This window comes from Pongo abelii, chromosome 7 (genome assembly GCF_028885655.2).
Source record: "Pongo abelii isolate AG06213 chromosome 7, NHGRI_mPonAbe1-v2.0_pri, whole genome shotgun sequence".
NCBI classification, from domain to species: domain Eukaryota; kingdom Metazoa; phylum Chordata; class Mammalia; order Primates; family Hominidae; genus Pongo; species Pongo abelii.
The window spans coordinates 135,147,279-135,219,367 of NC_071992.2; the positions used below are offsets into that span (position 1 = coordinate 135,147,279).

The following is a 72,089-nucleotide window of genomic DNA, read 5'->3' on the forward strand; positions in this document are numbered from 1 at the left end:
TTAGTGGCTTCAGAAAGACTTAGCCCAATATTGCTGACTTTGAAAATGGAAAGTGGACTCCAGGAATGCAGGTGGTCTCTAGAAGCTGAAGAAGGTCAGGAATCAGATTATCACCCAGAGAGAGTAACCAGAATGGACACATTTTGGCCAACATGATTCTAACCCAGTGAAACCCATTTTGGGCTTATGACTTCCAGAATTATACGGTAAAAAATTATAGTGTTTCATAATGTTATTTGGCATAGAAAATAAGTTATATTTTTAAGAATCGGTGTGAGATTGTCAGTGTTAATCAAAAATAACTGGTTGAATTAAAGGTAGTGATGATTTTGGAGAAAAAAGTATTGTTAAGGCCACTGTTCATGGAAATTTGTTTCAGCAGGAAATTAGTACAGTGGCTTAATAAAAAGGGAGAATTTAGAGAAAATATATGATGAGAATGAAAAATATGCATTTAGCTACAGAATAGATTTTCTGTTGAAGCACAGTGTGTATTTTGGAGAAGTACATGAAACCCTTGATAGCTAAGCAGACAAATGTAGTTATAAGAACAGAGGGGGCAAATGTATTGGAGTTTACTAATAACAATTAAGGTATGCTGTGGATCGTATATGTACTAGGCACCTACATATCTGCTCTATGGAATCCCTCTACAATGCAGACATTTGTAACTTGCAGTTGAACCATGATTCAAACTCAAGCCTTCTGTACTCCAGAATCAGTGTTCATTCCAGTTACCACACTGTGCTTTTCCTCCTCGCTAAGACCATTTGGAACTCTAGTGATTTTTCTTATCTCCCTTAAGCACATGGCAAGGAACTGTGATCTCATAGAGGACCTCATGGTGCAGAGACAAAGGGTTCTTATACAAATTTCTTAGAGGAACAATAAGTGATAACTAGGATGTTTAAAGAAAATTGACCTGATAGTTATGTGCAAGAAGGATTGTAGTAGGTGAAGCTAGAGGCAGGCAGATCAGTCAGGAAGTTGGACAATAACTTAGACTCCTGAGGGTTTGAACTCTGAGTGGCAGTGGAAGTGGGAGTGAAGAGGAGATGAATGCAGGAAACCTTGAAGAAATTCAACTGAAGGGAAAATAACCTGCTTGAGAAGGGCAAAAGAATGGCATAGTCAAAGACAATTCCAGGTTTTCAGGTCTGACAAGATGAAAAGATGTTTGGTGGTGTCCCTGACAGAACTGGGAGTGCTGGAGAAGGGAAGAAGTCTGGGGGGGTCAGATGGTGTAAGGTGGTATTACATAATAAAAGATTTGCCTGGCCTCTGTCCCTGGTTTCTGGCATGGAGACTCTAAATCCTTGGACCATCCCAGGTGATGAAGAGTGTCTTTGTTATGCTAATAAGATAACTCATGATAGACCCGTAGATGATTTTGAACCGGGACTGGTCAGCAGAAAGACCAATAATGGTGATTAGAGTATTGGAACTCTAAGTTGGCCTGACTTCTGGGGAAACAGAGGACTGGAAATTGAATTCAGTCATGTGGCCAATGACTTAATCATGCTTGTGTAGTGAAACTCCAATAATAACTAAAAGGTGCAGCTTCCTGGTTGGTGCACACATTATTGATGTTCTGTGAGGGTAATATGCTGATTCTATAGGAATAGGATATGGAAGCTTTACATCTGGGAGCCTCCCGGATCTTACCGCTATGGATATCCTTTATAATAGAATTGTAATCACAAGTATAATGCTTTTCTGACGTCTGTGAGTTGTTCTCATGAATTATCAAACCTGAAGGGATTGTGGGAACCCCCGATTTGTGGCCAGTCAGTCAAAACTGTGGTGGCCAAAGGACCTTCTGAAACTTGTGGCTGGCATCTGAAGTGCAGGCAGTCCTGTGAAGAATTTTGCCCTTATCTGGGAGATCTGCACTTACTCTGACTAGTTACTGTCGATTAAATTTTAGTTCACTCACTTTGGGGTGGAAACAGAATAGGTGGACATTAAGATGATGTAATTTCCTGTCTGTGGGCAAAACTCAGTTATGTGAAACCAGTTTCCACTTAATACTGAGGCAAAAAAAAAAAATCAGAAAATTAACTGCAACGTTTAAATATTCCCTTCTTGATTTCTGATTGACCTCTCTGACTTCCGCAGTGACTTTTTGGGCCAATGTGATGGAATAAAATATCAGGGGTTTTAAAGACAGAATTGAGTTCAAATTCTATCTTTGTCACTTACTTGCTGTGAAATAGCGGGCATGTAACTTATTCTTTTTGGATCATAGCCCCTTATCCTAAAATGGGAATATTAATGCCTAATTTGTAAAGCTGTTAAGAGGATGAACATAAAAAGTAAGCTCTTGGTACATGAGAGATGCACAAAGAATGTTATTTTCTGCTGTCCTTGAAGATTATTTCCAATTGGAATGGTTTTTTCTGAGAGAGATTCTTTTATCCAGATTTATCAAAAGGGAGTCAAAGTGATTGATGTGGCTTCACTGAGCTTTCAGCGAACTCTGTGACTTTGGGGGATATGCTAACTCATCCTCTCAAAAGTCAGTGGCTGTTAGAGAGTTTTGTTCTAAGAAGAGTTTTACAATAATTGAAGAATTTGTAATCTCTGCCATGCATGTGAAGAGAGAACATTTCTGCAATGCCTGCATCAGCTTGGCACCACATTTGTCACTGACCAGCTGAGCTACAGGTGTTTTGTGAATGATCTCAATAGCACCATTGCAATAGTCATACCATATATTTAAGTGATTTTTTCCAAAGAGACCAGACAAGTCTGAAGCCCAGAATGACAGGCCCTTGGATTTGTCCTTGTATCCTCAGCTGTCCTCTCCTTACTTGCCTTTCTTCCACTTTGTGGTGAGGTGGTTACAGCTGTGAACCAAATAACTGGCATAGTTATCTTGAGGAATGCTCCTGAATCATCAACCTCAAAATGATTACATGAAATGGTTGGGCACCATCACTTTTGTGAATTTATCTCTTGTGAAGAAATGTTTTTAATACCTGCTTTTACTATGAAATACTGTGATAGAAACTTGTAGTGAATGTCCAAATAGGCTTTTGAGGTTTTATTCTACCTATTAGGCAGATAGGGAGGCTGGGCCCCAAAGTAATCAAGTGACCTGCCCAAGCCACACTGTTTAAGAGAAGAGATAGGATTTGAAATCAAATGTCTTACTCCAAAGCCATTTTTGAAAGACTGTAACTTATTTCTAGGTAGAATCTGCTTCTGTTTTCTTTTTATTCTCAAACTCTATCTGATTTTATTTTTTCTAGACAATTTATTATGACTTTTTTATTCTTTAAATATAGCTTAGTCAACAGAGCTTATTTTCAAATTGCTTGGAAATAATATAGTACTAGATACACCAAAGTGCCAGTCTGCTGGCTTTAAGGTTTCTTTTTGTTGTTGCTGTTTAATATCTAGTTTCAAATTCAGGGTTTGGGTTTAACTGAAATTTATTCTGGAGGTTTCAACAAGGTTTGCTTCTTTTGCCATCTCTTCTTAGTAAGCAAATCCTGGAGATTTTCCTTGCCACAAGTGCTTAATGGCAGAGAACATCTTGTCACCATCCAAGGCATATCCTTTTGAGTGATATATTCTTCTGGCTAGAGAGAGAAATCAGACCCAGACCCCACAAATAGCAGATTTATGTTACATTTAAAACCATTACTCCGGGATTCCTGGGTAGGAGACTTCTGTTTTTCAGAATTTTTACTTTTTCTCTTTTGACTCTTGATGTCATCACATTTCAAGGGTTACACTTGACTTCTGAAGCTTAAATCCAAAGGTATAATCAAAATGCATAATTGGTAGTATGTATAAAACTTGAGATGGTTGGGACTAAGAGATTAGGCAAACGTTGTGCCCAGTCTAAGCAGTAAACAGGTGTACAGGTCCCAATAAATGGGTGGTAGATGTCAGGGGAAGTCAGCTGCTAAAGCTGCTAGGATTTAATGAAGTGATAATGATGTAATAAATGAGCAGTGGAGGTCAGGGAGAGTCAGCTAATTGGGTCATTGAGATTTAATAAGATGATGTCTGTAACTGTCTTAAGCGTAGGGCTGTGTTCCTTGCAAGTTCTCAATAAATGACATTTACTATGAGTACCAAAGTCAATGAGGGAGCAATAGCAGATCAGTACAAGATGAATCAGTAATCTCTTATTTTTTGACTTTATAAACATTGCTTTCTAGGAATCTAGCTGGGCCCAGAGTCTGGGGCTAAAAGGAAAACATTTAATAAATAATGTGATGATGATTGTTATTTTCGTTACCATACCAAAAGTATAGTAATGGTTATATACCAATGGTAACTTTGGCATTTAATCAAAGTTACATACCATATACTGTTGGTATATTTAACTTTTGGTTAAATACCAAAAGTATGGTAATGGAAATAATATGGTATCAGGTAAACTGATAAGTACAATGTCAGATTATAAAGTGCAACAATAAATGCATACACCCAAATAGGAAAGACCTGTTTTTCACCACCTTTATTAAGAGAAGTGCAAAGTTAAATGAATCTTATTTGGACTGATGGGTTCTAAGTTCTACTGCTAGATGTGTAATTTAATTTCTTACAGATTTATCTGGATCCTTAAAAATAATACAAAACGATAGTTCCTAAAATTGCCCAATAAGAATCCCAGCAACCCACTTCTGACCCACAGAATCAAAATCAGCTTGGAAGATAAATTAGTAATCTCTTGAACAAAATCCCAAATGATTCATATGATCAGTTAAGTTTGAAAAACACTGGGCTAGTTTTACCTAGAACTGGGCTAAAATCTCCCCTGCCATGTTGTAAAATTTCAAGAGAGTGGAAGTTTTTATTAGTTAGGAAGCCATTTTCTCCCAGTCCCAATTCCAGAGTAAGAGCTATGGGTTCCACTGGCACACACGCTCTGTTTCTCTGTCTCTCTCTCTCTCTCTGCATGGGAGTGCGTGTGTGTGTGTGTGTGTGTGTGTAATCAGTATAGTAATAAGATATTTAAAATTGTTAAATCCCAAGTTACCACCCTCCAAGATGGTTTTGGGTATGGCTGGAGCAAAGTAGGAGAAATGAACAGATGACCTCATTATCTCTTAGAAACCTATGATTCCATGAAAATGATACAGGTTTTATGCATGATCTGCCCTGTTTACCTCGAAATGTCTGAAGTCAGTGAGTCACAAAAAACCAAAATTGCTATAGAAATGCCAATTTGGAAGACATCTTTGTTTTAGTTAGAAGGATTTTTGTGGAAATATGACTTAAGCCTTTGTGTTTCAAAAGATGAGGTGTATTTCCCTGGGAAAAGACTCAAGAAAACCCAAGGAAATGGAAGACTTATTTTCTATTAAATACTTGGAAAAAGACAGAAGTCTCAATCCATTAGTCACAACCAAATGCCCAGTGATGAAGTTCCTCCTCTTATGACTCTTCTGGAAAGATTAATGGCTGTTTAATCTGACCCTTCCTTTCCACTCTGTGCTTCCACCTCCAGTCTGAGTTCTCTGTTTACTCATGACAGCTCTAATAGTCAACCACCTGTTTTAATTGTCTCTAGCTTATTTCTGCTCCAATCCATTCTACACCCCTGTGCCAAAAGAATCTTTCAGAAAAGCTGCTTTACAACTAATATCAACTTCAATAGTTCCCATTGTGTTTATAGATAAATATTATAGAATTAAAGATTCTCAGGTGGATAGCACCTCACAAATCATGACAGCTCCTGAAACCCAAAGATCTGTGTCTGACATTCAAGGCCTTCTTATATACTCCATATATTAGTCAGGATTCTTGTTTGCAAGACAGGGACAGAAACTGGCTTGGGTAAAAAGGCAAATTCAAAATGATTCACAAAACTAAAAATGAGGAAGAAAAGCTATGGCTAGAACCAAGGGCTTGAACATTAGAATTCTTTGCCTCTCTCTTCTCCCTAGTTTTAGATTTCTCTATCTTTGGCTCTGGCATCTTCAGGTTCAACATCTTTACATCTTTTCATCAAACAGAAAGAAAAAATCATTTTTAAGTAATTCCAAATGTACAGATCCTAAGAAAGGTCTCTGACACACACACACTCGCACACACAAAATCATCTCTATACCCATGTGTAAATCTTGCGTTAGAGCTGGGGAAAAGTTGGGAATTATCAGTCCCCATTGGAAATGTATGGTTAAGTTGAGAGGATGTGAGAGAGCAGTTTATTAAAAGACAAAGGTATTTAGCAAACAGAAATGAAGGTTTCTGGATAGATAAAGCAATTTACTTTTATCTACTACAACCCACAGTGTATTGTCAATCAGCTTCTAAAAGCTTATTTTATACTACTCATTGAATTTTTTTTTTCTTTTTTGAGACAGAGTTTTGTTCTTGTTGCCCAGGCTGGAGTACAATGGTGTGATCTTGGCTCACTGCAACCTCCGCCTCTTGGGTTCAAGTGATTCCCCTGCCTTAGACTCCCAAGTAGCTGGGATTACAGGCTCCTACCACCACGTCCAGCTAATTTTTGTATTTTTAGTAGAGATGGTGTTTCACCATGTTGGCCAGGCTGGTTTCCAACTCCTGACCTCGTGATCCACCCGCCTCGGCTCCCCAAATTGCTGGGATTACAGGCGTGAGCCACTGCGCCCAGCCTTCATTGAATTTTTATACAAACCACATGGATCTAACCAGTGTTTCCCCAACATGTTACATATATTTTTCCTACAAGACCTAGCTGAAGTTACTGCTTCTAGGTCTGTCCTAAGGTTCAGAGATGATATTTGATGACTGTGCCCTGTTTATACAACTCAGTTGGCACTAAGCACAGACCATCTGGTATTAGTAAACAATCTTTCGTGTGTATATCCTGTTTCCCCAACTAGATTATAGCCATCTTCAGAACAGATGTATTTAAACTCAGGTAGAGAGAGAATTGCTGCTAGCTATTATTAAGGTTAAATCCCTGTTTTATAATTTCCTAGTTTGGGAAAGAGAAATTTGAAACATAACAGGAAGGAAGTCATAAAAATTGGAGCATAGTTGTATTCAACACCGACAATTGGAATTACACTAATTGAACAGATAATAGCCATTGGGAACCCTTGATCAAGGTAAGAGAATAGTAAAAGCTTGTCCCTCAGATTGAGTTTAGGCATTAATTAAGGAAACAACTCTGAAGGGACTAAGTATTTCAGAAAGGAGATATTTCTGGGGCTATAGAGCTCCACATTGGTGAAGGTCTTAGAATTCTCTATCAGAGCATGCGCTCTCTCACTCTCTCGCTCTCTCGCTCTCTCGCTCTCTCGCTCTCTCGCTCTCTCGCTCTCTCGCTCTCTCGCTCTCTCGCTCTCTCGCTCTCTCGCTCTCTCGCTCTCTCGCTCTCTCGCTCTCTCGCTCTCTCGCTCACACACACAAAATCAGCTCTATATCCATGTGTAAATAACTTCTGTTTGAGAATAATTTTACACATTACAAATTAAAACAACCTAAAACTCTATGCTCTTGAATGTAGTGGTGGTTTGCAACTGTATCTCTTGCTTAGAACTGGGTTTAAAGTACGTTGTCTTGAGTACTCAAAAACCTTTTCAATAATTAACAGATGAGATTTTCAATATATGAATCAAAAACTGAAGATAGTCTATTGAATAAGATAATGAAAATAACAAATAAAAAATAGTGGACTTCATAAAATGTTTTGCTAACACATCTAGAATAAAGACTTCAATATTGTTTCTTAGTTTTGATATTTTAGACTGTAATATTCATAAAATATTTCACAACTTACATAGGTTTCTAGATGAGCAAGAGGACACAGTGGATCTGGACTCATGGAGATAATTTTAACTCCAAATCAATCTTTTACATCAAGTCTTTAAACAATGAAATTGACTTGATATGTTCTGGCTCCCACCCTGGTATATATGAAACTGGAAAGTGTAGACAGCAAATATTAGTGATGTTCCCAAACTAATGACAGAAAAGAATCAAATTCAAGTTCAAAATCATGACTTTCAAAAACTCATTGGAGAACTGAGGTCACAGAACGAATAATTGGCCCCAAATCTAAGGGACAGTGACTCTGGAGAGAGAGGAGGTACAAATGAGTGCCTATCTGAGGTTGATACAACGGGACACCAGTAGGAAGAATTCAGTAGACTACCTGAAAAATCAATGTAGGCCTAGTGTGGGTTGGTGGAACAGTGTAGATATCCCTGGGTGTTAGAAAAACTGGGGGAATCTGTAGCCTTTTGCAGGATCTTTCTCCATTAACCCATTAAGTACTCAAAATAAAGATCAGAAAGAGCCATGCAATCTTGGAGAGCAGTCGCCCTGCACGAGAGCAGCAAATCTCACTCAAAAGTGTTTATGGAGGGAAAGCAAAACTACTGACTTTAGGATATTGGTGATCACTCATTGAAGTTGAGGAAAGGGAACAGGATGGAAGAAATAAAAGTATATTCCTAGGAAGAGCGGCAAGATTAAGTACAGAGCCCACAAATATAGCCAAGAGAAAAGCAGAGCGCTGAAAAGGCCACACACCCCGGGGAAACAGACATACTTAACACAGTCTTAATGAGAACAACAGAGACTGTACCTAACACCTTTCACCGTGAAGCTAAGAAGCTTCCAATAACAACTAACAGCAGAATACCATTGAGAGAGGGATAGGAGAACAAGAAATGTACAAAGAGAACCTCTTTGATGCACAGTTTAAAGGTAGACCTAAAACTCAGAGTCAAGTAAACATTGCTCTGATATATATCCACCGCCCTAGAAATAAGCTATCTATAGGAATTTGAAATCTGCGGTTCACTGAGTGTAACCATAGCAACAACAACAAAATCATAAAACCTGTCCAATTTTCACTTGGATTAAGTCAAAGCCCTCCATTAAGGTTCTAGCAGGAGGAAAGAAAGGCATGCCCATTGCCAGATATAAAAACTATCTCCCGGACTTTCCTAACCCAGCAGACTTTTAACAACAACAACAAAAATATGAGGCATACTAAAAGGCAAGAGAAAACAACACATTCCCAAGTAACCAAGCAACCACCAAATACCTTCAAGACTTACTATAAAGCAAGTATGATTAAGATAGTGTGGCATTGGTGAAAAGATAGACTTAATAAGTTAATGGAACAGAATACAGAGCCCAGAAATATACCAGCACAAACATTTCAATCAATTTTTGACAAAAATGCAAAGGCAATTCAATGAACAAATGCTAACCTTTTCAACAAATCACACTGGAACAATGGGCCATCCATATGCAAAAAGAAAAGAGAAGAATTTCAACATATATTGTACAAAAATTAACTCAAAATGGATCCTAAACCTATATTTGAAATGTGAAGCTAGAAAAAAACAGAAGGAAATCTGTGGGTCTGTTGATGAGTATATAGATATGACACCGAAAGCACAATTCATTAAGAGAGAAAGAGAAACTGTACCAACATCTAAAACTTTTGCTCTGTAGAATGCACAGTAAGAGTATTAAAAGGTAAGCCCCAGATTAAGCAACTATGTTTGTAAATTGCACACTTGAAAAAGGTCTTGTACCCAGAATATGCAAGTACTCTTAAAACTCAACAATTTGAAGAAAATAAACAATATAACTTAAAAAATGGGCAAAAGATCTTGCCTGACATTTCATCAAAGAAGATATATAGATGGAAAAGAAACATGAAAAGATGCTCAATATTATTAGTATTATGTAATAAACTGTCCCCAAAATTTATATGTTAAAGCCCTAACCGCTATCATGTATTTGGAGATGGGGTTATATGGAGATAATTAATTTTAAATGAAGTCATAAGGGTGGGACCCTAATCAGAGTGCTGGTGTTCTTACAAGAAGAGAAAGAGACATGAGAGATCTCCCTCAGCATGTGCACAGAGGAAAGGCCATGTGCAGATACAATTCGAAGGCAGCCATCTATAAACTGGAAAAAGAGGCTCTGCCAGAAACCAAGCCTGAAAGAAACTTGACCTTGAACTTCCAGCCTCCAGAAATGTGGGAAGTAAATTTCTGTTGTTTCAGCACCCAGTCTGTGGTATTTTATTATGGCAGCCCCAGTAAACTAATTCAATTAGTCATTGGACAAATGCAAATTAGGAGCACAATAAGATCCCACGAAATAACGTAAGAATGGCTAAAAAATAAATTAAAAAACCTGACAAAATGAGGTTCTGGCAAGAATGTAAAACAATAAGAACTCTCATTTATTGTTGGAAAAGCAAAATAGTACAGCCAAGTTGGAAAAGAGTTTGGCAGTTTCTTATAATTAAACATAAACTTATCACATAACCCACCAATCTCATTCCTTGGTATTTACCCAAGTGAGTTCACATAAAAATTAGTATGCAAAATTTATAGTAACTTTATTCGTAATCATCTCAAATAGCAAATAACTACGATCTACTTCAACAGGTGAATGGAAAGCTGAAACAATGGTCATCTAATGGAATGTTACTCAGAAAGATAAAAGAGCAAACTATTAATTCACATAGCAATATGAATGGAATCTGTAATGCATTTCGCTATGTGAAAACAGTCACACGATTCAGTTTATATAACATTTTAGAAAAGGCAAAATTATAAGAATGGGAAACAGTTCAATGGTTGCTAGGAGTTTATGGAGGGGGCACAGACTACAAAGGAGCTACCCAGAGACATTGGTAGGGTAGCGGAACTGTGATGTATGGCAATATGTTGGTGGATAAATGATTTTATGCTGTTGTCAAAACCATTGGTTTGCCACAAAAAGTATGTAATTGTATGCAAATTAAAAAAATCATTCAGGGTATAGGGGGATTCTCCAGGATAGAATGTAGACTGTAAGAATTAAATGTAACTATTTCAATATATGATATAACTTTACAAAAGGGGTGAGAACAAAAGAGTTGGCCCAAGTGACTTTGAATAATGTTTTGAATGCATACTGTAAAGCTGAAGATGAAAAGAACTGTAAAATAACACTGTATTCTAGTTGATAAATTTGTTTGTCACAGGGATACCTGTTAGTATATCTGAAAATACATGCATGTGTGGTTAACAAATACATAAATTACATATAATGTGACCCATAGTTCTCACTCTCAGAAGGATGACACAAATAATCAGGGGGAAGGAGAGTGAAGGCTAGAATGAACCCAGTGACTTATATAGCTGTGTGTATTATGCAGAATATATACGTATATAGATATAGAAATAAGTATGTGTAAACATACATGGGTTAACATACATATTATTTACTAGCTCTGTCTACTGAAATGGCCTAGAAGCAGTGATACCTCAGTAGCAAAGAGCACACCTAGCACCTGGATTGTGGTTTTTAAATACCATTTTAGAATAAAAAGAAAAATGCCTGGTTCTAGGGTTGGGGAAGAGGAAATGCAAGATGAGCATGGAGAATCTACTAGTTCCAGAAAACACAAAATGCCCAAGAAATTAAGGATGGGGAGGGGCATATTGAAAGGGCACAAGAGCCAATGGCCAAAGCTGAAACAATTTGAGCAACATAAATAGTGACATTATTGGAATGTAATCCAAAGAATAACATTAATATTCTTGAGTCCATAAGCATGTAAATAAATGATTGACACAAACAGGCAGAAGAGAATGAAAGCATTTAAATGTAAGGGGCATGAGGGAAATAGAAAATTCCCATCAGAAATGCACAATAACAGTTGCTGCAGGCAAGATTGATTGATGAATGCTAAAATTAGTGGAAGAATCTTTAAGGAGAAATGGTTTTTTCAGAGCCTCTGAGAATCTCTTCCCTAAAGTGACTAAATCTGTGGTAGTTTTAATATATTACCACACATTCCATGATTTCTTTCTCCAACATGAAGAGTTTAATTTTCCTTTCCTTGAATGTGGGCTAGATCTAACGATCTAACAAATAATTATAATGAATAGAGTATATGAAGGGAAAAATAGTAACTTTACAGTGGAAAAACCTGGCAAAACCATTTTAACCAAGTCATCACGTTTAAATTAACATCAACAGTAATTAGTCATGCTGATATGATTGGCCCCCTATCGGATGCAATAAGAGTTATGGATTTCACAATATTCTTTCCCAAACCCATAATCTCAGTCTATTCATGAGAAAACATCACAAAAACAAAAGTTGAAGGATATTTTACAACAGAGCTGACCACCTCTCTTCAAAAAGTGACAAGTTGAAGAAAGACAACACAGACTGAAAAATTGTCACAGATCACAGGAGACTAAGAAGAGGTGATGACAAAATGCAACATGGGCTCTTCATTTGGTTTTGAAACAGAAGATGAACACCACCGGAACACCGGGAAAATCTCAGTAAAGTTGGCAGTTTAGTTAATAGTGTTAGACTAAGATTAATTTCTTTTTTTTTTGAGACAGAGTCTCGCTCTGTCTCCCAGGCTGGAGTGCAGTGGCGCGATCTCGGCTCACTGCAAGCTCCACCTTCCAGGTTCGCGCCATTCTCCTGCCTCAGCCTCCCCAGTAGCTGGGACTATAGGTACCCGCCACCGTGCCCGGCTAATTTTTTGTATTTTTACCAGAGATGGGGTTTCACCGTGTTAGCCAGGATGGTCTCGATCTCCTGACCTCGTGATCTGCCCGCCTCGGCCTCCCAAAGTGCTGGGATTACAGGCATGAGCCACCACGCCTAATTTCTTACTTTTAATAAGTGAATATGGTTATGAAAAATGATAATTTTAGAGGAGGCCAGGTGAAGGGTATACTAGAAAACTATTTACTATCTTTTCAGTGATTCTGTAAATCCAAAATGAATTCAAAATTAAATTTTTTTAAAAAATAGAGGCCAGGCACGGTGGCTCATGCCTGTAATCCCAGCACTTTGGGAGGCCGAGGCAGGCAAATCATGAGGTCGGGAGATGGAGACCATCCTGGCCAACATGGTGAAACCCCGTCTCTACTAAAATACAAAAAATTAGCCGGGTGTGGTGGCACATGCCTGTAGTCCCAGCTACTCAGGAGGCTGAGGCAGGGGAATCGCTTGAACCTGGGAGGTGGAGGTTGCAGTGAGCCAAGATCATGCCACTGCATTCACTCTAGCCTGGTGACAGAGCAAGACTCCATCTCAAAAAAAAAAAAAAAAAAAAAAAAAAAAAAAAAAAAAAAGGACTGGCATGATATTTACAAATTTTATCTCCCTTGGAAGAGAAGTTCAAGGTAAACTGAACCCAAAGGAGCAGCCAGGGAGGCCAATCAAATAAGCATTTGAATAATTTAGCCTTGATGCCATGAACTTTCAAACTTTTCTTAAACTTTGCGGAGTTGTGTAGGTCATTTCATTTTCTGCAAAGAATTTTGAGGGAATAACTGGAGCTGCTGAAGGGAAAATGAAGCCTATTAGTTAACTCTTGGCCTTCTGCTTCAACTATCAGCATGTAATTTCCACCACTTTTGTCATGTCCAGTATTGCAACATTGGGAGGCCTGTTACCCAGGTTAGAGCCTCTTGACTTCACTTTCACTTTTAATTTTTCCAGGTTTATGAGTCTGTGTGATATTTACCTAGACGTACTTTTATATCAAGGTGGCCATAACTGATCTAATTTCACAAATCTGCTTTCACAGGGATGGTCTATGTCAACTCTAAATTCTAAGTCATAGTAAAGTGAGGAAGGCAATATACACTAGGAAGGGATAGGAAGTAGTTACTGGGCCCCATTCACAATGATATCATCTTCCTGGGAAGTACAACTGATAAACAAAGACAGACCCTCAGTGGCCATGTCTTTACATCAATCTCAACCTAAGATCATTAGTCTCCTTCCTGGGAATTTGGAATTTGGAACTAAAAGATACAAAGATGTTTGACTAGGAGGAAGAGTTGGACCTTCTGCCCCAAAGGACCCAGAGTTCTAGAGAGGTCTGTTTTAGGGCCTACTCATCTCCATCCTCTGGTGCCAGCCTCCTTGCCATCACTGCCTCATTGAGGTGTAGCTAGGTTTTTCTTACAACAGAAGACAGTTTCTCCCCTCTTACCTCAACTTCCTATTCTGGGGGTAGGGGGAAATGGTGATATTGAAGATGATTAGTTGCTATGTTATGGGTTTGAATTGCATTTGGCTATAAAACAATCTTGTTTAGAAAAGTATATGGGGGAGAAGACCTCTTCCCACACACTCCTTGAGACAGATACCAAATGGTCTGTGATCTTGTTTGCAAGAGATTCTGTTGGTCAAATGCCTAAAGATAAAGGTGGGATGGCCTTCAGATTGTATCAGCTTAGCTAGTATTGCTAAGCAACTGTTGCAAGCTCTGAAAATAAAAAAATTTTGAGCCACCACTCCCTGCCCCCCTCCCAAAAAAAAGTTGATTCTGCTCTTTTTAAACCTTGGATGCCATCTTTGTTAGTGTCCTGTGGCTGCTGCAGCAAATTACCACAGACTGCATGGTTTCAAACAATAGAAAGTTATTCTCTGACAGTTCTGGTGGCCAGAGTTCCAAAATCTGGATGTCAGCAGAGCCCCACTCCCTACAGAGGCTCCAGCAGAGTGGGGGCAGCCTGTTATTGGCTGCTCTTAGCTTCCTTGACTTAACAGCCATATGACTTCCACCTCTGCCTCTGTCTTCACATCATCTTCTCTTCTGTTTGTCTACTCTGTGTGTCTCATAGACACTTGTCATTGGATTTATGGCCCACCTGAATAACCTAAAATGCTTTCTTCATCTAAAGATCCTCAACTTAATTACAATGATACTTTTTCTTTTTTTTAAAGTTAAGATTTTTATTATTAATTCAGCTTTAGATGTAGTTAAAAATGAGTACAAGTGTATAACACCCTTCAGATAAATTTATGCCAAAGAGTTAAGCAGCCTGAAATGGAGAGCTATTTATTTTTTATAGCTATATCCTACTTTATATTTAATTTATGCAATTCCCCAAAACCAGTTACTTCTTCTTCTTCTTTTTTTTTTTTAGATTTAAGTTCTGGGATACATGTGCAGAATGGGCAGTTTTGTTACATAGGTACACACGTGCCATGGTGGTTTGCTGCACCCATCAACCCCTCATCTACATTAGGTATTTCTCCTAATGCTATCCCTCCACTTCCCCCCTCCAGCCCCCAACAGGCCCCAGTGAGCGTTGTTCCCCTCCCTGTGTACAATGACACATTTTCTAAATCAAGAAATGTTCACAGCTTCTGCGAATTATGAAAATATCTTTTGGGCGACCACCATTCAACTCAATCAATACACTACTCTTCCAATTATTATTTTTTTATTTTTCTTAAATGTAATAGTGTTAGTTTCTCTTATTTGCTACCAAAATAGCTTATGTAGCTTGGTGTCTCAGGGTTAGTGGCAGCAGTTATAAGTGGCTTGCACTATCTGTAATCTAAGGATGACTTCAGAAGTTCTCCAATCTTAGTGTAATACGAATTACTTTGGAACTTGTTAAAAATGCAAGTTTCTGCTCATTGCCGGAGTTTTTCAACAAATTGGTCCAGGAATCTGCATTTTTAACACTTCCCAGATGTTCCTGGTGATAACAGGGAAATTATGAAAGCTCAGACCCATTAATGTCCCATTCAAATAAAAGCAACAGAAAAAGCAATAAAAAATAATTTGAAAACTTTAATAATGTCATTTATATAGTTATAAAACCACAAAATCTTTTAAATAAGGTACATTCAATTTCTCAGAGCATCTAATATTCAGATAATTTATACTTCATACGTTTTCAACATTAAACAATTGACTAAATAATGCATTTTCTATAAAATGATATTACCGCTTACACAGATAAAATTATAAAAATACTCCACACAGAAAAAAATGGCAGTACCTATTAGAAAAATGCTACAAACTTTCCATTAAAAATATATATTTTCTCTTTCATTTGTCATAATAAACAGAATATAATTTTCTTTCTAAAATTAAGTCATACCATTTCTTTATAGGATGATAATATGTACAAATCTTATATCTGAATGAATATAAATAGCAATACTGTAATAGTGTTACAGATATATTAGTAACTTTTACAGAAAAAAATATGGCTTTCTAATAAAAGCCTCTAGCATAGCTGAAATCTCAAAGCTATTTAAGTTAGACATTCCCATATTTAGTAAGGCACAATGGAGTCTAGTTTTTTTTTTTTTTAATTTCCAATTGAATTACTGCAAGCAGTAATAAGGGAAAATATAGTCAGTAGATAACGGACCAGATCTGACAGTTGGATTAACCATTTGGGGTTTATTGAAGGAGATGTTAGTTCTTGCTCCACATCATAGTTTCTTTTAGTACCCTGTGGCAAAATTAGTCATTGGTAATAAGAAAGATATCACTGAACGCCTCAAGTGCCTGAGAAACAGTTTACTCATCCATGGGATCTCGCCAATTGTGAGGAAACAGCTCAATGGTGATTTCCAGTTATAAGCAGCTTATTTTTACTGATTGGACCTGGTTACCTATCATTTCTAAAAATAACTTCTGATACAATTTGTACATTGTGAAGCTGTGAAGGAACCTGATGGTCTTCTTTAGACTCTGAGTGACAGTTTTGGGAAAGTGATACGTCTTCGAGTGCTTTAGTGCGTGCATTAGGCCCTTCAAGGTGTCTTGGTCGCCATTTTTTATTCTCCACAAACTGAGCAGCTTCAGGATCTGGTCACTTGGTTTGCATGCCTTTGTTGTCTTTTCAATGTCTTCTGCTCCCACTTTCTTTCCCGGTAAGCTTTCCATCAAGCTACGAAGCTGCTCGAAGGTGAGGTTAGCATGTCCAATGTGCCGCTGCACGCTGTTTTCACAGAGGTCAATATCTGCATAAAGCAAAGCCCAGATAAGTGTTCACATCATTTATATTCATCCAATGCCATCATAAAACAAGCGTGAGGCAAAAGGTTCTCTCAGAATTTCATAATTATATTTCAATGATAACCTTTTCTTTTGAGAGGGAGTTAAGTGACACCATTTATTTCTAAGAACTGAGATAAATATTTTTTGTTATAATAAGATAATATGCTATATATTTTTGGCATCCAACAAAACTTTCGAAGAAGCCCCTAATTTTGAAAATTAACAGTAGAAAATAAGACACATCACTCTGTTTTCTAAGAAAAAGTTTGAGAAATTAAAACCATAACATTTCAGAAAAAAAGGAAAGTATTCAAGTTAGCTACTTTGTAATACAAAGTTTCATTAGTAGGCGCTAGTTGTTAAGTTCATTGCTGTAACTAGCCTTTAAAGAATACACATAGCACCAGAGGACTACCTCCTTGAGGAGGATATCTGAAAACCCAAAGACATGAGGTCAAGGGACTAAAGGAGACACACAGCCTAGAGAATATTTCAGTAATAAGCTAGGGTACAAACCTAAGAGGGAGGAACTAACATTTCTATTAATGACATGAGTCATTTAGTATCTGTGAGCCCTAAGGCAAATCGGTTCATCTTTCTGGGTAAAAATGTCCTCATTTATAAAATAGGGAATTTGGTTGCTTCCAATTCTAACGGTCTCTGATTTTTTCTTTTCTTTTGGCTTCAGGGCTAATTATACGTTCAAAGAATACTTTTGGTTTGCCCAAAACATAATAAAAGTTTACTCTTTGCATAAACAAAAGCGTTCAGCTCTCAAAGACGTTGATCTCCTAAAATCTGTTGCCCCGGTTTCAGATACTTGAAGTTTTTTAGGGTAGTGCAAGACTATACAGTCATTTAACTACTGGTGAGGACCAGAATGAATTTCTCACTGACCCTGTCTGCATTATGGAAACCCTTCTTCCTTTTCCTTCTAGCATGTCCTCCCAATGCTTATTGAAGTCAGAACTCTTTCCATCATGTGTCCTAAAGCTTACAGTCCACACTGGATGAAACTCCTTTTCTTCAGATTCTTTCCCACTTCTCTCCCTATCTCTCTTTGTTTCTCTCTCACACCATTTCTAAAGGAGAGTCTTTATATAAACTTATAAGATGTGAGAATATTTTGCTGTAACTAGCTTTTTCCTACAAGAGGCTCAAACACTTTTCAGACTTTATCTCATTAATTCTCATAACATATGCCATTAAAATAATTTTAATACAGGCCATATCATGAGGATTAATAAGAGAATATTTGTAAACTACGAAAAGCCTACCTGGGGAGAATTACCAAGTAAATACAACAGAGCTTCTTGGTAGAGATGCAATGTAAGATACAAAGTGGTTATAGAGCTTCTCCTTGGTGGTCTAGAGGGGCTGCTTACAGAAGAATTTAGGGATCTGGAAGCGACTCCCTGAGATACAGTCCTGCCTTCAAATGCATTTCTCTTCTCTTAGAGTGTTCAACATACTTTACAAGGAAACTGGGGAGCAGGGGTGAGAACAAAACCTTGTATAACTGTTTTTGGAATCACATCTACATTATCAGTTAGTGGAAACTTTTTCATTCCAACAATGATTCCAACAGGGAAACAAGATCCACACAACTAAACAGGCATGCAGTCTTGTTCTTGGCTTATGATAAATAGGTGTCTTTGATTTCTGATTGATCTTTTTATTTTAGATTATCATACCTTGGATGATCTTCTTGACTATATCTTGGTCTTTGTTTTGATGTTTCCATAACTTCAGCAGCTGGAAAGTCTGTTCTTGTGAGCTGTGTTGCCGTTTTATCCTCTCTACACTCTCTGCGTTTACTTTGGTGCCAGGCAAATTGTCTACCAAGACACTAAGCCAGTTAGGCGTAAACTTTGTAGGAACAGCAAACCTGAAGAATGCCTCCTCACACAGGGTAACATCTAAAGAAAGGTTAGAAAACCAAGAAGATTTACTCAACAATTGGATTTCTGAAAGTCTATTCAATATAAACAAAAATAAAAAACCAAAACAATTGAATTTTCCAAGATAAAATATGCTGAAATGCAAAGTTTGAATAAAATCAAGCTTCTGTTGGCTGGTCTTAGTGGCAGAGACCAACTGAGCTTATGTGCCTTCTAATGTTCTTTTTCGGGCATTGTTTTCAAGAGAAAGTTTAGTAAATGTCTAATTAGAATGAAATATTGCTGTAAATAAGTAACAGCCAAAAATTCTTATAATGAATATAAATATTAACATTCTGTTAAAGGTTTACCTACTACCCATGGGGAACTTCATGATTAATGTCAAAACAAATAATTATCACTGACTTAAAGGAATTTGAACAGTAATTTGGAATAGTATGTTATTTTTTGCCCACATTTAGACACATAGTTTACCTTTGGAAACGAGGCAAGAGATAGATACAGATATATAAGTAGACATTACATAGGAAAATAAACAAACATAAAACTATGTCATTTACATAGGCATTACAAAGCCCAGAGCATCTGGGTAGAGTAAGTATGTCCCTGAAAATGGGAGTAATGGGGGTTTGTTTTTGGATTCATCAGACATGGCTTTGAATACTAGTTCTGCCGTTCTGCTACCTATATTCATCTGAAGCAACTTTCACAGTGTTTTTGTAAATATTAAAACCTCTGTAGCACAGTGCCACATAGTAAGTGCACAATAAATGAAAAAAAGTAAAATTAAAAATGAATTAAATTAATTAAAGAGAATGTTAAAATTTGATCATTCCTTTTAATACCCCTTACTTCATTTTTTTTTTTAGATAAGAAAACAAAGGCTAAATAACTTGTCTATGATTTCAATTACACAATGAAAAAATGCCAGAACTGGGTTAGAATCTCATATATATATCAATTCACGTTTCTATGCTTCATAAACTTCTTTGTAGTACAAAAAACTGTTTGGGGAGAGTCAAGCTGGTTTATACCATTGCTTGATTAAACACAAAAAAGCAAATCATCTTTAGTGTGATGCGTCTTTGAGTGAAGGTCTGAGATTAGTCTAGTGGTGGGAGTGACAAGGTGAACACACACACTAGCCTGATGAATTGTCATCACTACCGTGGAATGCATTCGAATAACCTGAACTTAATACTAGTGACCTGTACCCAATGAAGAGCTTAACACAACCAGAGTAGCTTGGAAGTTCCATGCAATAAATGCACTAATACCATAGGTAACAAAGCCAAGTACACATTTCTAATTTGTGTGTGTGTGTGTGTGTGTGATGAAATCTCACTCTGTTGCCTAGACTGGAGTGCAGTGGTACAATCTCAGCTCACTGCAACCTCCGTCTCCTGGGTTCAAGCGATTCTCCTGCCTCAGCCCCGAGTAGCTGCTACTACAGGTGCCTGCTACCATGCCCAGCTAATTTTTGTATTTTTAGTACAGATGGGGTTTCACCATGTTGGTCAGGCTGGTCTTGAACTCCTGACCTCAAGTGATCTGCCTACCTTGGCCCCCTAAAATGTTGGGATTATAGGAGTGAGCCACCATGCCTGGCCTAATTTGTCATCATGTTTATATCACCTTGCTTCTTAGTTGCCAATTTATACTTTAGCTAATAATGCAGACATTCTTGAAAGTAATAACACATAACTTGAATTCTACAGTTTGGACTCTCCTAATTTCATCTCAGTGGCAAACTTGACACTGCCCTTTGCCTATGGGTAAGATTTGATTTCAGTGTGAAAGGAGAGAAAGTCAAGCTTTGAGGTGTTATTTGTGAGAAGATGACTTTTTGAGAGATTCTGAGTTGTAGCTTTAGCAGTGATGCATCGAGAGTAGCCTTAGCTGGTTATAATTCAAGAAAGGGAAAATGTGAGTTTGACCAAGAATGTGGCCGGAGGCCTTGTGTTCAACTCAGAGAGAGATGATACTACAAAATCGTACAAAGACATATTTTGGAATGTAATTACCTATTCCACATTTTTGAGTTGATTCACTGTTTCCGGAACATATATTGTCGTGTGTTGCATTTCCTTTCTGAGTTAGCAGGAGACCAAAGACACTGCAATTTGCGTGTTTTCTACAGGGTGCTTTAGATGACGTCTCATTTGAGAAGAATCCATCTGGACATCTTTTGCAAACTGTATTTCGCTCTGGCGTTCCTACGGAAAATACCAAGCAATTTAGTACCTTCTCCTCAAATCCTTTCCCAGCAGATGCCCTCTTAACACAGTTTTGGAAAGACTTTTCACTTGGTTTTTACTGCTACTATTGTGTTGCACAAAACTCTAGCATTTTCATTTTTCACTTCATTAGACAGAACAAAACTTCCACCATCATCCCCTTTGGCAGTTTCTTCTCCTTGTAATACAAATGCAAGTCAGTTTTCTCATTACCTACAAAACGCTCATGAAATGTGAGAGGAAAGGAAAAAAGGGTAGGGTGTTCATTAGTCCAGCCTCCACTGAGTGGCAGTAAGGCCTTGTTGTCAGCCATATTCTTCGTACAATTATTCCTAGAAAATCAAGATAACTGCTGTGTGTCTGCTGTAATATCATTCTTTGAAATTAGTACCCATTGAATGCTGCATCATTAAATTCCAGTCAGTTCCTACTGAAGTTCTTTCTTTCCTGAATCCTAATTGTAAAGCAGCTCATAAGTATGCTAACCTTGAGAAGTAAAAACTTACAACATTGTAATAAACTTTTGAAGGTGGCAATAAAGTTGGCCGCTGATTCAAAAGCGTAAGCCTGCAGTTAAGCTACATAGTAAACGGAAGATGATATACTATTTGCTCAAACTGTTTAAAAGAGCAGAGTCATTAAAACTTCAGGAAGGGTGACTGCAAGGGCATTTTACTTCATGATGGAAAGATATTTGATAAATTTGAAGAAATCATTGGCAGAAAAACTTGAACCAGTCCACAACTAAACACGCTATTAAAAATAAATACCTTCAAACACTTGACTGTATTACGCATGGCTAGATCGTACATTCCAGTGTATCTGAATATGAAAATATCTCCATCTAGTGTAAGCTAGTTGAACAGATTTAGACTTCAATATCCAAATGTAGATTTTACAGGCCAATTCTGGCTTATGCAAGATAACAAATATGAAAGAGAAAAAGCTACAGAAAGTTATTAAACTTCACTTATAAATCTCAACCTCCTACCTCATTGTATCTTTTACCAAAACCAGAAAATAAAAAAAGGGGCAAAATGAATTGGTTCTAGTTTCATTTCATGTCTCTTTCCTTTCTACATGATTCATTGACCTGTAAAAATGACAAAGGGCTGGCAGAAAAAAAGAACAGGAGGGGAAAACACAGCCTAAAACCTTCACATATTAAATGTTATTTCCAGCGTTGCACTGACATTATCTCAGGAACCACCTTACAAAGCAAAGATGGTTTTTTGTTTGTTTGTTTTTAGTACTTTCCTACTACATCCTACTCCTTAAATGGGCTCCAACTCTACACCAAATTCTACAATATCATAAGCAGAGGTATTTGGGCAGGGATTCCATGGCATTCTTTTCATTGCTAATTTACTGGAAATAAGTGACTTGGACACCTGGACCAAGGTCTCCCTTTGTTGACTGCCATATATTCTGCATGAAGAATAATCTTTTTTTGGGGGGGGAAGGTGGGGGCGGCGGTGGGGACGGAGTCTCATCTCTGTCACCCAGGCTGGAGTGCAGTAGTGGGATCTCAGCTCACCACAACCTCCGCCTCCAGGGTTCAAGTGATTCTCCTGTCTCAGCCTCCTGAGTACCTAGGGTTACAGGCATGCACCACCACGCCCTGCTAATTTTTGTATTTTTAGTAGAGGCAGGGTTTCATCATGTTGGCCAGGCTGGTCTTGAACTCCTGACCTCAGGTGATCCGCCCGCCTTGACCTCTCAAACTCTTGAGATTACAGATGTGAGCCACCGTGCTGGGCCTAAGAAAATTGTCATTCTTCAGATACATATCTGTGGCTTGGGTCTTCTCATGCATCCTAATGAGAAGTTCATATGTGTCAGATATTTCTTTTAGGTAAGTTAGCTTTTAAAGTTATTTAACAAAAAGAATCTAAGAATGACAGACTAATGTTTCATAATATATTCAGAAGCTTTATCTAATGACCTTCCTGAACATGACTTCCCTCCTTATAACTGATGGTACTTTTTATGAAAAAGATCTATCCATCTAAGTAATGATTTTACCTTATTACTATCAGTGGAAATATAAAAATTATAACCTGCCAGGCAAAATGTGAAATTATAATGATGGAGAAATTTGGCTTTACAGTTGAGAATTCACCATGCTTACTATAAGTAATTCCACAGCAATTAACAGAATAAAGTAAATAAAATTTGGAGAGGAGACAATCTGATTTCAAAACAGCAACAGCAACAACAAAACGGTTATTAAATACTTTTTAGAGTAACACCACATAGTCTTTCCTTCTCTTTGGGCTGGAAACCTCTTATTTCCCAAGAGGAACCGCTGTGTGGGTTTTTAGGGAGGGAGAGGTAAATAAATCCCACTGTGCTGCCAGTGTACACAGAGTAAAATGTGTACTTTTGTTCTGAGTCTTCTGGCTGCCTGCTTGCTTCATTCTACAAACAGATTTTCATACTTATTTAAGAAAGATCCTTGTGATTTCCATTAGTTTTCAAAATTTTCTAGTTTCCAAGCTGCATAGCCCACATTTAATTTTTCTACATATACAACTTACTGAATGCATTACATGGATTTGCTTTTATCTGATGGGATTCCACACCCCACACCCTGACACACACACAATTTAGCTTAGCTTTTGAGTCTCAAAGTACCATCCAATAGAAAGTAGGAAATATCACCAATTCCTCCCTCAAATACTCATACTAACAGGAATTTTAAGGGACTCTGATGCAATCTGCATCTTCTGTGATTAATTTTATAAGATTCACTATTTGAGAAACAGAATAGATTTTGATTTTTGAATGTTTCATTTGTATGCCTTTAAACCTAAAGTATTGGTCATCTAATAATTTAGACTTTGTATATCACAAGTTTTGAGAATTAAAATAGTTACAGATACTTAGCATTGATGACCCTGTTCTCAACCAGGAGCGATTTTGCCACCTGACGACATTTGACAATGTCTGAAGACATTTTTGGTTGTCACATGGGGGAAGGACAGCTATTGGTATCTAGTGGCTAGAGTCCAGGGAGCTGCTAAAATTCTACAATGCATAGGACAGCTGCCCAGAAAAAGGAGTCCAGCCCAGGAATCCAGATATTTCTTAAAATATCAGTAGGGCTGAAGTTGAGAAACACTGCTTCAAACTGAGTCATCAGAATCTATACTGATTACTTCTTCCACCTAAGTAAGTGGATACTCTTAATTTTCTCAAGCTATGAACAGTTATAGACTGCACTGAAGCTTCACAAATGTGGCAGAAAAAAATGTGGGTTACTGGTTTAAAAGATTCAATACACATGAGCCCTAACCTATGCTGTTCAAAATGCAAAAGAGAAAGCACTTTGTTTATAGGCAAGTGCTTGCTCTTGGCTTGACAATCTGTTTTGTCTAAGATAAAGAATAAGCTCATTGAAGAGATGCTGCTATAGTCTTTACCCTCCCAGACACTCAGCTCCCATGCTGAAGGAAGAACTAGCCTTGTTTTTAATAATGAAATGCAATTCCCCTCATCATTCTCATTTTTTACATAATTAATTATAACTGCTTATTGTTAGCACTCCGGAGTCTCATTAATATCAGCATAATTACTCTCTTGGCATAAATTAACATTTCTGATGTTTGTCAAAAAGCACTGCAGTTTGAAGGTGTCCATGCTGAAGTGAAATATAGATGTATAGATCAACAATCAACAGTGCAACTTGAGTTTGTTTCTTAAAAAAAAAAACCCATCATGTATCTCATGAGAGAATAATTTGCTGCATTTGAGATTTGTCACTAAATTGTACTATAGTGGCAAAGTATTCCTCTGAGCAATGGTCCTTTGGAAGCACTCCAGACACATAGTACCTACCTGGCAGGTTTCATTACCTTTGCAATTTGCTATCCTATAATGTCCTCAGAACAAAAGTGTTCTCCTAAACTGTCACAATTATCTGACTTTGCATGATCCTAATTAATTTTGCTGTACATTGACACGTACCAGCTTGCACCACTCCAAATCCAGGAGGGCAGCTCCTATGTTTCAAGCAGAACTCTATCTCAAGGTAGCGCCCTTCCTTGCATTCGCACACGCGGTTGTGGGTGCGATTGCACTCCTGCTTGACGTACTGCAGCTCCTTGCACACGGGGCTGCAGTACAGACACTCGTCACTGGTGTGCCAGTTGTCTGTGTAGTAGTGGTCAGGGCAAGGGGCACACACGGTCTTCCACTTCGCTGTACAGTGTTGTTTTAGGTAGGTACCAGGAGGACATTTGTCACACAACAGCTGATGAGAGGTTTCTTCGTCATAATGAAGGTACTTTGGAGGAAACGTTTCCTGGGTGGTCCACTTAATGGAGATGTCCAGAAACTAGAAGGAGAAAGGAACACAGTGGCATCTTAGCATGAAAATAGGGTTGTTCTTATGTGCAACAGTATCATTTGACTCAAAGTCCTGTATTACCTTAAGCCTAATCAGATTTGCCACAAAGTAAGCTTAGAAGCCATAATTTTTGCCTCCAGGAGCTTAATTCAAAGACCAGGAATGCAGATAGCAGTGAACATGTTAACTAAAATCCAGGCTCAAAGACGACTGGAGTAGAAAGCCCATCAAAATAGAACTATAACACTTAGATGCACTGCTGAATTACCATGTGACCTGAAAGACACTTTGTCATCTTGGGTTGCAGGATTATCTCTACGTGAGTGAGTTGGATTAACTGGTAGTTCTCAGAACTGCTACACAAATCACCTGTTAAAAATGTAGATTCTTGGGATTCATATCCTTAAGTAGTATTATTCCACTGATGTGGGGATGTGTGATTGGGCCTGGGGATTTAAAACACCTGCAGTGCTTCTGACGCCTGGGGTGCATACTAAATAATTATCTCTTCATTTATTCATTTGACAAATAATTAACTGAGCCCTTAGTATGTGCCAGACTTTGTTCTGGGCACTTGGGATACAACTCTGAATAAAATAGGCAAGAAATTCTGCCCTAATGGAGTTAATCCAATTAGAGGAGTAAAAATAATACATTATAATAAACTACGAAAGTATTGTTTTAAAAAAGAGAGAGCAGGTAAAGCAGCCTGGAAACATGGAGGGGAAAATAGGGAGATTAACATTTCTAAGCAGGGTGCTCATATTGGGGACTAAAGGATACCTCTTTCAGTTTTCCTATTCTAAGACTTTTTGATTCCAAGAAAATACTGAAGAGTTGGTGATATGTGAAGGTATATGATTACAACAATCATTCCTATCACTCATTCACACAACAGATATAGGCTGAATGCCTACTAGGTGTCAAGCACCAGGAATATGCCAGTGAGTCAGACATGTCCCCTGTTGCCATAAGCTTGCAGTTCACCGAAAAGATTCCTCAAATGTAAGGTTGATATTTTCTCTAAACATCATATTGACCAGCAGTCTTGACTCCCATGGGTGAATGACATCTAAAAACAATATTAAGTAAATTAAACGACCACATCTCTTCAGGTGTACTGGGATAAATTTCAGGGAGCAGGCAGGGATCAGAAGTTTCCATACATAACGGCAGGAAGAGGCCTGTGCAGTAGGGGAAAGAGGATTTCATGGGCAAGGGTGCCACTTGGAAGGAGAGTTTCAACTGGGTATTCTATCTTGTATTTTAGATCCCCAAAGGTCTTCTAGGGAGCACTGAAGTAGTTCTTCACACTAATTACAGGAATCACACGCTCAGAAGAAACTGTGTTATTTGTGTGTAGGGGGTGGTTTGTTTGTCTTTGGTACAGGGATCAACACTGACTATTTTCAGGCTTTGGGGAGGTGGTAAACCAAACAATAATTTTTTCCAAACTCTCTTTGCAGAATTCAGGAAATCTCACAGGAACCCCCTGACCTGGAAAAGGCATGCCAAGCTAGGGAAACAGCACACCCTTTTGAATTAGGGGTGGCAAAGATAAAGAATGGCCTTTTTCATAAGCATTTGAACATTTTAACTGAAGTAACTTCATTCACTTCTTAGAGGAACATGACAAGTGTTTGGGCTGATTTGACCTAATATGAGTTGATAAACCAGAAGAGAAGAATGAAACATCTCATCCAGTCATTGACCTCTTCACAGAGACAATTTTCAAAGAGAGGGAGTGCTATAATGTAACTCCCAACCAACAATAAGCAAAATTCACTGCAAGCTCAGAGCTGCTTCAGTGGTCTTTTCAGGACATTCCCTTGACCTGAGAGTTTCTAGTGAAAGCATCTTCATGAATTTTCCTGAGGCTTTTAATTGTCTCAGGTGGAGTGGGTTGACACTAGATTACAGAAATGGGCCAGTAGTGAGTGGCAGCTCTGGTTTGTTCTGAATCTTTCAGAAATAGATGGAACCTATTTCTTCATTCAACACACACTCATTGAGCATCCACTATGTACCAGGCATCATGGAGGGAACTTAGCATGTGGCATACATAAAACGTAAATGGTCCTTGCCTTCAAGTTCATACTTGAGTGAGCACGCAGATAAGTGAAGAAATAATTACAGCAAATAATTACAAATAATGATCAAAGTAATGCAAGAAAGCAAGATGACATGTCTGACTTTGTTGCTAGTTTGTCATTTGAATATATAATGGAACATCTTTCAAGGCTCCTATAATTAATTCTCCTATAATATATATAGGAGAATTATATATGATACATAATTCAGGGCTCCTATGTATAATCAATTCCAATATTATAAAATGAGGATTTCCTGATTCAACTTGCAAAAACATGTGAAAGTAATGAGAAATACTATTTTCTCTTGCTGTTCACATTCAGTTTCCTGGAAAGCCACTTTTGAGAGTTGTGTTTGCTTTCAAGAGGCCTGGCTTAGAGATCCAGAGGGATTCCTTTATCTTGAGTGCCACTGCTAAGTGAGTCACATCCTGGTAGGTAGGAGTCCTGAAGTTTTCCCCAGCAGAACTTCCCACTGGTCTCCCTTTCCCATTTCAGCATGGTTCAGGTGTGCCCATTTGTTCATCAACACGGACTCTTCTCTCTTGCCAAAAAATGATGAGAACAGGATGGGAAAACTCCACAGATGGTGCCTGTGATCTTCATTAGAAGAAGCCGTATAAATACGGATACGACCAAGAACGCTGATGCAATTTATATTTTTCTAGGTATTTGGACATGATATTGTTGGTTTCCCAAAACCATGCTTCAGAAATTTGTTGCTCTTTCTTAAAGATACAGGTAGGTTGAGGTGAAAGCAACCCACAGAGAAAATGAAGAAATAAGGTCAACTTAAGAATTAGAGAATATGTTAATGAAGGTAATTTCTCCAAGGCTATCATGTGGAATAATCATATATATTTTTAAAACTGAGAAAGCCTTGAGAAATTACAAACTTGTTTTCAGCAAGTTCAATTGGGCCTCTGTTTTAGTTGAAGATTTTTCCACTTTGGTAAAAAGACAGGCTCTGTGTGGCCAAAATTGGATGTTTAGGTCTCGATCTTTGGTTAGCCCCAATTCCCACACAGAATTTCTGGACTCAGTTACTGGACAGAGGATGAGCAAGATTAATAGAGCTCTTCATCTCAGTCCTTTCTCTCGGTTTCTTCTGCTTATTTCTTGGAAAAGCAATGAAAAAGATGCCACAGGACAGATCACCTTAACATTGGATACAGTTCCTTTGCCACTTGATAATATTTAAAACCTAATAAAACCTTAAAAATTCATTTCTGTGTAAAATGCAGACCCTTGATGAGCATCTGCCCAAGCTGGGACACATACATAGGTGTGTCTGCGGAAGCATGAGTTGCTGTCTGTAGAAGAAGGTACTCCGAGATCGCGCCACTGCACTCCAGCCTGGCGACAGAGCGAGACTCTGTCTCAAAACAAAAACAAAACAAAACAAAAGCCTACTCTATTTTTTGTTTTATGCTTGACTTTTAAAAAAGAATTAAATGATTTTTTTTTTGGTGTTCTTTCTTTCGTTGTCCTCCCATTCCCCGGCTACCCGTCATTTGGTATAGACCACTTATGCTTTAAGAGAATCTGAAAGTCTTCTAATCTAGTGCTTCTCATCAGTCCAGAATTTCTTCCTGAAGCCTCCATTCCTTTTTTTGAAAGGACAGTTAAGGTTTCATCTCAGCTAGCTTTGTCCCTCTCCTTGCCTTCAATTTTTAATATTGAGCAATGTTAAAGAATTTTGCATTTTAAGTGTAAGCATCTTTTCTCACATATCAAATGCTAGCAGACAATGGTAGAGGGTGAAGATGGTGGGTGAGTTGAATTCGCTGTTCTCTAATGCCTTTTCTAGCTCTATCATTGTATTATCCTTTGGTTTCATAGTTTAATTACCCAGTGAACTTGGAAAAAAAGTCTTGCTCTAATCCCCTTCATACTTCTTGTTCCACCTTGTTTTATTTGTGAAACCCCTCTTTATAGCAGAACTCTTTACCAACCTCCCCTCTTCAGATTCACCCATGCCTTCCATTCCCTCTGTAAAATCAGCTGATGTCCCAGCTTGTCAGTTATGTTTTTCCTCTAGCAAGCCAGCTCATGTTTGATCCTACCAGTGGAGCTGCATGCTTAACAAAAGTCAGTTCTGAATCTGTTTACGCTAGTTGTAACTATCATTAGGAAATTCAATTATTATGTGAACCAACAAACATGAGTGTGAAAAAAAATTATTTTTCTATGAAAAGTAAATGGAATGCTTTGGAATGACTTGAAAAAAAATGAAGCCTTTCCCTTACCCTCAAAATAAAACACAGAAAAAACAACCTACTGCAGAATTTGGAATAGGTGAGATAACTGTTAAAACAGGGAAAACATCTAGAAGGATCATTTAATCAATTAGTTTCATAAATATCTTTAAGTTCCAAAGCTGAATGGATGGGTAATACTTACAGAAAAGGGTTTTGTAAGAAAGGCAGCATGAGACTTAGCAAACACTGTCTCTAAGAAGGGGTTTGGTTGTATCTCAAAATAGAGAGGAATGAATGTTTACTTAAATGTTTTAAGTCAAAATAAAATATTTAAGATATAAGTATATAATTTTTATTAAATGCTCTGATTTTGCAATTAATCATTCAGCGTTGGTCACAAATATACAAATTTCTAATAATTCCCCATATTTAAGAAGTAGAAAAGTATCATAATGGTATATGCAAGAAGAAAAAAAGGAGTATTTTGAACATGGAATTTTATTTCGTCTATTTCAATTTTATTTTTATTGAGATGGGGTCTCGCTATGTTGCCCAGGCTGGTCTTGAACTCTGGGCTCAAGTGATCTGCCCGCTTCAGCCTTCCAAAGTGCTGGGATTACAGGTGTGAACCACCACACCTGACCTGTTTTGTCTATTTCATTCAAGCATACATGTATTAAAGCAACTCTGTGCCAGACAGTGGAAGAATAAACAATATATATAACATTTTGGTTTATACTTACTTAGAATGTTTAATCATTGTTATCATTATGTCTCCACCAACTATAAAAATGAGTCAGGGTAATTAACTTGTTTCACATCATAGTAATTAGCGCAGGCAGAATTCAAACTTAGAGCATGCGCCATATAAAATGAATTTTTTGGTCAAATCCTTTAACATTTACCAAATGCTTTCCCTTACCTATTCCCTTCATGCATAGTCCAAAAGTAAGCCCTAAAGTCCTTAGCTTTCATTCAGTCTTAAGGGCATAGAGTTAGAAGATCACCAATGTTAGGAGATCAATCACAGCCTTCCTGAAGTCCAGATAAACTGACCTTGACTTTTCTTTGTGCTAAGACTAGCTCTTGTCCAAAGATACTGAGTTGAAAATTTATCAGATCACAATTGATTTGACTAGAGAATTCTACTGGTGTATGCATCTTCCTAAAAAAAACAAAAGAATACACTTGGTCCAGCAAGTTTATTTTTGCATTATGCAATGCAGCCAATCCCATACTACTGGGCCTGCTTTCTGTATGCAGAACCATGAGTGACACAGTGGGTTTCCATTTATGGAAATTCATTAAAAGAAGCCCACACAAAGTCTGAAATAACCACTTGGTTTGGGAGTTCCTTTTGTGATCCCTCGTCATGATCTTTGCCACAAAGAACTATTTGAGGACTACCCAGAGTTAGCTAAACTTCTGGTCAGTTTGAAAACCATGTCAGTTTACAGTTTGTCTTAGCCAAGAAAGGAAACATCCAGGATATATACTATGGTGAATTACTAAAGATCTCTTGTAGTATAAGTTATGAAAGTTATCAAAAACTGTCTTCCTGTGAAGGTCAGTTTATTTGATTTTTTATAGTCTTATATTATACCTCCTCTCCCCTATTCCTCCATTCCTCAAATAATTCATTTATTCATTCAACAATCACTTACTGAAACAATTGCTATGTTCTGAGAATATGACTAAGTGGAGTTGAATAAGTTAATGTAAGCATGCATCCAAAAACCCATTCTGATGTAAAATACTCACAAATCACTGCAAAACAATTGGAGGCATAAAAGGGGAGAAAGAGCAAGAAAAGACTCAACAGAGAAACAGGTTGGAAATTGTGAGGGACACTGGTAATGGAAAAGGAGAGGAAGGAATAGGTATGATATGTTGGCTGGTTGCATTGGGAGGGGGTGGTGCTAAGAAGCAATCGAAGAGCACATCCATGAACTCTAGCCAGTAGGTATGTGGTGTTGCCATTAATTACTGACAGCAGGAAGAGCCAATAATTATGAAGAAAGAGAATTAATTTGGTTTGGAACATTTATCTGCCTTCTATATGAGACTCAAGTGATGATGTCTGGTAGACAATTAAAAGTATGTGTTGGGAACTCAGGACAGAAAAGCAGCTGAAGACACAGCTTTCATGGTTATGAGCACATAAATTGCTCTAGAAGCAAAGAGACTGGAGTGACATTACCCAAAGAAATTGTGTACAAGCCAAAAAGGACAAAAGTGTTAATCCTTGAGACTTATAAATATTTGGTGAGGTAGGATGAAAAAGCAAAGGATTAAAAAAAAGAGATAGCACAGATAATTCTAAAAAGGGTGCTAAGTGCCTATATGCTATGGAATACTATGCAGCCATAAAAAAGGATAAGATCATGTCCTTTGCAGGGACATGGATGAAGCTGGAAACCATCATTCTCAGCAAACTATCACAAGGACAGGAAACCAAACACCACATGTTCTCACTCATAGGTGAGAATTGAACAATGAGATCACTTGGACACAGGGCAGGGAACATCACACACCAGGGCCTGTCATGGGGTTGGGGGAGCGGGGACGGATAGCATTAGGAGAAATACTTAATGTAAATGATGAGTTGATGGGTACAGTAAACCAACATGGCACATGTATACCTATGTATCAAACCTGCACGTTGTGCACATGCACCCTAGAATTTAAAGTATTAAAAGGGTGTTAAATGGGTAAGATCTGAAAAGTGTACAGCTTGGCAATTTGGTCAATAAATTAAAAAAACACTTTCAGCTTGGAAACCTGCATTTAGAATATGCATACCACAATTCCAAATTGAGCTCCACCACTACTTAGTAACCATGATCTCACCTCTACAATGAGAATAAGCCTTATTTTTACCTACCTCACTGCAACTGTTATATTTCAAATCAACGAAGGGACACAAACATGGTAAGAAATAAGGGTCAGACTATCATGAGACATTATTACACAAACTAATTATACAGGAGGTAGGAAGTGGAAGACATTTCAAATCAGACTCATTTCTGGAGACATTTTGAAGGTTCTTGTTCTGTATGAAGTAATACACCTAAATTGTGCCATAAGTTCATTATCTACCCTGTTCTTGTCTCCAGAAAAAAAGCACATTGGACTTGTTGATAAAATTAGCTTCAGTATCTTCCCAATTGGCATCATTTTCTTGGTGTAGAACAAATGATTCAAGGCAGTTCCATGACTTTGTTTAGAAAGCTCAGCTAGAAAATAATCTGTCTCCATATTTCTTAAATGCTTAGCATGGTGTCTTACACATGGCAAGTATTCAATATATCTAACTTTTTTCAAATCATTAGACATATTATCTACTGTGTATCATTAGGAACATCGGAATTATACAGATGCAAATAAATATACATCATGTAAAGGATACATTTGCAAGGACAAGCACAAAGCCTGCAGTTTTCTCATCTGTAAAATGATAGTGATGACAGAATTTGCCTAAAGGAAGAGATTTTTTAAAGCATCTTTCATCTCACATGGTGTTTTGTATGCACTGTTCCATTTGTTCTTAACTTCCATTTTAAAGGTGAATGTGTGAAAACAGCAGACAATTCATGGGAGAGGTTTATCTACTGCTGCCAGTTCCCCACCTGAGAGTCTACCACTGCTTAATAATTTTCACAATAGCCAGTTGTTTGGCCTAGGATTATGTCTCTAGGTAAGGCAGGAAGGGCAAATAAATTAAATCTGTTCATCTATACAGACCTGATTTGCTTCCAGCTGCTTTCCTAGGTGAACAGGGGAAAAGAAGCACAAACAATTATGATTTATTAGATGAGTCACTGGGCCAAATTCCACACAATTTTGCTTCCTTTGAGGCTGAAGAATTGTCTTCAGGTAAAATTTAACTTTCAGTGTAATTTTTGTTCCCTTCAGAAGTTTCCTTTAGTTGTCTGAAGGCTTTTGAATTAATTAGCAATACCTTGTTTGTGTTTGGAATCAATCATAAATGTTAGGTTGAATTTGCTTATGATGTTTTTTGCTTCTTCAGGGGAATTTTATAGACAATTAATATTTGACAGATTAACAAATGAAGGCAAAAAGAAAACACAAAACAAAAACAAAAAAACAACAAGAAAATCTCTGAGAAAAGAGAACTTGTAATGCAGGGATATGTTTAAAATTTTCTGAAGAAGATATATGGAAATCGCACATATTTTGGCTCACAGATCTTAATATTTCTTCCTTTGGGCTTCTGTTAATCATCAGATTTGAGAATTAGCATCAAGTTTGAAAGCCAATTCAACAGCAGGGATGGCCGAATTTTTCATTGTAATTATCTCATTCAGGCCCACCTGATAAGCACAAGGGTAGCACCACTGCCTCAGAGTCTTCCAGCTACAATCCCTGGCATTCTGGCCCAGAACTGGAAAGATGTTTTTGAACATCAATTTTTAAATTATACTTTAAGTTCTAGGGTACATGTGCACAACATGCAGGTTTGTTGCATATGTGCACAACGTGCAGGTTTGTTACATATGTATACATGTGCCATGTTGGTATGCTGCACCCATTAACTTGTCATTTACATTAGGTATATCTCCTAATGCTGTCCCTTCCCCCTCCCCCAACCCCATGACAGGCCCTGGTGTGTGATGTTCCTCACCCCGTGTCCAAGTCTGAACATCAATATTTAAATTCCATTTTATTTCTACAGTTGCTTTTCTTTGAAGATAATGCATTGCTCACATTACCTTATGAATCCTTTTGGTTATTAAATGACCTGTATTGAAGCCCAATCAATATATGACAATGGACAGCTAGCGAAAGTTAGATACGAAAAGCCATGTGGTGATGAAATGGAATAGAAACTAGAAGAAATGGACTAAAACAGAATTCAAGCTAAACCTGTAGATATTGACTGCATGTCTATGATGTGTGAAACATCATATTGGAAGCCCTGGGTGATATGGCAAATAATAATAGCTTAGTATACTATATTATTATATATTGGGCTCTATACTCAGTCCTTTCTTCATACGCTATTATCATTCCATCCCCTGCAACCATCTCTAATGAGATATGATTATCCCCATTTTACATATAAAGAAACCGAATCTCAAAAAAGTTGAGTGACTTTTCAAAGGCGTCAGAGCTAGCACACATTCAAGCTGGGATTTAAATTCTATCCTGTCTGAACCTAAGCCTTTAACAACTGACTTTTCCCTTCTGGGAGCTTGCAGTTATGAAGAAGATAGACATATAAATGGTCAACTACAACACAAAATTCCATATGATTTACTATCTATCTATCCATCTACCTACCTACCTACCTATTTGACCATCCATCTGTCCACCCACCCATCTATTCATCCATCCATCCATCCACCTATCTACTCATACTGGTGAATAAATGCTTCTCCCTTCCTCTCTTGTCCTAAAATACAGTACTTTACACAACCTCTCTGGAAGTTAGTCCTATGAGATTGAGGAATCAGTTGTAATTTATACTAAGCAGTAGCTTCTCAGTGATTTGCTCCCTTGAATTTGTTCTCCTTCCTTTTCTATGTTACGCATCATACACTTATTCCTGCATCCCCAGGATTGCACTTTCTAAAAGGTACTAAAACAGAAAGTTTTTTGTTTTATGTTCTGTTACCTAGGGAATCTGGGCTCATGTCCACTAAGGCAAGAGCATTTAATTGCTAAAGAAAAGAATTATGGTAAACACCTGAAGCTGAAGGAGGAGCTGAAAAAAGGATAAGAAGTATACTAAAATCACTTCACCCAAGGATTTGACCCTCATGAGCCCCATCCTGGGCACTCTTAACCCCTGTGGAAAACTTTGGGTTCAGGGTATCTACAGAGGGTTTCCTCTGATTAATGGGTATTTTTTACTGGACTCAGCTAATATATATATACTAGTACAGAGCAGAAAAATTTCTCAGCTGGGTAACATTAGGGAAAGTTACCTATCTTCTCTGAACCTCAATTTCCTTATCTCTGAGATAGAGATACTAATCTCTGCATCATAGGCTTTTTGTGAAAATTAAGTGAAATATGGTATGTAAGGTCCAAATACAGTACCTATTCTAAAAATGATTAGCATCTTTCTATTTTATGGCTTCCTCCTTTTGTCTTGGCTTAAATGGGTAAAAGTTGTAGATAACTGAACTTCTACAAAGGAAGGGTCAGCTGGAAGCAATGAAAAGCATGATCCCTGTTTGGTTACTGTCACATAATAGGGTGTTTGATTTGGAGTCTACTGGTGCCTGTTGACCTTCCCACTCTGCAGCCCAGCTAACCCTTTATGTAATCTAAATTTTGAATTTTCAAAGTTTCAGCAGCAGAAGACAGAAGAGATCCTTCTTCATGAATCCTTCTAACAATAGCTTTGATGAAGAAGGAGTTGAAGAATCTAAAATCACAGATTTAGTCTTTTGGGGTTTGTAAATGTTCTTTGCAGTTGCTTACCCTTAATGATCAGATATAACTGGGATTTGGCTACTGAATAAGTCAAGGCTGGTTGGGTCTTATGTCATGCCAATAAACAACTTCAACCATCTCACTGGCTTAAAAACAGCAAAGGTTTATTTCTCAGACATAGTAAAGGATCCCTAGTTGGTCTGCAGAAGACTCTTACCATTGTCCTCTGTCCAGGACCTAGGATGATATAGCAACCAATACCTGAAATATTGCTGATTTGCTGTCAAGGAGGAAAAGGGAAAAAACAAACAACTTTGGGAGGGCTGTATACATCGACTATTAAGTGCTCTAATTTGTAAGTGACTTACATCATTTTAACTCATGAGTTACTGGCCAGAACTATTCACATTCTCCCCAACCCCATCCTCACCAGGAGGCTAGGATACACAATCCCACCAAGCTTCTGGTAGGCAGAAGAACTGGGAACAACTGGCAAAGAGCACAAACAAGTACATCACCCTCATAAACATTGCTCATGCTTTCTATTGGCATTTATTTTAGCACAATCTAGTTTTTTGTTTTTGTTTTTGTTTTTTTTTTTTTACATTTTTTACTGGATATTAAAAGAAGAGACAGGAAACAGAGCGTGGGTGCAGAAGTCTATGTCTATCAGCCTGGTGTATTATTCAAGTGTAGTTGTTAATGGTCATGCCAACCTACCCATTATCATGCTTATTCTGCCTGAAGGTTTGACATTTATTCCAAATAATGGTGTGCAGTTGTCAAGTACTTCCTTGTGAATACAAATTCAAAGAAAATTCCACTCAATGCATCTAAGGAGACTGCAAGTGACCATAATTATATCTCTTCAGTAAGTCCTGAGGGGATGTCTTGAACCTGGCTTTTAACTAAATGGGATATGAAAAATACGCACATTCATAACTTCTATGCATATTGGCTAAAGACAAGAAGAATGTGTCTCAGAATGAGAAGATCTTTTTTGGCTTAAAAGAATAACTTTTGACTCTAACATATATAAGTCATACTACCTACTACCTAAAGGTAGGTAACATTTCAAAAGCTGCTTCATCTTGTTGTCTCACTGATTTAAATAGAATTTCTTATACATGAACCAATGGGGCAGAATAAACTTTGACAAAGGCAACAAAATAGAATATTTTAAAACATTCCTATGATGTTTTCTATAGACAAGTCTGTTTGATATTTGCATGTTTTGAGCAGGAAATAATGCACAATTGTGTGTGTGTGTGTGTGTGTGTGTGTGTGTTTAATTCAGATGGCAAAATCTTTAAACTACATCAGACCTTCCACATATGACCTATTCTAACCTCTATTTTAGAGATGCTGAAAGTAAGACCCACAGAAGTGGTGTCACCCATTGGAGCTCAGAGACTAAATAGAACTGAGAACTTTGGAACCTGGCTTTTAACTAAATGAAATATGAAAAATACACACATTCATAACTTCTATGCATGTTGGCTAAAGACAAGAAGAATGTGTCTCAGAATGAGAAACTCTTGCCTCTCACCACTGCCATTGCAAAAGTATTGTCACCTGACCCACAACTGAATTGTTAAATTACATTTTTTGGTGATGGTGGTGGTGGTGAAATTGATGCAAATTGATGGTCAGGAGAATTTTTTAAGGAATAGAGTGCTGATATTCATATTTCTAAGAATAAAAGAAATCATTTTTTTGGAACAAGAAAGTAGTATTACATGGCAAGAGAACTGAGGTTTCTGGATCAAAGACCGGAGAAGAAAATTGGATTTACTAAAGGCAGCCACAAAGCTTAGATGAGTCACTGTCTTGTCTTGAATCTAAATTCATCTCGACACCTATTTTCCTATTTTATTAGTGATTATTGAAGAGGCTGTTATAGAAAAGGTCCAGTCTGAATTGGAGTACAAATCTTAAAGCTATTCATTTTATTTTTAAAGAAGATGGCTTCAAGGAAATTAAATATTTTAATAGGTATTAAGACTATAAATCTAGAGAGGTGAATTTTTTTAAAAAATCACAACAATAAAGAGGTAAATCAAAGCCATTATCAGCACATTACTTTTTTTGGAAGGGCTTTAGGAATTACATTTCATTTCCTCTTGCATCCTCTAACCATTTATGGTGTGGCTGATTCAGGTGCCTCTGAGAAATTGGGGTGAAAAAAAACTACTCAAGCACCTAGGAAATTATGCCAACTTGTAGCTGGAAGGAACCATTTTAGTGTGTCTGTAGACTGTTCTAGCCTCAGAACATTCATTTAGAGAGGCCAGGTAAATGTGAGAGAGTGTGGGTACCACTCAGTTTCTTGGCTAATGTGTTGTAACACTATTCTTATCCCTTACAACTGTCTAAAAGGATTCTTTTTTTAGACTTTCTCTGCTAGTTACCCCAAAATATTCTGTGGTAGTGAGTTCCAAAAACTAATTACATGTCACATAAAAACACCGTCCTTGTATCTATTTCAAGTTGGCCATACCTCACTCTTTCTTCTCGCATAGATAGTTTACGGATGTTCCTAGGATTTCCGATTCACTAGTTCCTGCTATTGTGGGTTGCTAAGTTTTATTTTGATTTTTGTTTTCTTTTCTAAACATGGCTGCTACTGCTGTTCATATTTGCATTTTGTTTACCAGACTATCGATATCAGAATTGTGCTCTGGGGGCGGCTTCACACTCTTCTCTCTTGGCTTGTGAAGTCATCCTTCTCTATGGCTCCAAAAATCTTCTCTAGGATGTTGAGACACATTTTTAAAAAAAATCTCCAGCCCAGGCTTCTCCTGCACTCTGAAATATTTTATATCTAAATGCCTACTTGACATCTCTACTGAGACATGTTACAAACATATAAAATTTATCAAACCAAAAATGAACACTTGATGTCCAAACCCACCATCATTTGTTCTCCACTCAGTAGCTGTGTGTACCTGTATTCTCTACTCAGTAGATAGCACACAGTCCCAACTGGATGGGAAGGCCAGAAAACTGGTACAGCCAGGCTTAGATTGCACTCCAAATATCAATATATGAATCTGGTACATTTTTGTTACTTGCTTAAGAATGGGCTTTTGTGAAGGTATTGATATGAACCTTTATAGTAGGAATGTATAAATGTATTTAAAATATGGGTCAGGTGGGTAGGGTGTTATGTGTATCCTTTCAAAGAGATCAAAGCCAACATTGGAAGTGAGCTTCTGGCAGTAAGCTAAATTCTGTTGGAACATCCATGGAAATTGCCAGTAGACTATCCAACACCCTAGCAAATCTCTTTATAGCTCCTTTAACTCAGGAAACACATCTTATTGTCATGCACTATGGAGACCTTGGGGCTACAAATGAACAAGATGAAAATCTGTGCTTGCAAAGAGCCCGCACTTTGCCACAGAGGTGGTGCTATCCCTTAGGAGAAGTTCTAGGAATCTGTGGGGCATTTCTCTGGTCGTAATGACTGTATGCTGCTGGACATCCTGAACAATAAAGAATAATCCCACATCCCACACACATTCATGTCCTATTGACCACTGATATAAGAAATCTAAGTAAAAAAAAAATCTATTTATTATCTGAGTCTAGATCAGAACTCCATTTTATATACACACAAAGTGCTTTTTGCATAATTGTTATACATACTTAATTTTTCAGGAATTTAACAAGATAAAATTTGATAGAAGATTATTAAAATTTGTTCTGTTTAAAACTCTAGCAACATTTGTTCACCATTTCAGAAAATCATAGCACCAAAGCCAATGCTGACCATGTTTTTGAGTCACCAATATTACACATGTTCCCCAGTCTTTATTCCTAGTGGTGTGTTTATGGCAATTTTACAACAAGATGCTAGCACATCACTATTTCTTTAAGTCTTCTAGTGAAGCCTATTTTATTATAAATTACTTTCTTTCTATTATTCCTTTATAGTATAGTTAGATTTTTAAAAATTATATGTGTAGGTAAAATATATGCACTCTGAATTTCATTTCAGGAGAGCAAGGAGGTTGTTTCAAAGGATTTATTGTAAAAGTGCATGAAAGAAATCTGATATAATTGAGAACTACTGGCCTACAGGGTAAACCATACAAATATCCTGATAATTTTGGTATCTCTGCTCCATTGTAGCAACATAAGGAGCAGCTAGACATCATCAGTCAAGGCTTTAATGCAAACATAAATTTTTGTAAGATCACTGTTTCCCTTCAATATATTCCCCGGTCTTTTTTTTTTTCTTTTTCTTTTTTGGCTGCAAAGGAGAAACTCAAACTAAAGGAAATGCTATTGGTTAATGAGATGCTAGAGAAAATAATGCTTTTCACAAAAAGCTTTCACACAAAGGTAACATGCCAGCAGTGGGGGGCTGAGGGTTGCCAAGAGCAAAACCCAGCAGGCAAGTTAGTGGCTAGGAGAGCAAAAATACCTGAGTGTGTGTTTAGTTCCTTTTGATCAGCACTGCCGTAGCTCTTCTTCTAGAACTAACCGCATAAACCATCTGGTGCTGAACGCTTGCTTCCCCAATCAATGGAATTTCACAGCTGTAGTTTCAGCTTAAGAAGTAAAATTTGAAACTAGATTGAAATTAGAAATTGTGCTGGAGGTTGCTAGGTGACCCGGGCCAGGAACGTTGCTATGGACAGGGATCAGGACTGTTTTGGATTGAGGGTATGTCAGATTTTCCTAGAAACTTCAGAGTATTCATTCTCTTAAAACAAACAAACAAACAAACAAACAAAACTTAACCACTAGGGGGAGGGAGAGGAAACCAAAATAACAATGAAACAACAAAAAGCCCCCAAAGGCATTATTCTACAGGAAAACAGACAGATCAGACATTTTTCCTGAGAAAAAAATAAATCTACCCCTCCCTGCCCACGTCTCCACCCCAACTCGTAGTATCTTAACATTAATTCAGAACTTAGCTTTGAGCAGTTCAATGGATGGTTCTGATACTACATGATGGGAAGTTTCAGCCATCAGTTAAAACCTAAGCCTGAGTGAAGCAGAGCAGGCCTCTGCTTAATTGCATTAAGGAACATTCCAGGAAAGTCCACGTCTGTGACATTAGTACTAATGACAACATCCCATCCCTACCTCCTTCTTTGCTAGCCTACCAGCATATCCTCTGCGCTCACAAAAAGAATCTAGAATTCTATTTTGCTACACAATCTTGCCTTCTCTCACTTCTTTGGTCCAAGATGCATGATTTTAAATCTCCAACAATGAAATGTCATACCCCTCCTCCAGGATGACAGTAGATGGCCATCTCTCCCTCCTCTGAGTATCATCAGCACTTCGTTTACATAATTCACTTGGCTCTATCTTGTCCTAAAGTTAGTTATCTGTGAGCATCATGCTAGGAGCTAGTGTTGATATGAAGCAGAAACTTTATGTGGGCATCTTGGATATATGCATATCATTATTATCATTCTATAGAAGACAAAACAAAAACTCAAGAAGTAACTTGGCCACAGTCATTTCTCAGGCAAGTGGTGGTACTGGTATTTGATTTTTGGTCCACATAACACTGCACTAGTAACTTCCCTTATAAGGTGCTATAGGGCAGAATCTTTTATATTCCCAAGTTACCCAGTAGTTTGTTTTTTGCAACTCTGTATACACAATTACTTGCCCATTATCTGCTTTCCCCATTAGACTATGGGTCCATGGTGAAAGGAATAGTGTCCATCTTGCTTTTCACACTGTCCTGATGCCTAGTGCTAGTGGAATGCCCATTATAAAGACATAAATATCTGTGGTGCTTCTAGTTCCTACAATGGCACCATGGTTTTACAAAAGGGCATCTGGACTCTATATGTAAATACAAAGTGTCCATTTGCAATCATTTTCAAAATAAAGTAAGTCTCAGAAGCTAAAGAAAGGGGAAGCAAAATTCTTCCTATATAAAGTATTTACTGTGTTCAAGACACATACAAAGTCTTCTCTTCTGATAATGCTGTATCATCTAAAATCAGTATTAGCTACATGTTTGTCTATCTTCCTGTACAGACCACATATAAAAAAATTTTTACTATTTATCATTTATGGATACTTCTAAGTAGAAATGTGTATTATTTAGTGGAAATCCTGAAATTTAACTCATTGCTAGTAGGTTTATCATTAATTAAATATTTGACAAAATAAAAAGGGCTGGGAAGAATAAAAATGTCCCCATATTAACAGCAGGGTTATTTATACTAGCCCAAAACTAGGATGATTAAATCAATTGTGGTGTGTCCATACAATGGAATACCATACAGCAATGAAAATGGACAAATTATTATCTATCCTACAGTAGAGATGAATCTCACAACAGAACTTTGAGTGAAAGAAGTCAAATGCAAAAACTTGAATGAATTCCATTTATAGAAAGTTCAAATACAAGCAAAATTCATCTATGGTGTTCAAATCACAATACTGATTATTCTGGCCATGGACATAGTAGTGATGGGAGCACTTGAGGTGCCGACAATATATTTCTTGGTCTGTGTGCTAGCTCACAAGTGCTCACTTAGAAAAACTGCATTAGGCACTTACGACTTGCACAATTCTCTATGTGTTATATTTTAATAAAGGTTCACTTTTTTAAATGCTTTCCATAGTATCTCTAGCAATGAAGTTATACACACACACACACACACACACACACACACACATACATATATATTTTAACATACTTATGGGTAGATTCCTATCCAACTTACCTGTTCTTTAGTGTCTTTACTATTTATTTACTTATTTATGTTTCTGTATCCTAGGAACTAAGTGGAAGACTACCTAGCCTTCTATTCATTATTTGTGGGTTGGAGGTTGAAATTCAAACATTTACTCAAACACATCCAAAACACATATGTGGCTTAAATATGGCTTTTCCTAGCCTTGCATAAATGTCTGATTCATATCTTGATGTACTCTACACTCCAGTGACATAGAGAAAATAAATCATTTGTCATAGAAAAACCTACATGCAAATCTTATTAACTTGATCAAAACCTAAGCTTTAAAAAAAAAAGCTAATCTAAGTCACAGAGATTCCTTTCTTTTCCAAATAACATTTTAAAAACAATTTTTAGCCCTATTTAGTGAACTTCAATTATTTAGATATGTTTTAGAACATAACATACTGCCAATATTCTCCACAGTATATTGAAGTTGAGAAGTGAAATAATTTTAACAATAAAATTTTATTAAAACATTATATTGCACAGTTAAGAAGTGTGTGTGTGAGAGATCTTTTCTCCTAATTATTCAAAATTTCCCATAATATTTGCATTAGAAAAATCTATCATGTCGTATTCAATGTATCCAAATTATATTCTAATTATAATGGTTTTAAGAAGACTAACGTCTTCTTCCAACTTACTCTGAATGTAAGGGACCACTTCTTTGCCACTAATAATAAAAGTTCAAGTTCTTTAAGCAAAGATAGTATGGACTACATGAGGGCGTTAATATTCTGAGATGAAGACAAAAGATTAATGACTAAAACTTTCAAAGAAAAAGTTTCTCTCTCTCTCTCTCTGTCTCTCTCCCTCTCTCTCGCTGTCTGTCTCTCGCTGTCTCTCTCTCTCGCTGTCTGTCTCTCTCTCGCTGTCTGTCTCTCTCTCGCAGTCTTCCATAAAGTCAGCAGGAACTTTGCAGCGTAAAAGGACACCCTAGGGGAAGCATGGCATAACTTGAAAGTGGTTTCCTGCTCCAGCCTAACCCCAAGCCTCTCCTGGGAGGGAGCGAGTGGAGCCTTGTCCCCGCCGGTCCGCTGGGAGGTCGGGAGACAAGGTGGCAGCAGCCTCCCCAGGCGCCGGGCACCCGTCGGCTGGCCCAGGGACTTACCACTAGCGCGCAGCACAGCAACTTGTTCATTGTGGTCCCCGGAAACCTCAGGCGCTTGGAGGCGGCGGCTGGGCGAGCGCTCCGGTGCGTCTCCGCAGCCCGTGCGCTCATCACGTTATATATAGCGTCCCGGCAACAGGAAGTATCGCCTGCCTTTGATCAGTCATTTTTCTATCCTGGACCAAACTTTGCACCTTTCTTTTTTAGGAAGCTTGGGCGGGAGCGGTCGGGGGGTGTGCGTAAAGCTCCAGGGTTAACGCTTTCAGGGCTGGGGCGGAAAGGATCCCCCAGGAAGGTGGGGCGTGAGGGGTGGGGCGGTGGTGTCTGGCCCCTGGGAGAGCAGGGGAAAAAAAAGCCACCGGGTTGAGGAACAAGGCGGCTGCTGTCTCCGAGGGCTCTGAGGTTTCCCGGCCCCTTCCCGCCAGCGGCCAGCCTCCTGGCAGCCGGGACCAGCGGTGGGAGGGCTGGGCACAAGCTGGGCAGCTGCTGTGCTTGTGTCTCCTCCACCCTGAGAGTCGGATTCAGCCAAGATCCGGACGCAGCTGGAGTGTGTCCCAGACCTTTGTCCTCTTGCTGGGCGAAAGCTGTGAGTTTCCGCCGTACCCTGCTGCCTGACCCCTTCACTTCGGGTTCTGAAACCTCAAATTACAGGGCCCCTCTTTATGCATGGCATTGTCTGAGCCCTGTTCGGGGAGTTCGCAATCATTCATCTTCAAGTTTACATAAACCATGTAGTAGGAATTTTTCTAACTCATGTCTGATTGGCCCTAAAGCCCGTGCAATTCTGCATTCACTCCTTGTTATCTGGGGTAGTTAGAGCCAGAGAGAATCTGCAGAGTGAAAATTGGACTGCCTGGGGCAGGGATAACCTTGTGGAGCACTGTTTACTTCACCAACCCCACCATCATCAAAGGGCTATTGGTATCGGAGCTTCCTACGCGCTGAACTTCTGGAGTCGCCTCCTCGAGGTCTTTCCACTAGCCTCAAGCTATTGACAGAAGTTTGGCACTTTGCTCTAGGGTTCGCTGACTCCCCCATTAATTCCCTGGTCTGGAAGTTAGACTTGATGACTTGTAAAGTGTAGTCCCATTCATGGATTACAGTTCGCGGGTTGCCACTGAAATTGTTTACAGATGGCTGAAAAAGTCCCTGCAGAGCTGCTTCCCCATCAGGGCCAAGTGTTCAAGTTATATGTCTCCAGAGAAGGGCAAATACTGCCTTTCACCCGATTCAAGGGAAGGAAGGTGAAGAATCAGGAGAGGGGACCCCCCGGGGAGCAAGGATGGCCTACCGGGATCAGAGCATCTGCCCCTTCCAAGGGACATCCTTCCACCACGACTTCAAAGTGGATCCATAGACAGTTCCATGCTGCAAATTACAGAAGACGGGGTGTCATTCAGCTTTGTCCCTCAAGGGCCAGAATGTAACAGCATGCTGGTTTCTTCAGTGAACTAGTGAATAAATGTAGCTCAGTGAGTGCGGACAAAATTGTATGACTCCAAATCACTCCTCGTATTTTGAATCGTGGTTTTGACATCTACAACCTGAGATATCAACACTTAGACTTGCCATGGGACTCAAATCAATCCAAGTGTTAGTAGTGAAACACAATATAAATAGCAGTATTATTGTTTTTGTTAATGTTTGTCTAGGATATTATTTGAAGGTGTTTTTCTCAGAACATAAAATGATGCCAATATGTGGGTGTCAGACCTTGGAGAAAACTAATCAATAATTGAGTCCTTCAGTGTTAACCCTGGGAAAGGTTTACGTCTCCCTAAGCCTCATCTATAAGATAAAAATATACTGATATTGCAGAAACGTAAGAGAAAGCAAATGGGAGCATTTAAAAAACAATTATATAAATGATGGTAACCACTAATTATGAGCATTAAATAAAGTAATGCATGTAAAATAACTCAGCACAATGCCTGGCCCATAGGAAATATTTCCTATAGTTATGATTATTCTAGGGGAATACCTAAGATACTGGCCTTTGTAACCTAGATTTGAGCCCCAACTCCAATTTTTCCTAGCTCTGTGACCTCAGACTAGTTGCCTAACCTATTTTTGTTTCCATTTTTTGTTATTCCTATAATGAGAGTAATAATCACATCTACCTCAAAGTATCATAACGGTTATTGTAAAGATTGAATTAGATAAAAGATGTAAAACACTAAAAATAGTGTCCGGCACATAGTGCTCATTAAGTGTTATTATCATCTGAGGTTCTCATGGGGACGTTTGTATGAGCACAAGGCAAATCTAGATTGTAAGCTCCTGAGGGCAGGAACTACATATTTTTCTATGGTATTCGCTGAAGCTTTTAGCTCAAATTCTGGCTCTCTCTGTAAAGGAGCGATGGTGGTAATTTGGGGATTCAGGGGATTGGTAATTAGCTGTAATCTGGAGATAAGTTGGGGCACCATTTATCTAGAATCACAAAACAGACTGTGTATTGATTGTGCATCTCAGGGCCTAACTGTGGGCCGTTTATTCATCACCCACTGACAGGAAACTGACAGAGACCATGAGTTATCAGTCATTTCATTTGTTATATTCTTGGAGCAACTTGGCCAATCCCCTAGGGTATTTCTAAGTAATCCACTACTGTGGGCTGCAGACTTTGAACACTCTGAGCTGAAGTTCATTTTAAGATTTAATTGGAATGGACCCAGGGATTCCAGACTGAACCCAAAAGGGGACATTCGAACAGTAACTGGAAGACTACATTCATCTTCCTGTGACAGATCCCTCATTGGCAGAGGCCATCGGTAACATTAAGCAGAATGTTCCATAAATTTAACCTTCTGTTTCTAGGCACCAGATATATGTGATGCTAACTTTCTAGGGGACACCTCATCAGATATTCCTCATCTCGTCTTTTCTAAACTCTTCTGAATTAGGTCCCATGTTGAATAGATTTTGGATTGACCCCCAATGATTGTCTACTCCCCCAAAACCCATTTCAGCCACTTCTAAAGCTTAGAGAAATGGTGCCTGAATATTAGGAGTTCCTACAGGGAAAACACTTTATCTCTTTAGCACAGTAGCACAGCCTCTGATCCAGATGTTCATTTATAATCATCATCATAATGGAAATACCTGAGACTCAGGAAAGCAATTGACTTAGGTGATTTGGGAGACAAGGCATGCAGCACTAAGGTAACTGAAAAGTGTCTAAAACATCTTGTGCCTACACTTCCTCACCTGAAAATTGGAAATACTAGTTCTGGTTATGCAGAGAAAAGGATATTAACTTGAAGAACAAGAACAAATTCCTTGTTATTTCATTGTTATTAAAAAGAAGTTTTGTTCTGATTTTATAAAAGGAACAGAGAAAAAGGAGGAGAAAAACAGCAGATAGCCCATTGATTTATTTTATTAATGTTTATAATTTTTTCCTTAAAAAACACAATTTTAGCCATATTAATATTTGAGACACAAACTATTTGCGTTTGTAGGTCATCTAGACTATGTTTTAAAATGTATATGTGTGTATGTCTTTTAAAAAATAATGTACAGAAAGGTAAAGGTAAAGTTATCTAGCTGACTCACTTTCTGATGACATCACTTTCTGATGAAGTTACCAGCTGTTTAAGAGTTTGCCTGAACGTGTTGGACTAGGGGTCAGTAGTTGCTACTTATGGTTCACTACTCACCTATAATGTGATTCTGGCATTGCTAGCCATTCATTACCATAGCCCTTTCTTTGAAAATTGGCCTTAATCAATCACACAAATATATAAATATAAACAAGACTGTGTATTACATGAAAAGAAATAAGTGGCAACAGAAGGACCTGACCCCGTGTGCCTTTTAACAAGAACTCTTTAAACTGCATATATTAACAAATGATGAACACATGGTGAAGAGGTGGAGAGGGAGAGCCTTTGGGCAAGGAGGACAGGGTGTCAGTAGGTCTCCCAGTGGGAGGAAGCAAGGTGGGATTTCAAGGAACTAGAAATATCCCAGTACAGTTGCTGCATGGAGCACAAGGCATGGTGTGGACCAGGAGGGGCTGAAGAGGTGAGTGGACAGTGGCTAGGTTGCAGGTGGAAGTGATTCCAGTCTTTCTTCAAAGAACCATACAAAACACTAGAGAGTTTTAAGCATGAGAGTGTGTCTTAATCACTTTGGACTATTACAACAAACTATCATAAACTGGGTGGCAAATTTAAGCAACAAAAATTTATTTCTCACAGTTTTGGAGGCTAGAAGATGGAGGTCCAGAAACCAGCATAGTTGAGTTCTGATGAGGGCCTTCTTCTGGTTTGCAGACTGCCAACTTTGCCTTGCAACGTCACATGGCAGAAAGGGTTAGAGAGTTCTCTGGAGTCTCTTTTATAAGGGTACTAATCCTATTTGTTAAGACTCCACCTGCATGACCTCATCACCACCCAAAGGCCCCCTTTCCTAATAGCATCACCTTGAGGGTTAGGATTTCAACATCTGAATTTTTGAGGAACACAACATTCAGTCCATAACAAAATGACATGATCATTTAAGCTGTTGAAGGGTGTAATTCTCTGAACCTCACCCTGCTCGTGGCCATAAATACAAATAAAGACATGTAAGAGAAAACTCTCTTAAACTGCAAATCACAGTCAAATTGATGACACCTCTGGGTAGGGAAGTTGGGAAATAAGGAAAAATGACCTCAGCAGTCCATAACAGGGATCTGTTGTTCTGATCAGCTCAAGGAAGAGATACAACCTCTTGCTTATAAACTTTTTGCCAGTCACTCTAGTCACTTCAACTGGAGTTTCCAGAAACTCAGATAGTCATCTAGTGCCTACTCAGTCCCAAGAAATCAGTTTCTTAGTTAACTGATGCGTATTCCAAATAACTACTCATCAGATGGCTTCTGAACAAATAAATGTTTACATCAACAGAGTACTAAAGAATAGTGTACACCCACTCAGGGTTTCTCCTCAAAAATTATTGATGTAACTTGATCATCTCTAATATTCAGAAATGCTCCCCACTTCCCTGATGCCCATGTAATTTGTCTATACCTGGCTAATGAAGATGTCTTCATTAGATAAAAATTCTTAAAACTATTTTCTTAATAGTCAATGAGGTGCTTCTATCTGGGAAAGTCCCCATCTGGAACTAAATAAATTTTTAGAAACAGATGAGATAGTTTTCAGAGAAACTAGCCTACAAGAGTGAATTCCTTCCTGAAACAAGGGGTTGCCTATAAAAGCCTTACCCTAAAGGAACATTTTCAAATAAATATTAAACCAAAGAGGGGAGTGAAGTGCCTTAACATTTAATGAAGGGATACCATTAACAAATCAGGAAAGAAAGTATGTCTCAGCACCAAAAACATATACATTTATTCAGCAAATATTGACTTAGTATCTACCAATGCCAAGCACTGTGTTAAGTATCCTGATACAGATCAAAAGTCCCCATACTTCTGAAGCTTACAGTCAAGCTGGAGAGAAAGAGTCACCAACTAAACCTAGAAATAAACTCTTCGGATGGTGATAGGTCAATTTTAGAGCGGTGATGTCTATGACACAAGATAATGTAATGGTGACGGCTATGAAGGCCTACTTTAGCTGAGCTTTTTAGGGAAGGGCTTTCTGAAGAAGCCCCTTTTGATCAGACAATGGAGGTAGAGTAAAGAGCACGTGAGGTGGCCCAAGAGAGTAAAGTCAATGAGGCTAGGGCCAAGGGAACTGGAGAGAGATACACCTTATGTGTCCAGAGAGGTGAGCAGGGCCAGTCCATGCAGTGTCTAGAGAGTCAGGGTAAGGACTTGTCAGTTGAATCTATGGACAGTAGGAAGCCATTGGCATGTCTTAAATGTGAGCGAAGTGATTTGATGGATATGCTGACAGATAATGTGGCTAGAGTGGAAGCAGGAGGAACACTGGGTCATTGTCTCCAGGACAATCATCACTGAATGCTTAGAATACATTAAAAATGAATTCTCTAGCCAATCCTGCACCTCACATACCCATAATCTCACCCACAGGAGCTCATTTTACCACCATTATGCTAGGTAACAAAGCCTCTGGTGTGGCTGAGAGATGGACAGGGCTGAATCCTGTCTTTCCTTCTCCTGGGAAGTGGGAATCCCAGTGAAGTCAATTGCCTGCCTGGAGAGAGTAGCTCAACCTGAAGAATGTATACATAAGGTCACACTGCCTGTGCTGAAGTATTTTGAAATAAATTACAGATATAATAACAGCAATCCAGGGCAAGCGAGTAGGCAGAGGAAAGAGTTGTGTGCAGGGAATAGCCCAGACTACAGTGGGAGAGAAAGAATGGGACTTGGCTCCAGAGGAATATGAACAATGTATAAACAAAAAGCAGCCTACTTTCATCACTGCAGTTTCTTCTCAGGTGCATGAAATGGCCTTTAAGGGTTCATATTTCTGTAGGCTCCACATGGCATTTGGTGAGAATTAGGGGGGCGAGAGCAGTGGAACTTGAAAATAGTTGAAGTCATCCTTTTGGTTTGAGTAGGAAAGACGTTGTCTGTGCTTTAGGTTCTTCTCTCAAAAGACACACTGCTTCTGCTGGGAGGAGTTCCACTAAAGCCTAAGGCACACTTGCTTTTATAAACCAGACCACTTAACAGGGTTTTGCACACTGGCACCAGAGGCTGCATCTAGAAATGATGACTTACTTGTTCTGACTCCAGTAAGTGTATGGCAGGAATGCCTCCTTGGCAAGAAAAAGCCTCATGGCTGAAGATTTCAAATTCATGAACACTATGGGTCTTCTGCCCAGGAAAAAAAAAGTGTATCTACGTTTACACAAATTTAGCATTCAATTTCAAAAAGTTCAAGGCCTATGGCTCCAGTGGGGAAACTGATTTGGAATATGATCAGACCTTTGGCTGCTCAGTTTCAAAGAGATGTTTGTACCTTGGTTAATAATAATATTGTTATATCATCATTTGTCATATTTCAATATTTATCTTTCCAGGGTTCTTGACCAGGATGCCAATTCTGAATTTTCAATGAGGGTTATATAAATGAGGGTTTTCTCCTCACTAGTGCATCAGTATACTAACCAAGTCTATAAATGGGCTTGTCCTTTGAAATTATGTACCCTCAACAGCTCAGATCTCAAGGCAGCTGATTCTGCCTGGCAGGTGTGGGATGTGAGATTGAGTCATTCCAGAATCTCAAAGAGATATTTGTTGGAGGTAGCAGCAAACAGTGACTGATTCAGTAGCTCCTTGGCTTCCAAACAACCTGGTACTTACCACAGTTTACATTTGAAGGAAGCTCTGCCCCTTCTTTAGTGGTTGTTAGATGTAGGGAGATGAAAGGAAGACAAAAGCAGAAGTTCCAACAGGCAAGCACAGTGGGAAGTGTGAAAGAGGGGATTTCTTTTCACGGTCTTTTTAAAGAACAACAAAAAAATACCAGTGTCAGATAAGGCTTAGAGAGCATAGGATGAAGATCTGGAAGTTCAGTAGCAAATGTGGTCAAGTCATTTGGGGCCTTTGTAGACTGAAAACAATAGAGCACAGTGATTAGAGCTCAGGCTCTGAGGCTAGACTCTTGTATTTGAATCCTTATTCATTTGCTAGTTTTGTCTTTTCATTGCTCTGTGCCTCTGTTTCTCTAGGCAATAAAGAACCGAATAATAGTATCCACCTCCTAGGATTGTTCTGAGTATTCAATGAGAAAATATATACAAGGCACTTAGAGCAATGCCTGGCAAGCCATAAGCTCCCCACAAAGACTAGCTCCTATTTGCAATCAAATTCACTGCTGAGTTACTTGAGAGTGATTGTACCTTGAGCTGTGTGGAGACAGCTATTAGGTCATTGCATGAGGAGATTTTGTAATTTTAAAGAATGTTCATGCTACAGCTACTACCTACTTGAAACTATAAACTAGTATACAAAACTGAAAACCTGGCAGTCATGTCAGCTGGGACATGTGTCCCCAAGTTCCTACAATGTGTTCAGCCCCATGCCAGACACTGTGAAACCTACTGAAATTGGCTATTCATGTGTCTTCCTTGACTTCTATCTCGTCTCTTGATCAAAGCTTGTTTTATACTTTTTCACATGGATTTTAAAAAGCTTCAGTAAAGAAGTGATGCAGAAAGTCAGAAGGCATAATGATGTGAGTATGGTATGAAGTCCTTAGAAGTTTAGAGATAGGAAGGATATATTTGAAAGGAGATGTAAATGGTATTTGGAAAGGCTTCTTGAAAGAGAAGGTGTTTCAAACATTAGCAGTGCTTTGAGAGGCAGATATGAGAAAGGAATGGATTTCAGGCAGGAGAAACAAGGCTACTGAAGACCCAGAGGTGGATAAGAGTGGGGGGTAGGGGGTGTTGGTGGTAGTGGTAGAACGGGTACTATAGCATGTGTGGCTCCAGCAGAGGGAATCTGGGCAGCAATGGTGAGAGAGGACCTAGTCCCAGTGCTAAAGCTGCAGAGAAGGAAAGGGCTAAGAAAAAGCATGGATAATTTTGAATTCCAGGTGCTATTGTTTTGCGGGCAGTAGAGGCTAAAAAGATTATTGAGCGTGATCAGACCTAAGCTTCTTTTGTACTTATTCTCTTTAAAGTACTTTTGCATACTTTATTTCACTTTGTCCTGATAGCAAGTTTATGCAATGTGTAAGGGAGCCATCGTAAGTCTCATTTTACCTAGCTGTGTCATACCCATTGCTCATAAAGCAGAATGATCAAGAGATTGTGCTGTAATCTCAGCACTTTGGGAGGCTGAGGTGAGTGGATCACGAGGTCAAGAGATCAAGACCATCCTGGCTAACACAGTGAAACCCCATCTCTACTAAAAATACAAAGAAAATTAGCCTGGTGTGGTGGCACGCACCTGTAGTCCCAGCTACTCGGGAGGCCGAGGCAGGAGAATTGCTTGAACTGGTGGGGGGTGGAGGTTGCACTGAGCCGAGATTGCGCCACTGCACTCTAGCCTGGGGGAACAGAGTGAGACTCCATGAAGAAAAAAAAAAAAAAAAAAAAGATTGTGCTGTTTGCGTGCAGTAGAAGGATTAGGAGGAAGGGGACCAGACAATATGGATCACCTGTGAACCAGGACTTCTTCCACACTGCAGAGCTATTCGTTTGGAAACAGAATCTGCTTCTGTTCCAAACTGTGCCAAAAGTTTAAATAAGAATAATGTCCTTATTTATAAAACATATATATTGTCATGTCATTATATCTTTAAGTTGACACTATCAACACATTTTAAGCCATAAAGCAAAATATAACATTTGCATGGTGCTTTTAACCAACAAAACATTATTTGATCCTTTAATTATTTGACCTTCCCAGTAACTAAAATGCAGACGGACTAAAATATGATTAATATTCCTACTATAGTGATAAGGAAACTAAAACTCAGGACTAGTGACCAGTCTAAGGTGAGACACACAGTTAGAAAGAGATAGAATCAAAATTAAAGCAAGAACTTGAACTCTAGATTCTCTCAAAAATACCATGGTTCATCATATTTTGTTAGCTGTTTCTGTTTAATGCAATTCAAACCATTATCCATTATTTATTTGACAATAAGCTTCAGTAGGCTAACTGGTATGTTTGACTATTAGTAGAACTCGTTCTTTCCTATGCCTGATGTATTTGAAACCTGTGGGTGGGTGCCAAGATGGAAGACTACAAGTGGCTCATCTGATTCAGGGGCTGGCCCTCTCTGCATGGTGCAGAAACTGGTCAACAGCACTAGGGGACCCTGCCACACTGACTTTGCTATGAGACATGTTGCACTTTGTTGATTTCTTGGCCTGCCTCCCTCTCCACCCATCTCTTACTCTTTTCACTCAGGCCAGAGGAGCAGGGAGAGTCTGACACTGGAGTCCTACCTTTTCTGGCCAGCTACCCATCTGCGTCAAAGTGGTGTTGGCTTTGGCGCCTGGGTGGCTGGATTGGAGACCATTCTTGGGCAGCTATTATTTCTTTCTAATGGTTTCTTGACCTTTAAAGTCAAGGAAGGTTATTTTTGCTTAGAAAGACCTTAAGATTTCAATGGGAATTTTGGTTTTGGATATTTTTTAATGCCCTACTCTGTTCTTAAGAAATGAAAAGAGGCTAAATCACTTTCAAAGAAGTATTTTGCAAGTTGGCATGTCAACTAGTGGGCCTACAGCTGAGCTCATGTTCTCCAAGGCCTACTTGTCTAAATGAGTCAGGGAAACCAATCACCCCCCTGTTGTTTTGCATGACCTAAAAGCCAACACTCCCACAGGGCAGTGGTGGATGTAATTTCTGGAACCCATACAAAAATGTTGTGAAACATTTGCAGTCTCTTTAGAATCTTGTAAGGTAAACAGCATACCACGGATTGCTGGGGCAGCACATTGAAGTCCAACTGACAGGAATAACTGACTGTGGTAGAGGTTTATTAGTATGATGAGGAAAGTCTAAGGTGAGTACCAACCTATGCATTCTATAGACTATTCCTGTGTATTCCAGGGAGCAATAGTGTTCTCATCTGAAACTATTGCCAGTTAGTGTTTAAAGGAAGCTTTGTTGAGTGCATAAACATCTAGTGTATTCATCACCAAGGCTTTAATGAAAACATTTCCTTTACCTGGAAAGTCCTTTATCCAACAAATGCATTATTTTTTACAGCTTTGTTGAGGTATAATTGATATTCAGTGAACAATAAATATGTAAGCTGTACAATTTGATGACTTTGGACATATGTGAACACCTGTGATACCATCACCACAATCAAGATAATAGGCATATTCAATACCTCCCAACCATTCCTTGCATTTCTTTGTTTTCGTTTTTGTGGCAAGAACACTTAACATGAGATCTACTCTCTTAAAAAATTTCGAGCTTATTTGAATATATAGTATTGTTAATTATAAATACTGTGTTATACAGTAAATTTCTAGAATTTATTAATCTAGCATAATTGGAACTTAAGACCAATTGAACAACAACTTCCCATTTTCCACACCCCTCAGCCCTCAGCAAACACTATTGTATTCTCTGCTTTTATGATTTTGACTATTATAGATAACTCATAAGAGTGGAATCTTCAATATTTGTTTTCTTGTGACTGGCTTACCCAAATTCATTCTCATATTCAGTTAACAAATATTGTAAGAACCTTCTAAGTGCCAGGCACTGGATATAAGTAAATCTGGGTTTTCATGTTCAAGGGATTAATAATCTAGTCGGGGAGACAGATTAGTGATAAGTTGAAACTGAGAGTGTGAAAGAAAAACACAGAGTGCTATGGAAGTATGCAGAGGGGGAAGGGAGCCGGGGTCTGGCAAGTCAAGGTGGAAAGTCTAACAGTTACAACAAACAACCAAACAAATCAGCTAAAGTTCAGTTCAGGAGTTACCAAATAAAGTGATAAAGTTAATAACAACTACCATTTATAGAATATCCATTAAGTTTAGTCTTTCACATACATTGCCCATTTTCCAAATTAGGAAATGAGACTCAGTAACTTGCTCAAGTTCACTCAACAAATAATTATCATGGCTAAGATTAGGATATATATGCCACTAGTGTTACTATATAACATGTGAATACAAACTTGGTTCTTGATTAATATTTATATTCTTTATGACCAGTCACTTGTTTGATATTACACTCTCCCTCCATACCTAATTCTAGCTTCATTCAACTCAAGGAGCTCTCTCTTGACACAACCTGTCTACTTTTATATTTTACTTTAGCACTTGTCATCATCTAACGTGAAATATCCTATTTCATCAATTCTAAGATGTCCATTTATTCATATTTTTACATCTCTGAAGTTAGGATGCATTAAAACATTAATGGCATAGAAGAGTTTGAAATATCCTTTTCATAATCTACACATAAAAACAACAGAGCATGCTTGAATTGATAGCTCTAAAATTCCTCAAATACATAGTATTTTATTTATGTTATATTGCTTTTTTTTCTGTCTTTCCACAGAGTATAAACTCCAAGAGGTTAGGGCTTTTGTCTGCCTTTTTCACCTTTGTATTCCCTATCACTTGGAATGTTGTTGAACAAATTAATAACTGGATAGATACAGAGTGCCTACTACGTGTTGTAAGCTGTGTGAGGTGCTAGACATGGAGTGAGCAATGAAATGGATGTGAGCCTTGCCCTCCTTGGGGGGATGCATGTTGAACAAACAAAAAGACAAATGAATGCATACACCAATGTGCAATTTAATGTGGGGAGATGGAAAAAGTGAAAATGTTAAAAGTGCTATGGAGCAAATAAATGGGGACTGAGGTGTTTTCCAAATTTCTATTAAAAAGTCAGGGAGGACCTCTTTAAGGAAATGACATCAAAGCTGACACCAGGGGGATGAAAGTAGTAAGTCTAGGAAGCCAGACTATTTTGTTGCCTGGCACACCTAATAGCCAATCTTGACCATCCTAATCCAAAATATTTTCTCCCTTCTTGCCACAATGTCTGACACTTGTATCTGCATGCACTTTTAATTATATTTTTGCAGATGTCCTTTCTATCCATCTAGATTACAAATATATCAATCCCTTCTCATAGAATAGAACACTAAATTAGGAGACAGTAGGCCTGGGTGATAGTTCTAACTTTGCCCCTCCTTTACAAATTGAGGAAGTTAGATAAACTCTCCAGTCCTCAGTATCTTGCCTGTACAATTAGGTTATATTAGAGAATCTCTAAGGTGTCAATGAGCTTTAACATTTAAATTCTGTATTATTAGTCCACTTTAACAAACAGTTTTGAGGAACTACTATGTACTAAGCTGGTAAACTTTCTGTAGGGTACTGAAGAAATTAAGATGAAAGAAAAGGGAAAGATATGACCTGTTTATTTAAGGTGTTTATGATCTTGAGAAGGATACTGATACTTTGATGACTTCAATATAATGTAGCATAGAATCTCCTCTGCTTCTGAATTTCCAACTATTATAATTGTCTTTCCAAGGAGCGAACAAAGTCAGCCCTGTACGCTGAACTTCTAAGTAAAGGCATTTAACTCTTCTCGCCACCAACAGATGGTACAAGTGGTCACATCCACTAGATACTGTTGCATAAGTTTTAGAACTAATGGATGAGAGGCAGGTCTGATAACCTAAGTTATTTGTAGGAGAATAAGTGTAAGCTGGGGTACCATGGAAATTGAAAGCAAATGGTCACCTTGTTCCACCTAGGTGAAGGTGGCAGTGCTGTAGGGCAGTCAAAGAGAGAGACTTCATAGGGCATTGATGTCTCAGCTGAATGTTGAGGGAAGAGAATGGATTAACCAGATATCTTTCTTGGGATGCTTTCAACTTCAAAATACAGACAGCCCAACTAAAGGTGGGTTTGATAAGAAGTGCAATGACTATTCTATTATTTAAGACTATTCTATTATTATAAGATACAGAGGCAGGGAAATTCTTTGTGTAATAAGATACAGAGGCAGGGAAATTCCAAGCTCAAATGGAATCTCAATAGCTCAAAATATCATAGAGAACTCAGGCTCTTTCTGCCTTTCTTTTGTCACCTAAGAATGTTGGGTTTTGTTCATAAGTTTTTCCCTAGTGGTTGCAAGATGACTGTCAAATCTCTTGGCAAAGTACTTTTTACACTTTATTTTTTAAAAAACTCAAAGGTGGCAACTTTTCTCAAAATCGTCTTTACCAAAAAGAATAACCATGCTCTTCTTGCCCCATTTTCCCCATTTCTCACCCCAGTCTCAACAAGATTCCTGGTAGGTTCTGGTGACCAAGGCTGAGCCACACACCCATGCTCTAAATGCAAAGGAGGTTGGGAAAGTGTGTGCCTGGCATTTCCAGTCTCCATTTGAGATGGTAGAGTCTGTCTGCTAGGAGGAAGTGTGGGTACAAAGCAGGGAAGAAGTAAGTAGAGTGATTGCTGGGTAGGCCTCCAACATCGTCTTTCAAAACAAGGAAAGAAGAAAAGGGGAGTTATTCATGGATCTCATGTTCAGGACCTGGCACAGTGCTTTGCTTTCTGCATTGCAGGCATTCAATTGATATTTTTTGATTGTGGAATCATTTTCATGGAAATAGAAAATCAATGTCAGGTCGGGCAAGTGAGTAGTGAAATTAATTATTCTTTCCAGGCCATGCATGACTAGATGACAAAAAATTAATTCTGTTATTTGAATGGGTGGCTGTTGATATTTCTAGTGAGGGGTTAAACTGAAATACTAATTCAACATCAAGAGAGGTAGTGGTGGCATTTTTTTAAACCGTGTCTAATTTGGCAATGGTTTTATAAACTAAAAGCAAATCAGGGAAAAATCTAAGTCAAATGGAAAAAGACCAGATCTTAGGAGATGAAAGTTTACTGAAAATATCATGTGGAGGGTTTTAATGGAAACAATAGAGTTTAAAATGGTCCCAAGAATATGGAAAAAAATTTAGTAGATCCTTATAAAGCACTTACTGTTTGTTGATTATACATGGAAACTCACAAGAAGGAAGCAAAAGAGGATACCACATTAGTTCATTTTTTAAAAAATCAACTACATACAAAGCAGACATTAACATTTTTTGGAAAATTTTCCTTTGCCTTTTCCACAACTACAAACAAAACAGAAAGCTGTGAAGTTTTTTTCCTACTGTAACAACAACGAAAAGAATATTACATTCAGAAAGAACAAACGAGTCATTCTTTCAGAAGGGGTGAATTATTTTAAATAATTTGTATGAAGTAATGCAGGGAGATTTCAGTAACAGTATGAACTTGTCATAGCACACTGATCCTTTGAAATATCTTTTCTCCATGTCTTTTAAGCCTGTCAAATCCTTTTGCAGAACTGTGAGAGCTTGCCTAAAGAATTGAAAACAATACAGATGAATAAACGTTATAGATTAATTCCCACTGCTCTTTCTTGGATGAAAATGTTCCATGTTTTTTTTTTAAATGACTGGGACTATTTAACTCCAACCATAATGTATTTTCTGTGGTTTCTTAATTTGGAATTTTACTCTTCAGCTCCACTTCATCCTGTCTTTCTTCTTATTGAATGCCAAGGCATACCATAACACAGGAAAAGGGGCCACAAAGGATCATAGGAGGTTGGCTTACATTTAAGCCTTTCTAATTTCATAGCATCTGCTGTGATACGTCAAGCCGGGTACCATATTTCTATTGTAAATCAGTCTTTCCTCCTGGACTAGATTCACAGTCTTTTTGGAGTTATTATATGATTTTGTTGATCAACTTTTTAAACACCACTTGGAGTCCCTAGATTGCTCCAATTCCTTAAAGGTAATAATGCAGTTTCTGCACTTCTTTCAGTATTTATTAAAACACAGGCAAATGGTTTTACCCCAGGAATCCATATTAGAGTAACACAGGGAGATTTTATATCTACACAGGGTCTACTTGGCTTGGCATGCCAAATTAAAATCTCTAGGGTAGGGGTCTGACAAAAGTGTTTGGAAACACTTGTTTGATTTATTCTGATGCACAAGTCTGGTTCAGAACCATTGGCATATTTGAAATCATAAATTTACCATCAGAAAACAAAACAAATGGAAAGAAAAAAATGGAAAGACAACCAAAGTCTGCATAGGCAGCTCTTGCCTCTAATATGCCACCTTCATAGTTTGATAATACTGAAAATTGACACAGTATAATGCTTAGGATACAAATGCCCTGGATTAATTTCTGCTCTGCTATGTCACCTGAATCAAAGTAAACTTGTAGCTGTTCTATGCCTTAGTTTACTTACTTGTATGATAAGTACAATACTACTGTCTGAAGTAATTTTGGAATTAAGTTATATATTATGTATAAGATTAAATACTTATTAAAGTACCTTCTGACTGGCATAAATTAATTGCTCAAACAATATCAATTGTTATTTCAGGCTGCTCAGAGGCTCAGATTGGAAGTTAAATAATATGTTTTATTAGAAAATAACATAAATAATTTTAAAAAAGAAATTTTGTTTAGTAGCTGGAACATTTAGAAATCTAAGATCCACATGGGATTTTGTTTTAGGTCCTTGGTATTATAAATGTTAAATCTATATTTTCATTAATCATATTGGCATTGAGAATGCCACAGCAGTCCCCTTTAATGGCATTAGTAAAACTCTAAAGTATCACAACGTGACAGAAATTACTGGGGTGGATAATTAAGGATGGTGTTATTTCCTGCAGCCTAGGCGTATTTTGGACTGGATTATCCAATAAGAAGATTAAGAATGCATTTAGTGCAAGAAGAGGACATAACAAGAAAATGACAGTTCTTTAAATGAAATTATTCAATATAGATATTTCAAAAATGCACTTAATTCATCATCAAAATAAAATTAGATATTTGTTTTAGCTATTTATATTTTGTGTTTAGAGTTTTTTTTTTTAATACAAGTAAGAGTAGGACACAACATTTTTTTTTCAGTTCTTGGAGGTCTCTGATGGTTTTTAGCCTGGGCCTGATTCAGATTCACTTCTAGGAATTCTGAGTGTGAATTCCATGTAAGCAATTTCTTTAGACAGTGTTTTCTTGCAGTGATGTCATTTGGGAGTGGAGTTAGTAGAAACCCTGTAACTAAAATCTTTGCTCTTATCCCTAAATGTATGGCATAGATGCTAAACCATCTGGTTATGCAATAGACAGGAGTCACCTGACAAAATTTCTCTTTCAGCAACTCTGATTTGCCATAGAACTCCTTTACTAACTTTATAATAGATTGTAAGCTCCACAGCAACAGGACCAGGCACTCTCCATAGTCTCTAGGCTCCACATCAGCAGTGGGAGCATCCCAGAATTTCAGAATCAAAGGAGTCTTTATATATATACATATATATATATATGTGTGTATATGTGTATATGTATGTATATGTATATGTATATGTATATACACACACACACATTAAATTCTGGGGTACATGTGCAGAACGTGCAGGTTTGTTACATAGGTATACATGTGCTATGGTGGTTTACTGCACCCATCAACCCGCCATCTGCATTAGGTTATCCCACCCTGGCCCCCTACCCCCAACAGGCCCCAGTGTGTCATGTTCCCCTCCCTGTGTCCATGTGTTCTCATTGTTCAACTCCCACTTGTGAGTGAGAACATGCGGTGTTTGGTTTTCTGCTCTTGTGTTAGTTTCCTGAGAATGATGGTTTTGAATGAATATTGTTCCCTCAAAGATGTCCACATTCTAATACCCAGAAACCATGAATGTGTTAACTTACATAGCAAAAGAGGTTTCACATAATTAATTACATTAAGGATCTTGAGTTGGAGGCATTATCCTGAATTATCTGGCAGGCTCGATTCAATTACAAGGATCTCTATAAGAGGAAGGCAAGAGGATCAGTCACTAGAAGGAATTGTGACAATGGAAGTAGAGTTTGGAGATACGGGGTCAAGAGCCAAGAAATGCCAACAACCTCTGGAAGCGAATAAAGGAGGGAACAGATTTTCCCCCGAAGTCTCCAGAAGGAACCAGCACTGACAGTACACTTTGTAGCCCCATAAGACTTATTTTGAACTTGTGGCCTCCAGAATGATAATAAATTCATGTTTCTTTAAGCCACTAGATGTGTGATAATATTGCAGCAAATATAGGCAACTAATGGAGACTCATGGATCATCAAATTCAATCTCCTCATTTTTGGTTAAGTGATATAAGGCCAAGAGAGGTTAGGTGTGCATTTATTCACTCATTCAACAATTTATTCAGTGCTAACATCTGCCAGGCACTTTTAGTAGTAAACATCTGATCTATACTATGCCTTTTTCTGAATCATTCCTTCAGGACCCTGGGAATTAGAATCTGGAATGGAGAGTCCCCCAGAAGCGAGATGTTTGGAGCTGGTGAATTCGAATGGTGGTACACCCAATCCCCAGAGCTGTACTCTTTCCATTCCTTCCAGAAGCTGGATAATTGGCTTATTTCTTTCTTTCTTTTTTTTTAAATTCAGCTCCTTATAATAAATTCCTTCATTTATGCAAGTTGGATAGAGTGGGTTTCTGTATTTATTATACCCACTGTAGCAAATTATCTAAATAATCAGTTAATAGTGTCCTCTGATCACTTCAAAGGTTTATGAGAGTTTTAGATCAATGATTTCTTTTTACAAAGGGCATTTTATTCCACAGAAATAATTGGCAGGTCACTAACCAACTGATGTTGTCATCCCCAACAAACCAAGTCCACACCCTCATTTCAGCATTTGGGAAATATTTTTCTCTGTCTATGTGGAAAGAATAATGTGAGCCACAGACTGCATTTGCAATCCTCTGATGTCTGAGCTGCTAAAATGTGTTATGGATAGAATCGTTTTGTTATAAATATGAATTTCTTAATAATTTCAATGAGCATTACCTATCATCTACAAATAAGAAGATTGTTTTCATTGGATAACTTTTAAAAATAGCTAAGGAAGGGGTGATGGCAGATATATCTTGAGTTTAATAAGTAACCATAATCCTATTTAACGTGTAGCAAATTATTGTAAGAAAGAGGAAGTACAAATCAGAGAGCAGAGCCACTGCCTGTATGGGCACATGTCTGGGGGTACATTCAATGACTCCACAAATAGGCTCTCGATGACTCTAGTTCCAGACACACTTGAGACTTTACTCTGTCTCTCCCTTTCTGACTTTGACTGTCTCTGGTAGTAGCAAGAGTCAACAGGTTGGTTAAAAGATTAAAACTGAATCCAGGTTCCACTATTTGATTTCCTTGATCAACTTAACTGTAAATGGTACTATTAACATCTATTTTCTAGGTGGTGTTCAAAGAATCAAATGAGATCATATCTGTCAAGTATTTAGCACTGTCTGATGCATGGTGGAATCTCAATATGTGTTTATGCCTTTTTTTTTTTTAAATGCAAGTGTGACTAAGTACATGCTTTTGCTTTTGTATCTCTGGGAGATCATTAGAAAGCACTGTGGCTCTTTGAATGACATAATACCTTTTCACACACATCATACTTTTTGTCATACCAATAATGTAATGAGTAAGTACTATAATTATGTCCCTTTTATAGATAAGGAACATGAGGCTCAAAGAGATTAGGCAACTTGATCAATGAGCACAAGCATAATACTTGTCACAAATACGACTTGCACTCAAGTCATTACAATCACAGCCCCTTCATTTTACAGTCCATGCTTTTTCTTTGAAATTTGCAAGGAGCCTGACTTTGTAATGGTTAAAGATCAAGCCAGGTTAGGACTATCTCTGTCTACTAGTCTTCCTATTTTCACTGTCAGTAAAAACACATGACTTAAGGTCAACCCTAGGTATACTGAATCTTCACCATGGAAGAGGGAGTTGGGTTAGTGTTAATTTGAGTGTGGCCTCCTCATTATGTAGGAGTGGGAAACCATATTTTAATCTTGGTAGGGTTTCAGACAAGCAACAAAAAGGAGAAGAAAAAAACTGTGCTTGCTATCACTCCCAAACTCCAACCCCATCCTTGGCATGCTAGTTGGCATAGACTACACTCTTCCTTGCAAGGTCGCCTCTGGATGATTGAGTTTCTATGCTGAAAGTCATAGGTTGCTTTAAGGCATGACTCTCCTTTTCTGGGTTCCAGTAACCATATCATCTCAGTTTTTGGAAGGTGGCAGGGGGAATTAGGAGTGGTAACACACTCAGGGTACCCCACACCATAGTAAATAATAGCTTATTAAATCTTCCTCAATTTAGCCTAATTTTTTAATGGGAACATGAGTGATAAAATAGGTAGCTCCAAATAGTTCTAGGAAGACCTACCCTAGGTAGGTAATGGCTGTTTATATCCGTTTCTTTCCTTGTCTCCAAATCAAATTGCACAGTGTCCTTTTGTGACTGTTTTCTCTTTCAAGGGTATGCTATGCAGTCATTTTAATTTGGTTTTCTTTATACATAAAAAATGTTGAAGTCTGGTTTTGTGGACATTGTGAGGAATATTTAATACACAACCTCATAAACCTAGCTGGATTTCAGAGGTAGCAGAAGATAATATAATGAGAGTAGTGTAGTGGTGTCAGATCACTTGGCTAAAAATTTCAGTTTTACCACCTGCTAACTATTTGATCCCAGTTTGCTTAAACGTTTTTACTTCAGTAGAATCAGCAGCATTGTATCGGGAGCTTTTGACAGCTCTGTGCCACATTCCCACCTGCAACCAGATTTCTAACCTCTATCATTTTAAGATTAATTCGTACTTTACTGCTTCCCACTCCTACTCCAAGCTCATCCCCTTATTAGTTTTAGTCAAACTGAATGAATTTGTTTGCTGCTAACATCTATGTGGCTTCTTCCTAAACTTTTTCTTAAAAACTAGCACCTACTGTGATTTGAAACTTCTAATTTTTCTCTTGATGGTCATATGTGCCTTGAGTAAAAAAAGTTATGTTGGGCTTATAACCAAATTTCTGATCCTGCAATTCATTTATTCGTGTAACTTCATTTCCACCAGCCCAGGTCTCTAGAAGGAAGCAGAGACCCTGAGCAATGGAATTTAAGGGCTTATCTGTAACAACTTCTGGTTTTACTCCATTCTTGGCTCCGAGAGCTACTTCATGTTCTTCTTTCTCCTTTGCCCTCTAGGGCTGTGGGTACCTGCTCTTACCATCTCCCAGGGAGAATGTGAGAGTAAGTCATGTGATTTCCAAATCTGTATATCCAACCTGGGCTTTCCACCTGAACTCTAAATGTAATGACTACTTGGGAATGCCTGATAGGAGCCTCAAACTTGTCAATCCAAGATAGAACTCCAATTTCCAACCTGTACCCTCACCTCCCCCTAAAAAGTAAAACAAACTGACAAAATTATCTCCTAGTCTTCCCCAGTAACCTGAGTTGCTCTGGCTAAGAAGCTCAGCACTACCCTTGACTTCTTACTTTCTCCCATAGTTCACATTCAATACATTTGCAAAACTATGAGCTCTGCCTTTAAAATCCATCTACCTTCTAGCATAATCATTACTGTACCCCTACTCCAGGTGTGTTAGTTCATTCTCACGCTGCTGATAAAGACATAACTGAGACTGGGTAATTCATAAAGGAAAGAGGCTTAATTGACTCACAGTTCAGCATGGCTAGAGAGGCCTCAAGAAACTTACAATTATGGCAGAAAGGGAAACTAACATATTTTTCTTCACATGACAGCAGCAAGAAGTGCTGAGCAAAAGAGAGAAAAGCCCCTTTTAAAACCATCAGATCTCGTGAGAACTCACTCACTTTCAGAACAGCAGCATGGGAGTAACCACTCCCATGACTCAATTACCTCCCATTGGGTCCCTCCCATGACATGTGGGGATTATGGGAACTTCAATTCAAGATGAGATTTGGGTGAGGACACAGCCAAACCATATCACCAGGTAACTGATACTTCTCACCAGAATCATGGCTTGAGCTTCCTAACCATTCTCTCAGCTTCTGCCTTTATTCCGTTTTAGTTATGTATTCATGCATAATAGTTCACCACAATATTAGCAGCTTAAAACAGCATACATTTATTATCTTATAACTTCTATGGGTCAGGAGTCTTGGCACAGCTTCCTCTCAGGGTCTCCTATAAGACTGCAATCAAAGTGCGACCTGGGGCTAAGGTTTTATCTGAAGGCATGACTGGGGAAAGATTCACTTCTAAGCTCAAAAGATTCACTTCCTCAAAGGCTGTGGGCCCGAAAGGGTCTCAGTTCCTTTTTGGCTGTTGGTCGGAGGTTACTCTCACTTCTTTACCATGTACATTTCTCCACTGTGGCTTCTCGCTTCATCAAGGCACACAAGTCAAAAAGACAAGAGAATCTACTAGCAAGACAGAACTTACAGTCTTATGCAACCTAATCACAGAAGCAACATCCCATTACATTTACCACATTTTATTGGTTATAAGCAAGTCATAGATCTTGCTCACTCAGACTCAAGTGGAAGGCATTAAACAAGAGCATGAGTAGCAAGAGACAGGAATCATTGAGAAGTTGCCTACTACATTCTCTTACTCTTTTTTGTTCATGTAGCAGTTGGAGAAATCCTTTAAAGCATGAGTCAGGTCATGCCGTACGTATATTCCACCTTCCAGCTATTACGTATTTAACTCACAATAGATTCCAAATTTTTCACAATATCCTTGCACCATCCCCATCTCAACTTATATTACTCTTCGAATACTCACTTTGGTCTGGAAATACTGACTATCTTCTTATTCCTCAAACCCACCTGACCCTGTCCCAATTCAGGACCTTTGCACTGTAATTCACTCTGCTTGGAGCCCTCTTGTCCCATGTACATTTATGGTCGGCCTTTCATTTAATTCAGGCTTTTGCTCCAATGTCACCTTTCTAAAAGGCCTTTCTAGACTATGCTGTCTAAAACAGCAATTCCTTCCTTGCTTTCTGCCTCCTTACTCTTCTCTATTTTTATTTTTAGTATTATTTTAACTGCATAAAATATTATATACCATATTTAATTGTCTGGTTTTTTTTTTCACCACTGAAAGGAAAGCTGGAGCAAAGACTGACTATTTTATTCATGCAGTACATGAAGACCTATTTGTTAAAATACAGGGGGGAAGTATGATAGGACAAATGTAAGCACTTAAGAAGTAGAAAAAGGGGAGTGCTGATTTCTTCTAATAATTATACTGCAATCATTCAAAAGAGTATACCAAAGTACTGTGCTCTTACCCCAAGGAAGAGGTGTGCTTTCCCTTAATTAAGATAAGAATTCCTTCAAGGACTTTCAGTTACCTTTACTGCTGTCTTATCAAGCAACTTTGTGTCACTAACTCAGTTTTGTAATTGTCTTGTTCTGGGAACAACTGTAAATGGAGGGGTATTGGCATGAGGGTTTTGATGACTACAGTTGTTCTTTCTCACTGTTCTCAATATCTCCCATGGTAATTAATAAAGTGGCATTTCTCCTTAAATTTACATAAACTTATAAAGTCAAGATTCCAAATCTGAAAAGTCAAAGACTCAACTCTGCACTATGATGTTTTATCGAAGAAGTGGCAGCCATTAATAAAACACATCTAAAAAAGTTATCCAGCCTTATCCATTACTATCATCTCGTATTCCAAGGAGGTCATATTAGTTTAAATGCAATAATTGCAGGTCTTTCAAAGTAATCAAAATAAACTTAAAGTTTATGGTTTGTTGCTGGGGGAAAAACAGATACATTTATGTGGCATTGGCCGGGAAGGTTACTTTTAAAGGACAGATTTTCATTTGATAAACTGCACAAAACAAAACAAAAATGCTGCAGAAATTTCTCTCTCAATAGCTACTTAATAAAGCCTAAACTGGACAACTTCCATGCCCTTCAGGGTTTCAGAAATACAAACAGGAAGTTAACATTTCCATAGCAATAATGATTCAGTAATAAAAACCGAGGAGAAACAATAAAACAGAAGGTCAGGATGAAAGCAATTTACATTTTATTAACATCCTAACACTACATCACAATAGATATTAAATATTTAAATAGAGTCAGAGTGTAATTAGAAAAGCATCTGTAATCAAATAACTTTTTTTGTTTGTTTTTAGGCATGGCTTTCCTCTGGTCTTGTGTTAAAGCACAAACTTACACAGCATTTCTAAATTCCCTCAACTTGTAAATTCTGCTATGTTATCTTACGGACAATTTTTGCAACTAAGTTTCTTTTTTTTTAAATTTTTTAATTTATTTTTATTTATTATTATTATACTTTAGGTTTTAGGGTACATGTGTGCAATGTGCAGGTTAGTTACATATGTATACATGTGCCATGCTGGTGTGCTGCACCCACCAACTCGTCATCTAGCATTAGGTATATCTCCCAATGCTATCCCTCCCCCCTTCCCCCACCCCACAACAGTCCCCAGAGTGTGATGTTCCCCTTCCTGTGTCCATGTGTTCTCATTGTTCAATTCCCACCTATGAGTGAGAATATGTGGTGTTTGGTTTTTTGTTCTTGAGATAGTTTACTGAGAATGATGATTTCCAATTTCATCCATGTCCCTACAAAGGACATGAACTCATCATTTTTTATGGCTGCATAGTATTCCATGGTGTATATGTGCCACATTTTCTTAATCCAGTCTATCATTGTTGGACATTTGGGTTGGTTCCAAGTCTTTGCTATTGTGAATAATGCCGCAATAAACATACGTGTGCATGTGTCTTTATAGCAGCATGATTTATAGTCCTTTGGGTATATACCCAGTAATGGGATGGCTGGGTCAAATGGAATTTCTAGTTCTAGATACCTGAAGAATCGCCACACTGACTTCCACAAGGGTTGAACTAGTTTACAGTCCCACCAACAGTGTAAAAGTCTTCCTATTTCTCCACATCCTCTCCAGCACCTGTTGTTTCCTGACTTTTTAATGATTGCCATTCTAACTGGTGTGAGATGGTATCTCATTGTGGTTTTGATTTGCATTTCTCTGATGGCCAGTGATGGTGAGCATTTTTTCATGTGTTTTTTGGCTGCATAAATGTCTTCTTTTGAGAAGTGTCTGTTCGTGTCCTTTGCCCACTTTTTGATGGGGTTGTTTGTTTTTTTCTTGTAAATTTGTTGGAGTTCATTGTAGATTCTGGATATTAGCCCTTTATCAGATGCGTAGGTTGCGAAAATTTTCTCCCATTTTGTAGGTTGCCTGTTCACTCTGATGGTAGTTTCTTTTGCTGTGCAGAAGCTCTTTAGTTTAATTAGATCCCATTTGTCAATTTTGGCTTTCGTTGCCATTGCTTTTGGTGTTTTAGACATGAAGTCCTTGCCCATGCCTATGTCCTGAATGGTAATGCCTAGGTTTTCTTCTAGGGTTCTTATGATTTTAGGTCTAACATTTAAGTCTTTAATCCATCTTGAATTGATTTTTGTATAAGGTATAAGGAAGGGATCCAGTTTCAGCTTTCTACATATGGCTAGCCAGTTTTCCCAGCACCATTTATTAAATAGGGAATCCTTTCCCCATTTCTTCTTTTTGTCAGGTTTGTCAAAGATCAGATAGTTGTAGATATGGGGCATTATTTCTGAGGGCTCTGTTCTGTTCCATTGATCTATATCTCTGTTTTGGTACCAGTACCATGCTATTTTGGTTACTGTAGCCTTGTAGTATAGTTTGAAGTCAGCTAGTGTGATGCCTCCAGCTTTGTTCTTTTGGCTTAGGATTGACTTGGTGATGTGGGCTCTTTTTTGGTTCCATATGAACTTTAAAGTAGTTTTTTCCAATTCTGTGAAGAAAGTCATTGGTAGCTTGATGGGGATGGCATTGAATCTATAAATTACCTTGGGCAGTATGGCAGTTTTCACAATATTGATTCTTCCTACCTATGAGCATGGAATGTTCTTCCATTTGTTTGTATCCTCTTTTATTTCCTTGAGCAGTGGTTTGTAGTTCTCTTTGAAGAGGTCCTTCACATCCCTTGTAAGTTGGATTCCTAGGTATTTTATTCTCTTTGAAGCAATTGTGAATGGGAGTTCACTCATGATTTGGCTCTCTGTTTGTCTGTTATTGGTGTATAAGAATGCTTGTGATTTTTGTACATTGATTTTGTATCCTGAGACTTTGCTGAAGTTGCTTATCAGCTTAAGGAGATTTTGGGCTGAGGCGATGGGGTTTTCTAGTTATACAATCATGTTGTCTGCAAACAGGGACAATTTGACTTCCTCTTTTCCTAATTGAATATGCTTTATTTCCTTCTCCTGCCTAATTGCCCTGGCCAGAACTTCCAACACTATGTTGAATAGGAGTGGTGAGAGAGGGCATCCCTGTCTTGTGCCAGTTTTCAAAGGGAATGCTTCCAGTTTTTGCCCATTCAGTATGATATTGGCTGTGGGTTTGTCATAGATAGCTCTTATTATTTTGAGATACGTCCCATCAATACCTAATTTATTGAGAGTTTTTAGCATGAAAAGTTGTTGAATTTTGTCAAAGGCCTTTTCTGCATCTATTGAGATAATCATGTGGTTTTTGTCTTTGGTTCTGTTTATATACTGGATTACATTTATTGATTTGCGTATATTGAACCAGCCTTGCATCCCAGGGATGAAGCCCACTTGATCAAGGTGGATAAGCTTTTTGATGTGCTGCTGGATTCGGTTTGCCAGTATTTTATTGAGGATTTTTGCATCAATGTTCATGAAGGATATTGGTCTAAAATTCTCTTTTTTGGTTGTGTCTCTGCCAGGCTTTGGTATCAGGATGAGGGTGGCCTCATAAAATGAGTTAGGGAGGATTCCCTCTTTTTCTATTGATTGGAATAGTTTCAGAAGGAATGGTACCAGTTCCTCCTTTTACCTCTGGTAGAATTAGGCTGTGAATCCACCTGGTCCTGGACTTTTTTTGGTTGGTAAGTTATTGATTATTGCTACAATTTCAGCTCCTGTTATTGGTCTATTCAGAGATTCAACTTCTTCCTGGTTTAGTCTTGGGAAAGTGTATGTGTCCAGGAATTTATCTATTTCTTCTAGATTTTCTAGTTTATTTGCGTAGAGGTGTTTGTAGTATTCTCTGATGGTAGTTTGTATTTCTGTGGGATCGGTGGTGATATCCCCTTTATCATTTTTTATTGCATCTATTTGATTCTTCTCTCTTTTTTTCTTTATTAATCTTGCTAGCGGTCTATCAATTTTGTTGATCCTTTCAAAAAACCAGCTCCTGGATTCATTAATTTTTTGAAGGGTTTTTTGTGTCTCTATTTCCTTCAGTTCTGCTCTGATTTTAGTTATTTCTTGCCTTCTGCTAGCTTTTGAATGTGTTTGCTCTTGCTTTTCTAGTTCTTTTAATTGTGATGTTAGGGTGTCAGTTTTGGATCTTTCCTGCTTTCTCTTGTGGGCATTTAGTGCTATAAATTTCCCTCTACACACTGCTTTGAATGCATCCCAGAGATTCTGGTATGTTGTGTCTTGGTTCTCGTTGGTTTCAAAGAACATCTTTATTTCTGCCTTCATTTCGTTATGTACCCAGTAGTCATTCAGGAGCAGGTTGTTCAGTTTCCATGTAGTTGAGCGGTTTTGAGTGAGATTCTTAATCCTGAGTTCTAGCTTGATTGCACTGTGATCTGAGAGATAGTTTGTTATAATTTCTGTTCTTTTACATTTACTGAGGAGAGCTTTACTTCCAAGTATGTGGTAATTTTGGAATAGGTGTGGTGTGGTGCTGAAAAAAAATGTATATTCTGTTGATTTGGGGTGGAGAGTTCTGTAGATGTCTATTAGGTCCGCTTGGTGCAGAGCTGAGTTCAATTCCTGGGTTTCCTTGTTGACTTTCTGTCTCATTGATATGTCTAATGTTGACAGTGGGGTGTTAAAGTCTCCCGTTATTAATGTGTGGGAGTCTAAGTCTCTGTGTAGGTCACTCAGGACTTGCTTTATGAATCTGGGTGCTCCTGTATTGGGTGCATGTATATTTAGGATAGTTAGCTCTTCTTGTTGAATTGATCCCTTTACCATTGTGTAATGGCCTTCTTTGTCTCTTTTGATCTTTGTTGGTTTAAAGTCTGTTTTATCAGAGACTAGGATTGCAACCCCTGCCTTTTTTTGTTTTCCATTTGCTTGGTAGATCTTCCTCCATCCTTTTATTTTGAGCCTATGTGTGTCTCTGCACGTGAGATGGGTTTCCTGAATACAGCACACTGATGGGTCTTGACTCTTTATCCAATTTGCCAGTCTGTGTCTTTTAATTGGAGCATTTAGTCCATTTACATTTAAAGTTAATATTGTTATGTGTGAATTTGATCCTGTCATTATGATGTTAGCTGGCTATTTTGCTCGTTAGTTGATGCAGTTTCTTCCTAGTCTCGATGGTCTTTACATTTTGGCATGATTTTGCAGCGGCTGGTACCATTTGTGCCTTTCCATGTTTAACGCTTCCTTCAGGATCTCTTTTAGGGCAGGCCTGGTGGTGACAAAACCTCTCAGCATTTGCTTGTCTGTTAAGTATTTTATTTCTCCTTCACTTATGAAGCTTAGTTTGGCTGGATATGAAATTCTGGGTTGAAAATTCTTTTCTTTAAGAATGTTGAATATTGGCCCCCACTCTCTTCTGGCTTGTAGAGTTTCTGCCGAGAGATCCGCTGTTAGTCTGATGGGCTTTCCTTTGAGGATAACCCGACCTTTCTCTCTGGCTGCCCTTAACATTTTTTCCTTCATTTCAACTTTGGTGAATCTGACAATTATGTGTCTTGGAGTTGCTCTTCTCAAGGAGTATCTTTGTGGCGTTCTCTGTATTTCCTGAATCTGAATGTTGGCCTGCCTTGCTAGATTGGGGAAGTTCTCCTGGATAATATCCTGCAGAGTGTTTTCCAACTTGTTTCCATTTTCCCCGTCACTTTCAGGTACACCAATCAGACGTAGATTTGGTCTTTTCACATAGTCCCATATTTCTTGGAGGCTTTGCTCATTTCTTTTTATT

General features: G+C 38.2%; 1 protein-coding gene across 1 annotated transcript; it reads right to left on the bottom strand.

Annotated features, from left to right (window-relative positions):
- Positions 1-15,527: 15,527 nt before the first annotated feature.
- TNFRSF11B (TNF receptor superfamily member 11b) lies at positions 15,528-44,294 on the bottom strand. The gene is made up of 5 exons (XM_002819383.4): positions 43,796-44,294; positions 24,879-25,248; positions 20,697-20,888; positions 18,466-18,690; positions 15,528-16,734 (listed from the first exon to the last, which is right to left on the bottom strand). Exons 1-5 carry the CDS (start codon positions 43,904-43,906, stop codon positions 16,346-16,348), a joined length of 1,287 nt encoding a protein of 428 aa, XP_002819429.3. The 5' UTR covers positions 43,907-44,294; the 3' UTR covers positions 15,528-16,345.
- Between the last annotated feature and the right edge of the window lie 27,795 nt (positions 44,295-72,089).

Coding starts and splice junctions, on each gene's coding strand:
- TNFRSF11B (XM_002819383.4), bottom strand. CDS start 43,906: ATGAGCGCACGGGCTGCGGAGACGCACCGGAGCGCTCGCCCAGCCGCC. Junction 25,249..43,795: donor TGCTGTGCTGCGCGCTAGTG/GTAAGTCCCTGG, acceptor TTCTCCTTCTAG/TTTCTGGACATCTCCATTAA. Junction 20,889..24,878: donor ATTTGGAGTGGTGCAAGCTG/GTACGTGTCAAT, acceptor TATTTTCCGTAG/GAACGCCAGAGCGAAATACA.